The sequence below is a fragment of the Pinus tabuliformis genome, chromosome 2_2, assembly GCF_031772625.1.
Source record: "Pinus tabuliformis cultivar Carrire ecotype Pingquan chromosome 2_2, CPIR1, whole genome shotgun sequence".
Lineage (NCBI taxonomy): Eukaryota > Viridiplantae > Streptophyta > Pinopsida > Pinales > Pinaceae > Pinus > Pinus tabuliformis.
This window is the reverse complement of record NC_142300.1, coordinates 37,492,409-37,564,497: the sequence shown is the minus strand read 5'-3', so window position 1 is coordinate 37,564,497 and position 72,089 is coordinate 37,492,409.

Genomic DNA, 72,089 nt, shown 5'->3' with positions numbered 1-72,089 from the left:
TGTGTGTTTTGCACATTATTGAGATCGAAAAATTGCTCCATCTGTAATATCCATGTTGTAGGATCCTTGCCGTCAAACTTCCTCATATTGATTTTTGGAATATGGTGGGTCTTGGATCCAACATTAGAGTCTATGAAATCATGATTAACATTTCTTTTGTTCTCATCATGAGTTTCCTTTACTACGTTTCACCATTAGTAAGTATTTCTTGTAGAAAATTTGTCAAATATGCCATGCCTGTCTTCAAATATGTCTTCAAATATATCTTCAAATCGTCCATCTTAGCTTCCACGTCATTCATCTTATCTTGTACATATTTCTTTAAACCATCCATGTTAGATTCTGTTACTTTTTGTGTGAGTGACATTTGTTGCACTTGGTCTCATAATTTTGATATATCATGTTGCATTTCTTCCTCTCTCTTCATAAGTCATGCTAAAGTTTTTAGGTTGCTTACTGGGTGTTTGCATTTTTTTTTCCTTGAGGCATTAGTTATCGATAATATTTCTCTACTATGCCCTTTGAATTCCTTCAAAATAATTTTTCAAACCAAGCTTAAGAAAAAATTTAAAAAAAATCTACACACACTTCTTTTTTCTCTTTGAGCTCATATTTCCTTCTCTGTATCTCTGTAATTTTGGATCATCTAGTAGAATTACGACCTGCAGTAGCCTGTTGTGTCCTCTTTCCAATGCCACCAGTCTAATCGAATGTAGACTATCCAAGACAGAGTTGTTCACAATCTCCAAAGATGACCTGATTATAGACCTTTTCAGAAGAGCAAACTTGTAGGAAGTGCCACGTGTCACTCTGTTTTGAGCTTAGGATCTGAAAAATATACACAGGAAACTACAACCCATCCACTTTTTGTAACTTCTTACGAAATTTCAATCTGATGCTCAAAACAAAAGTTATGACTATTTTCCCCAGGTCACCTGTTTGGAATGTAATTTGGGAGTCTGCAAAAATGCCAACTTCCTCATATCATATCTCCACAAATATAGTGCGAAAAGCTCTGAAATTTAGACCTACGGTTCAGAAATATTTTGGCCCAAATGGGTTTTTTTTTAGTGTCTGAAACATCGCAGAAAAAAAAGTTATAGTGCAAATGCCACAATGACCTATTTGGAGCAGCGAAACCCTAGAACTCAAAGCTTTGACACCAAATGTTATGAAACCAGCTCACAAAAAGATAGAAAATATAGATCAACACCTTAGAATTCAGCCTCTTCAAGGAGGAAACCTCCTTTGCATTACACAAATGAATGATTCTTTGATGATTCAAATGACAAAACCTCCTTTCGATATATAGGAGTCTAAGGAGTCACAATATAACCGAACTGACCTAACAATAATAATATAAAGCACAAAAATAACAATAGAGGGATTCTATGGGGCACAGTAATAACAATATGGGGACAATATGGGCACAACGATATTAATAAGGGATACAACTACAATAGTAATGGGGTAATCACTAGTATTATAGGGACCTAACATTAAGTCATGCAAGATCTAAGGTACTGAAATGGAGTTTCTAAGTGATCTTCTTGGATAATGAGCTGAAGTCAACAAAAAGTGACCCGTCAAATGAAGGTCATAATGATTACCTCATGATTGACACGAAACAAGGAATAAAGTGGAATGAAATGAGTAAGATCCAAGACTATAACAATGGTTTAGACAATGTATAGGTAAATAACTATAGATAGGACTTGTATTGAACATATAGGTGACACGACTCCAGAGTGTGGTAGAATTTGATTCAACATAGGACCATGGGTCATAATGAAAAAGTGGAATAATCAAATGAGAGGAAAAATGGATTTCCCAAACCCCGAAGGACAAGTGACTAAGTGAGGATATCCCAAACCTCACACGAGAAACGAACGAGTGTCATGTTCAAGAGCGACATGTTGCCTTTACAAGAGATGTTTCACTTTCACTTCCCCACTATTTCTAGTTAGTACCTCTTTATTTTTACACAATATTGAAGAGGATACCATATTCTTGTCATATAATTTCACCTTTCATATGAATCCATCCTAGTAAGTTTTACAAGTCCTAGGAAGTAGAAACTTGCGCTCATCATGGTGACAAGTCTTTCATTGTTTATTTTTTTACGAGTTCGAAGGAAGAGTAACTCGGTGTCTTTTTCATATTTATAGAGTTTTGAAAAGAGACGAAAAAAAAAACTCCATCAAGTCCCTTTTTATAATTTGTCTCTTGAATTCGAAAAGTTAAAAAAACAATATTTGAGAGAACCTCTTGACCATGTTGACCAAGGTGTACCTTTTTGGTAAATAGTCAATCTCAGCCTGAAAAAGGGGTAAACATATACTGAGATGACATTATTTCATTTAATTTTACGAGTTCAAAATGACAAGTACTCGGCAATCTTTTCATTTTTCAAGAGTCAGAAAAGAGTTGAAAGATGACTCCTCTTGGAGGAATGAGTGGTATAAAAGGATAGCAAATCGTTCTGGTAATGATGGAACTACTAAAAACATGTAATGGTCAAGAGGATGGCTAATAAGACCACGCATCACAGTTGTTCCTCAGGCATAGGTAAAACAACCAAGTGAAAGCATATGATCGACCAAAGAGATGGTGACAATGGAATGAAAGAAGCAAGGCTCATCTGGGAAAACAGGCTGATAAAAATGACAATCACAAGATGCAAAGTGGGAATGGTTTCATTTTTATACAAGATTGAAACATGAGAAACTATGCTTGATTATACATGAGGATAGTTTCATTTTTTCACAAGCTTGAAACATGAGAAAAATCTATGCATGGATTTGGTTTCATTTTTACACAAGCTTGAAACAAAGATAAACTATGCTTGAGATAAGTTTGCATGCCCCTAGCATAATGATTCAATTTGAGGTACATGTCTCCCAAGCTTCATTTCATTCACCTAATTAGACTAATGGTTACTAATAGGTGGATGGAATGAAGGTTCACTTATGAGATCAAGTGAAAGAGTCGACTGGAATTTTACGAGATCTAATCAACGACTCGAATTGGAATGGATTTGTTTCATTTTTTAACAAGCTTGACATAGGAAAAGAATCTATTCTCATGACACCTATTTCATTTTTTAACAAGGTTGACATAGTAAAAGAACTATCCTCATAGAGACCTATTTCATTTTTTAACGAGGTTGACATAGTAAAATAGCTATCCTCATATCCTTTGTTTCATTTTTTAAGGAGCTTGAAACAAGACAAGGAACTCTGCTCCAAGATCTTTGTTTCATTTTTAACGAGATTGACGGAAGACAAGGAACTTTGCTCCATCCCTTGTTTCATTTTTTAAGGAGCTTGACACAAGGCAAGGAACTCTGCTCCATTCCTTTATTTCATTTTTAAGGAGCTTGACACAAGACAAGGAACTCTGCTCCATTCCCTTGTTTCATTTTTTAAGGAGCTTGACACAAGACAAGGAACTTTGCTCCATTCCCTTGTTTCATTTTTTAAGGAGCTTGATACAAGACAAGGAACTTTGCTCCATGCCCTTGTTTCATTTTTTAAGGAGCTTGACACAAGACAAGGAACTATACTCCAACTTTTGATCACACACCAAAAGAGGCCATGGATTCCATGAGGTTCTCGTCAAATGAGAGAACAACACTCTAGAAGGGATACACGTCTAGGGACCCAAATGAAAAATCGAGCTCTAATACCCCTAGTACATGATGTACTACAACACCTACAATATCATGAGTATATGTGGGCATGGAACAGGTGGCCACATAATTAACCTATGGCGAGGGCGATACTACTTGCATATAAGAACAATTTAGGGATGATGTTTGAGTGGAAGCTTATTCAGGACCAATAAAAGTAAGTTTATTAATGATCACGATGCTTTCGTCATGCGTGAAACACATCACTTGAAAGAGGGAAGAGACAAGAGCTCCCATGACATAAACATAGTCATGGGAAAGGAGTATATTAAAATCCAACGGGCCTTAGACAACCATTACGTCTATATAGATAGTCTTTCCTCCCAAATTATTAGGTAACTTAGGAAGGATCCATAATGGCTTACTAGTTCCTCTATTAAAGCTAACAGATTTTGGGTGACAGGGACAAGTTGAGGAGAACCCAAATCTTTCCAAGCAGTTGAGGACCGGATGCTAACATATGCGCCCTCATCTATGACTGTGCTAGGAACGGTCATATGGTAAGACTATACTGTAATATGGAAAGGCACATAAGACGGAAGATGATATCCTTCCAGTCGAATCCAATCAAAATAAGTGACCAAACTACTTGGAGGGGGTGTCGTAGGAATGTGAGAATTTCCCTCTTGCTCAATGGGAACATGAGAAATTCTCTCATGCACCTCATGAATGGGAGGATTTACCTCCAGTTCATTTGGAACTGAAGAAACCAGAAGAACCTGAGAAGTATGAGGTTCACTCTCTACCAGAAAGGTACAATTAATTGAATGTGGAGCCAAGTCTATTATTTTCTCAACCAATGGTTGATCGAGAATGGAGTCACGAGACTCACTTTCAAAGAGAGCAGGGTTGACCAAAGATGGTGTCTAGTCAATTTAACGTCTTAAATTTCTCTACATAAATTATCAATCTGGGTATCATAAACTGATGAAGTGTGGTGCACCATATGTGCTTAGTTAACCTTTTTCTTACTTCGTTGTTTTATAGATTTTATTTTGTTTTGGGGTTTTGTTTTTGTTGGTTTCCTAAAGTGTCTAATGCAAATGGAAATCCTATTCTAAGGTCTTAAGAATACTTTTAAAGAACAAGTATGGATAGAGATTTCAAGACAAGGCCTATGTCCCTAATGGTAACTTCCAAAACTTAGCACTTCAAAAGATCTTAAAACATGTTATTGATGGAATTAGTACTTAAACAAAAGTGTAAATATGCAGCTACTTCAATCAAAATAAAATGCAATAACCAATCAATGAGCTAGTGACTATGAAACCCAGTATCCTTGCTGCTGTATAAAAAGAAAGTAAAAACTGAACTTAAAGCAACTCAAAGACTGAAAGCAAAGCAACTAATTCATCACACTACTTCAAATCTTCTGATCCTTTCCCCTTCAGCTCAATCTACCTTATGGGAAGCAATCATGAATAAGTTAAGCAATATGATATCTAAATTGCAAGAAATTAAATTGCATAAAGGAAACTAATCACACTACTTCAACTCTTTTGATCCTTTACCCTTCAACTCAATCTACCTTATGGGAAGCAATCAGGTACAAGTTAAGCAATATGATATCTATATTGCAAGAAATTAAATTTCATAAAGGAAACTAATCACACTACCTCAACTCTTCTGATCCTTTACCCTTCAGCTCAATCTACCTTATGGGAAGCAATCATGAACAAGTTAAGCAATATGATATCTAAATTTCAAGAAATTAAAGTGCATAAAGGAAACTAATCACACTACTTCAACTCTTCTGATCCTTTACCCTTCAGCTCAATCTACCTTATGGGAAGCAATCATGAACAAGTTAAGCAATATGATATCTAAATTGCAGGAAAGTAAATGAGCAAAACAAAACTGATTGAAATAACAATGCTGGAATTAGAACTCAAAAAAAAAAAAATTAGTAGAAGGACAAGATGATTTCGTCATGTCATTAGTCATTAAAAAGCTATGTGCATTACTAACCTACAATCAACTGGTTGAACACACTTGCATGAATGAAAAATCTAATCTACCAACTTGAAAGCAATCAAATGACATAATGAAATCAAAGCAAAATTACAAAATGAAATCTACTCTACCTTACATTCTAATGTGCTCCATGACATCTACTTCAAATCTCCTTCCATGTTGAGAAAATCAAAGCTTTATTCAAATTCTTCAAAATTACAAAGTACAACAAAGCACTCCAAAGCTTTCAAAAGCCATCAAGGAAGAACTACAAACTCACAAGCTAAAAAGACTTAAGAACTCCAAACTCTAAGCTAAAGAGGACTAACTAATGAAGGAGAGAGATCTCCTATTTATACAAAAAGATGAGAGCCATCTCATTAATGAGAATCCATGAATCTCTCCCTCTACCTCTAGAGTCCTAATCAAAATAGGAACTGATAAGACATATGTCTTCTTAGAGTTACAATACAATTAGGAGATGTGACACATATCCTCATGATCCCATGATTCTTTCCACTCAAATTCGAATTTGGCCTTGGGGTGCCACATAAGGGTCTTCTAGAAGCCTCTTTTCAACCTACACATGTCAACAATCTCAACCCATTTGTTAGGTATAAGCATATGCACATTATTTTCTAATGTTTAACCACAAATTCACTTAAAAGGCTTAGAAATAATAAAGATTGGAAAAACATAAAGGTGGCCCAATGATAATGAAAGTGGGATGAATGTGGTGACATAGTAGTGAAATGGAGGTGAAATGGAAGTGATATAATGGACATAATAGTGAAAGTGTAATGGAAATGAATGACATTTTCAAGACTCAACAGATGGCTTTTGATCAATCATTGGATCAACTAGCGGAAGATCAAGGGAAAGCTTTCGATAGCTAGTCGGAAGATGAGGCTGGGAAGCAGTAAGGTTTTCCAACTCTTTGGAAGCTTCATCCATAAGAGGACAAATGTGAATGGGATGATTACCTTCACACAACTTACAAGGAAATTTGACTTTTCCCTTTTTCCCATGAGTTTTACTAGTTGAAGGTTTATTACGAGCATGATTACCAGAGGCTGATGACAAAGGTCAATGTGAGCATGTGGACCACACTTCTAAGAACTTGGGAATACCAGGACAATTCTGAAGAAGGTGGTCACCGTTACATAACATGCAAGGGAATTTACTTTCCTGGGCTCGTCGGAAGATTTTCTTCATTAGTTGCATCGGTAACAATAGTTTTTTGGTTGCCCCCTTTCTTATTTTGCTTCTTCTTCGTCGACCTCTTCTTATTCTTCTTAGATTCTTGACTACTAGAATCCAGACTTTCACCAGGCGAAGAGGAAGAACGGGGTGAAGAAATAGGCAAAGAAGGCAAGGGGTCAACTTTAGGATCAACATGCAGTTGATGTTTTTCAGGTGGAGGAGAACTTGGTTGAAAATAAGTTTGGACACTTGGAACCATCGAGGTCGAAAATAACTAAATTGACAAACCAATGGTCAATCTAGGAAGGGACAACGTCGCCATATAGGGAGCACCAACATTTCCAAAAGAAGGAAAAGGGCTAGGATTCCCATCAGAGGGGTTTCCTTGACTAGTAGACTCAGGAAATGTTTCCATTGGTATCAACCTAATATCTACTAAGGAGTATTTCCACAGGAAGGATGTTGTTCCGCGATCAATTAATTTTAGAATTTGAAACAAAAACTTTGCCTTTTCATGTTTTAAGAGTCGAGAAAAGGGCGAAAAGGTCACTCTAATCACTTTCGTTGGTTTAGTGAGCTTGAAAGAACAAGCGCTCGATGATGTTTTCAAGTTTAAGGAGTTAGAAAAGATCGAAATTACTACTCAAGATACTCTAGGAAAAAGGGATTACCAAGTAACCATGAATTTCAATATACACCTTACCAAATAAATTTACTGTTAGGTCCCTATAATACTAATGATTACCCCATTACTATTGTAGTTATATCCCTTATTAATATTGTTGTGCCCCTATTGTGCCCATATTGTTATTACTATGCCCCATAGAATCCCTCTATTGTTATTTTTGTGGCTTTATATTATTATTGTTAGGTCGGTTGGGTTATATTGTGACTCCTTAGACTCCTATATATAGAAAGGAGGTTTTTTCATTTGAATCATCCAAGAATTGTTCATTTATGTAATGTAAAGGAGGTTGCCCCCTCGAAGAGGCTGAATTCTAAGGCGTTGATATATCTTTTCTATCTTTTGTGAGCTGGTTTCATAACATTTGGTATCAGAGCTTTGGATTCTAGGGTTTCACTACTCCAAACAGGTCATCATCGAATTTTCGCTATAACCTTTTTTTTCTGTGACGTTTCATAAGCGGAAAAAAAAACCCATTTGAGAAGAAATCGCACTGAACCTCGGGTTCGAATTTCAGATCTTTTTGCACTATATTTGCGAAGATATGATCTGAGGAAATTGGCATTTTTGTAGACTCCTGAATTACATTCCAAACAGAGCCAAAGGTTGAAACAGTGACACGTGGCACTCCATACAAGTTCACTCTTCTGGAAAGGTATATAATCAGGCTATCTTGGGAGATTGTGCATAACTCTTTCTTGGAGAATCTAAATTCAATTAGACTGGTGGCATTATAAAGAAGACACAGAGGGCTACTGCAGGTCCCAATTTTAGAACTAGAAGAACCGAAATTACATAGTTATAATCATTTCAAGATCGAGCTCCTAAAATCAAGAAAATGCGATATGAGGAAGTTTGATGGCAAGGATCCCGTAAATTGGATACTTTAGATGGAGCAATATTTTGATCTACATGGTGTACCATTGTTACAAAAGGTATGTATTGCATCTTCATATTTAGAACCGGATCAATTTTTATGGTATAAAGGGATTTGTTCTCGTAAACAACTTGTTACGTGATCAATTCTCACGCAGGAAATGATAGCACAATTTGAGGATACAAAGAGCAACACCTTCTTTAGAGCAACACCACAACAATTGAAAAGAGTAAAAGGGTTTTGTGACATAGTGGAAAGTAAAATTATGGCAACAAGCAAGTCTACCCCTCACAACTATAAAGATGGAAGTGTTGCTTCTCCTAGCCTTCCACAACCTACAAGGGTTACACCACAACAATTGGAAGAAAAAAGAGAAAAAGGGCTTTGTTACAATTATGATAGAAAATGCACTAAAGGTCATAAGTGTGTTGAGAATAAATTATTTTACATAGAGTATGAAGAGGAGGAAGAAAAGGATCAAGAAACATCAAAAGAAGGGGATATACGCTAGGACCCAACCTCAGAGAAAGAAGAAATGAATCAGACCATATCTTGTAAAGCATTGGCAAGAATTACCACTCCTCAAACTCTCAAGATAGAAGGACATATTAAGAAGAAAAAGGTGCAAGAAGTGAAATATCACATCATATTTAAGAGAAAATTCTAAGGTTCAAGCAGTGGAACATCACATCGAACATCAACAACAAGTCCTCCAACTCTTAAAGGATAACCTCGTGTTGGCACAGAATCGAATGAAACAATAGGCAGATCAACATCGCAGCGAAATAAGTTTTGATGTAGCTGATTGGGTATTCCTACGGCTACAACCATATAAACAAATGTCCCTCAAGCAAGATAAGAAGGATATTAAATTATCACCAAAGTATTATGGTTCGTACAAGGTGTTGCAAAAGATTGGTACTATGGCATACAAATTGGAGCTTCCTGCAGCTTATCGAGTGCACCTAGTTTTCCATGTTTCATGTTTAAAGAAGGTTATAGGAGACAAGCTCCTAGTTCAAACAATATTACCAGAACTTGACGAGGAAGGAAAAATTATATTGGAACTGGAAGCAATCACAAAAATAAGAACTCGGCAGCTACGAAATCGATTAATTTTGGAGTATCTCATCAAGTGGAAGAACTTATCCGCTGAAGATTCCACATGGGAGGATGAGAATTTTATACAGAAGCATTTAGAACTACTCAAGCGTTGAGGACAACACTTTTTTGAAGGAGAGGGGCATGTTAGGTCCCTATAATACTAGTGATTACCCCATTACTATTGTAGTTGTATCCCTTATTAATATTGTTGTGCCCCTATTGTGCCCATATTGTTATTATTGTGCCCCATAGAATCCCTCTATTGTTATTTTTGTGGTTTTATATTATTATTGTTAGGTCGGCTGGGTTATATTGTGACTCCTTAGACTCTTATATATAGAAAGGAGGTTTTTTCATTTGAATCATCCAAGAATTGTTCATTTATGTAATGTAAAGGAGGTTTCCCCCTCGAAGAGGCTGAATTCTAAGGCGTTGATCTATCTTTTCTATATTTTTGTGAGTTGGTTTCATAACATTTACCAAGGACTTGACGTACATGGAGGTAATCTCCCCGAACGTTGTGTTCAACATATCATGTTTACAGGGTGGCAGACTCGTCTTCCTATGGATAAAGGTTTGCAACCTATGAGGGTCTCCCTTTATATACTCAACGGCACGAGAAGCACAAGTCTGTGCTAGCACTTTCTAATGCAAGAGAAAATGATAGTTGCTGAGTTTTATAGACGCTGGAACACGTCTCTAGCCTAGACCACTAAGTATGAGCGTTAATGTTTCAAAATGCTCCTTAGATTGATTGATAGATTTTAAAGTTGACCTTGAAATTATGTCTTGATTTCAAGGCTCAACAATGTCACCTAAACACCTATGATGCAACTATATGAGAAAAGGAAAACTTTTCATTTCTATGAAAGCTAGACTAATCAAGGGAAGAAATTTCAATCAGTAATGGATCAAACAAAATTCATCATGCAAAATGCCTTCCACTAACTTTCACAATGCAAAATCTGAAAACGAAATCTAATCTTTCATTTCACTAAATGCAATGCCAAGATGTGATCCTATAAGAAATTAAAATCACTTTCCTTCCAAATGAAATGCCAAAAGTAAAATGGATTTTCACTTTTCACTATCCTAAATGCAACTTTTTCGAAAGAAAAATGGTTTCAAATTTACAAAGATGCACTTATAGGAATTATGCTTTTCTTTCCATTTTGAATGATTTGATGCACCTAATACAATTTTTAGCTTTCAATCACTAAAAAAATGTGATCTATTTTCAATGATGAATCTCAAAAAATAACTTTTCAACGCAACTAATCTAATGTATTTCACGAAAAGTAAATTTCTAAATACAAGCTAAAACAAATGCAAAACGATGTTTTCAATGATTTCCACATAAAACAACATTCAATCAATCAACAAAAAGAGTATCTCAACGACACCAACAAGCAGCAAGTGATGGCCAATTGACTAGAAACCCAATAACTGAATTAGATTTCACTTCAAAGCCAATGAGACAAATCTTGCAAATTAATCAAGACAATCAATCAAAAACACCATAGGCACTCTGGAAAATCACTGATAGAGTGTTATAGACATTTTTGGGCACTGCAACCCCAAGCATAAATTTCCATAAACCAAGGGCTCCTAAGTCCCTAAAGGTGTTATTCCAACCCCTAAAAGAACAAGGTCAACTAATTACAACATCTCCCAGAAGTTCTCCATGAAAAACTACTCAGAACTAGTCAAAACTGGACCATTTCACCTGCTCCATAGGCAAAGTGCGTTGCATCCCACCTAAATACACACAGTAGGTGTGTTTCATTTCAAAAATCCCTTCTATGGGGTGCGATGGGTGAGAAGGGACAAATGGCAGGGTCAATCCGCAAGGTGGAGAAGCATGGAATCTTCCAGAAACTTCTCCTGTGACACTTGCCTCTCTGAATTTGACCAGGGATGAGTAAGAGATCATCAACCTCCAAGTGGAATCAAGAACTATCATAGGGAAGACACTAATCCAATCTCAAGCTGACTCCCCTCCCTTGCATACATCTATATATGGATCCCTCATCCCAGAGATCTAGAGGCTGGAATTTTGCATCTTGTAAGGAAGTGTTGTTGGTTTCTTGAGACAACATCATAGTGTTGGGTGATCTAAGATTTTCATGAGGTGAAGAAGGGCTTACTTGCTGAGAGGATGATGCTGGGTCAGAACAATCGGTTGTAATTCTCTTGGCTCTTTCTTGATTATCAATAAAACTATTCAAGTTTTCCTCCATACACTCGTGTGATTGATGTTTTATGCATTTATGTGGTTAATATACATCTGATCCTATATTGCTTATGATAATAGATCCATGTTCTCGTATAGTGTTATGCTGCTTTGATTCTACAAATATTCTGTGAAGCTGGGTACGAAAACAAGTAGCAAAGGACTATCAGAAGAGAGAGGAATCGAGCAAGGAACCAAGCGCAAGACAGAGGTTGGTCTCCTTTATTCTTCTCTCATCTATCTTTCATAAAGGAAAACGAAAGTAGTTTTAGTTTGTTTGTTTCTAAGGTAGCTACCAGCCTTAGTGGGATTAGCAGTTCTGCATAGACACTATTCCTGGTAGCAAAATGGCGACTCCACTGGGGAGCGAGTAGATTGTTTGTTCATCTACATTTTTTTACTTTATAAACTTACAGACGGAGCCTGAAGTCAAGCCAGCTAGCCTTCGAACTGCATTTGCTATGCAAGTGCAAAGTAGATCAACGCTGCTTCAGTCAATCTCCGGTTTCGTTTATGAATTAAACAATTGATTTACAAGCTTTCTAATTGCCCTCATGGTGGCTCTAGTAACCTCCTTAGATCTACCCCTGTGATTGATTTACTGATTACCACTTGCTTGGCCTAAATCCCTGAACTGAACTACAAACTGTGACCCAGAATCCAATCAAAGTATCGTCCCTGGTCCAACGCACTGTCTGTTCTGTGAACTTCAAATGCAACGCACTTCCCGAGTGTAGTAGGTGCGTTGCATTTCAATTTCACTGTGTTACAGGTGCGCTGATCAGACAAGGCCTTGTTCCTAAAATTTTGGTTTCTGTGTTCACTATTTTCAGCTCTATTCAGGAGTTTTGCTGCCTGTAGTCAGTACATCTCTGTTTGAAACCCCTTTCCTTGTTGTTATTCCACCTCCGTTGTGCAAAAAACTGTAAATGTTTTTATGTATTTTTTGAGTCATTTTCAGTTCTCCTTTACAAAGAGTAGCATAATTGTACTGTCGTTTCTTGATTTGAAAGTGTCGCAAGTGTCGTTTTCAGTCATAGAAGAGAATCTGATTGCTCTTGATAGTCAATTACCCTGTTACTATTGTATTTGATCTGAATTAGTAGTTTTTCTAGTGTCGAAAGCAAGTTTTCAATTCCAAATCGCAAAGTGTTGTCATTGTCCTCATTTTGTTTTGAAAAAAAGCTTGTTAGTAATTGTCGCTTTGAAAAATAATTCAGATTTGCACATTAGCTTTATTTTTATCATTTACACATTAAGAAGGCTAGAAACAAATACATGCACGTGCATTTGCATTTAGACTGTTTGTTGGTTTGATTTAGGACAGTGCATATAGTGTGTTCTCTTTGCTCTTTGTTGAAAGAAATCCATCTCTCTTTCCTTAGTAGCTAGGATTTTCATTTGTAAAAAGAAGACTAAACGACTGTTTATCATCTTAGATTGCATTTTAGGAATTGCACATCTACATCACATGGTGAACCTGAAAGGCAAATTTCTTAAGCAAGATCAACTATAAAATAAATTTAATGAATCTAAAAACGCTTTGGAACCTAACGCACAAAATCTAGAAGTCTAGGCTAGAGACGTATTTCGGCATCGTTAAGCCTGGTAACTGTTGTTTTCACTGTTGGTTGGGTGATTCCTCCACTTTGAGACGATAAGTGCCAGTACGGACTTGTGCTCCCACGTACCGTCAAGTATATTTTGGGAGACCACAATAGGCTTTATCCTTTATCCATAGGAAGCCATGTCTGCTGCCCTATCGATCGCAATGCATTGAAGACAACATTCAGGAAGATTGACTGCCATACCGTAAAAAGTATTCTGCAGTTTTGTGATTGGTTTGGTAATCCCTCTGTCTAGATTTCCATAGCAGTCCCTTTCATTCCTTTTCAGACTCCCTAACGGAAAAGGTCCATCTGAGCACTTGTCACTTCAGGCTCATTTAAAATCGAAGGCGACTAGAGTCATCTTTTGTTTTTTCTCGACTCTTAAAAATTGAAAAAACAAGTTGTGTCAAAGCATCTAAAAATTTATTTTAAACGGAATAATTATCACCTTTCCTACGTTGGTCTTAGGTTGAGAAAAATGGAGTCCACCAACCAAGGAGTTCCCCTTGGAGGAAATCCTAGTCACTTCTCCTCTTGGGGAGATGTTGGTGCACCCCATATGGCCACATTGTCACTTCTAGAATTGACAATTGGCTTGCCCGTATGGCTCTTCTCAACCTCCGTCGTTCAGAACACCGCGATTCCTAAACAAACGAGTCAGCAACTAAACAATTCCAGAGTTACCCCCCAACCCTCTACTTCGTCCAATTCTTCCTCTCCTCCTTCCTCTTTGCTTGATGAAGCTGGTAAAGCCAAAAATCAAGTACCTAAGAAGAAGAAGGAAAATAAGAAGAAAGAGAAGAAGAAGAAGGAGCCAAAGGCGAAAAGGGGCAACCAAGCATTGTCTAGCCAAAATCCACACACTGCATCGACCAGGCCCAAATCGCCATGTGTCATTTGCAAAGGAGACCACTTCCATCGAGATTGTCCTTGCATCCCTCGGATCTTAAGGGACTGGTCTCCTCGTTTGCACAACCCGGTGTTGTCAACCTCTGATGATCATGTTGAAAATACACCGTCAACTAGTGAAAGTGAAGCCCCTGGACAAAAAGGAAAATGTAAAATTCCTTGTAAACTATGTGAAGGTGATCATGCCATCCACCGTTGTCCCTTCTTAGATGAGGCTAAAAGAGTTTTGGATGACCTTCCGATTTCACCGTTACAGCTCCCTCATGGATATAAGAAACTCTTGCCGAGTCCGTCACTAGTTGAAAATCCCGCTGACACGCCCTTGTGGTCGGCCGAAGCATCTATCGTTGAAGATAAACCACCTGAATCCATACCAGACGAAATTCAAAAGGTCGAGGCGACAGTTGACCCGGTCATGCCTTCAGAAGATCAATCTTCAGATGATACAATCACCGAAGAGAACAAGAATGACACCGTTCAAATTCTCTTCGTAAACACAGACTCCGATGAACATGGGGGAAGACTACCCATTCCTTTACCACAGGAAGGAAGTTCTTCAGAGTCATATCCGGCCATCTATTCGGTCCCACCTCCAAGCAACCTGGTTGTTTCCTTTGACTGGAATCTACTAGGCAGACGCCGTTTACCAGCTAGTGTACCATTCCGAATCATCGCCCAAGTATATAGAATGGTTATGGCCGGTACCATCATAGATGAAGGGGCTTCTGTGAGTATCCTTTCCTCAATTGCTTGGAAAGCGCTTGGTTCGCCATCGCTTTTGCCTGAAAGGAGAAATCTAACAGGCTTTGACAAAGGAACCAGTCGACCGTTAGGGATCCTTCCCGATGTGCCCATAACATTGAGAGGGAAAATCGTTCACATGAATGTAATGGTAGTCCAAGGACCCCCGGATTATAATCTACTCCTTGGACGAGACTATATTTATTGCATGGGAGCCATTGTCTCCTCACTCTTTAGAGTAATGTGTTTTCCGCACGAAGGAAGAGTGGTCAAGCTCGTAGACCAACTTTCATTCCCTGGTTCATGCATAGTAAATAGTCATATACCATCCCTGAATGGTCTTTTTACGCAAGGAATGTCTCATCAATGACCAGTCCGTCCTCCTAATGAGCGCGAGTGATTCGGAGGGCATGACTGAAACCCAGGGGCCATGTACCCTAGCCTGTTTCGATAGGAAAACTTCAGGTATAGGGTAGGTTTCCGCGAAGGATATCTAACTAGTCTGACACTCCCGTCCGTTTAGGAAAGGGGATTAGACTAGAATAAGATTCCCTCGTCAAAGTTATGTGAGTGGAGGCGTCTGCACCACTCACCTTTGTTTATTTCGGTAGACATCGCCGAAGAAATGTTTTGTTTGTGACACAAATAGAACAATCTTTGGTAACCTGAAAAAGGTAGGCCTTTCCCGATAAAACAAATGTTTTGTCTGCAAATTGAGGGGTAACCTGAAAAGGTAGGCCTTTCCCGATAAAACAAATGTTTTTTCTGCAAATTGAGGGGTAACCTGAAAAGGTAGGCCTTTCCCGATAAAACAAATGTTTTGTCTGCAAATTGAGGGGTAACCTTGAAACTCTATTTCACTATACCTGGGGACATGGAAACCTTTTGGCGTGCAAGTGAAGAGTGACCATTTATTTTTTAAATTTGTAGGTCCTCTAACCCTCTAAACTCGTAGGATTGGTCGTTTCCTAACTTGCATAAAGAAAGGATGTGGGGCAAAGCTTTGAAATAATGTCGTTTTTATATATGAGACATCCTTATTATGCGACTGGATTAATCGAGCAGTTTTATCGCGGAATTCAAGCTCGTTAAAAAATAAACATAAGCAATGAGAAAGTGTTTCCCCCATCGTTTAATCTCATTAAAAAATGAACCAATTTCCGGTAAATAACCATCATCAATGTAGTACTTCAGCCTTTGAAGCCTTGATCGTGTTCTCATCATCACCTCCACTCTGTATTGGCCGATCATTCACCTCCACTTGATTGTTTACCCCTTTTGAGGAACAGCTGCGAAGAGTGATCTTGTTAGCCATCCTTGTGACACTGCCGTGATTGGAAAATTCCAAACCTTACCTGGAATCAGCTGCTACCCGAACCTATCACTCATTCCTCAAAAAACGAGTCTCCTTTAAGCTCTTTTCAACTGACAGGTAAAATATGAAAAGATTGCTGAGCCATTAGCCTCTCCAACTCGTTAAAGCGACCAGAAGTGCTATCCCTCCTTTAGATTTTAATCTTTTTGGACCTGAGGGATTATTACACAAAAAGATCGAGCGCTTGTCTTGTTCGGCTCGTTAAAATTACCAAAAATTCATCCCTTTCGTATTATGTTATACTTTTTCGGACTTAAGGGATTAGATGACGAAAAAGGATTTTGGAGTTTCCTTTACGTTCCTTTTCGGACTCTCTAAAATTGAAAAGGACCGAGTTATCTTTGTCGTTAAACTCGTTAAAACCTAATACCGACAAACTTGTCCATAACAGACAAGAACGAGTTTCAATATCGCTAGGCTCGTTAAAACATAGTGATGGGTTTGCCCGAAGGGAAAATTATAGAACAAGCATATGTTATCCTCCTCAAGCTTGACAAAAATAAAGAGGTACTGGTCAGCAATGACTGGGGAAAATTTGGGAAGAAAACTTGAAGAAACTTTGCTGGTAGCAAGTCGCTCTTGAACATGACACTTTCACTCTGCATCCAAGTTGGGTTGGGTTGTTCCATTCACTGGTCACATCACCATGGTTCCATCACACCATCCACATTTGGGGTTAATGCTACCAATCCATCATGTCAGTGTCGCCGATATGTTCAAGAGAAGTCGCTCAGAGAATTCACCTGTGTCTCACCCACTATAATACATTTTCGCTCCATTCTTTCATGAACCCACCCTGAACCATATATCACCAGATCGTTTTCACCTCCATTAAAATAATTTGCTTCGTTCCTTGTCATTGATGTGGGATTCATTAAGGCCCTCCTATGATGGATCGCTTCTTGTCGACATCAGCTCATTATCCAAGAAGTCGATCTAGGAACAACTCTTTCAGTACTTTGAAGCTTGCATGCCTCAATGGCAAATTTCTCACTTCCGGTGACAGGTTTACATCAATGGCCTTCGACTAAAAGATTTTACGTGGTGTTCGACACCAAGTCCCTTATTCACACCACGTGAATTGTACTGCAGTACCTTGAGGATCATTATCATTATCGGTGATTCCTCTCGCGCATGTTAACAACTTACATCATTGGTTGGTAATCAGGCGATGTCTTTCCATGTTCGACTCCAGAACATCTCTCACATGGATCAACTTGTACTTTGACTGAAGATCGAACGAGATTGAAGACCCCGGATCTAGTTTCATCCATCTGGGCTGCGATATATATTTATGAAAATAAAGACATCAAATGTACATCATTGCTGCACAGATAATCATCCAATCTAAGGGATGATGGCTCTACCAGAATCATCAGTCTACACTCAGACGATTGTCTGTCCTATGTACATGAAAATGAATTTATAAAGCTGAGCATGGGAATGCCCACCTCAGCTAGATCATGAAAATATTATGAAGATAATGTATTGTATTGTATCTTATTACAGGTCTCCTTCCAGCTTGAAAGAACTTCGGATCCTCATGATAAAGCATTTCACCCGACATCAAAAGATTAACGACCTCATGCTTTAGGGGGAAACTGTTATAGAAATTTTTGGGCACTACAACCCCAAGCATAAATGTCCATAAAACAAGGGCTCCTAAGTCCCTAAAGGTGTTTTTCCAACCCCTAAAAGAACAAGGTCAACTGATTACAACATCTCCTAGAAGTTCTCCATGAAAAACTACTCAGAACTGGTCAAAACTGGACCATTTCACCTGCTCCATAGGCAAAGTGCATTGAATCCCACCTAAATACACACAGTAGGTGTGTTTCATTTCAAAAAGCCCTTCTATGGGGTGCGATGGGTGAGAAGGGACAAATGGCAGGGTCAATTAGCAAGGTGGAGAATCATGGAATCTTCCAGAAACTTCTCCTGTGACACTTGCCTCTCTGAATTCGACCAGGGATGAGTAATAGATCATCAATCTCCAAGTGGAATCAAGAACTATCAGAGGGAAGACACTAATCCAATCTCAAGCTAACTCACCTCCCTTGCAGACATCTATATATGGATCCCTCATCCCAGAGATCCAGAGGTTGGAATTTTGCATCTTGTAAGGAAGTGTTGTTGGTTTCTTGAGACAACATCATAGTGTTGGGTGATCTAAACTTTTCATGAGGTGAAGAAGGGCTTACTTGCTGAGAGGATGATGTTGGGTCAGAACAATCGGTTGTAATTCTCTTGGCTCTTTCTTGATTAACAATAAAACTATTCAAGTTTTCCTCCATAGACTTGTGTGATTGATGTTTTATGTGTTTGTGTGGTTAATATACATCTGATCCTATATTGCTTATGATAATAGATCCATTTTCTCGTATAGTGTTATGCTGCTTTGATTCTACAGGTATTCTGTGAAGCTGGGTACGAAAACTAGTAGCAAAGGACTATCAGAAGAGAGGAATCGAGCAAGGAACCAAGCACAAGACAGAGGTTGGTCTCCTTTATTCTTCTCTCATCTATCTTTCATAAAGGAAAATGAAAGTAGATTTAGTTTGTTTGTTTCTAAGGTAGCTACCAGCCTTAGTGAGATTAGCAGTTCTGCATAGACACTATTCCCGGTAACATAAAGGACACAAAGACTGAAAACAAGAAGAAAAACCCTATTTTCTCTTATATTCTGGGATCATCGCGCCTGTCATAGGAAAAACAACAATCATCATGACTGTAATTAAAACATCTGCGATGTCATCACGACTGTGAGAGGTAAACTCACGATGGGCGAGAAAAATGAAGAAAAATAGGAAATATTCAAGAACAGAAAAAATCATTGCTCTCAAGCAATAACCAGCAAGTGAGAATAGTTACAGAAAAGCAAAAAAGCTAGAAAATTGATGGTTGGTCAAACTTATCACAAATTCAAGGTGAAGGATTGAATGGGAAGGATTATAGCTTCCGCAACGGCGTCGCCATTTTGTTATTAAGGTAAATCCTCTCTACGGACAAAGACGATCCCTCTAGCCCAGTGAGTGGGTCCAACAATCGAAGTGACAATCTACTTGACACTTTACTAAGTTGCAATTGAAAAGAGAGACGAAGAAGATGGCCTACCTTGTTCTGATGCTATCTCGATCTCCTTTGTTGAAGACCTTGAATCACTTGCGTCACAGGCTCATTCCTGATACTCTTAGCATTTATGCACCTGCACAAGAGATCAAGACACAACAAGGCATGCAAATACAAATAGCATATTCAAAAGCAACCTACTTAATTGATCAAGGAATGTTAAGCTAAATGATACATGAGCATACACATTTAGGGAAAATGAACCAACAGTTGTATATTAATAGAAAATAAAGGGAAGCATACAACTAAGCTTTGATGTTGATAGGCTCTCCTTGAATGAATATCCAATTCCAAGCTAAGATCTCCAAACACTCCTCCAAGACAAATGAGTAGCATATAGGCACAATATTAGCATAAGGGTGCAAATAGACATAGACCAACCACTTTTGAATGGGAAAATATGAATATATAGGCAAGGAAAGGGAGTTAGGATCTCTCCAAAGATAGGAGTAGGTCCTCATCTCAAGGAGGTAGGTCATAGGGATAAGACCAAGAGGCCAAGTTGGGAGAATTCGACCTCATCTATGCCAAACAACCTCGAGCTCGCCACTATGGAAGCTTCTAGATCACAAAGCTTCTCATCCTCTTTGGGAAAATTTCCTTTTTGGGGATCATCACAAGTATACAAGGGAACAGAGCGATTCCATTTCAGTTCAAGTGTCAAGCAACAGTTGACCATCGTGGTTTTTAACCTCATAAGAGAGATGAGTCTCAAAATTAGGGTTTTAGAGCTATTTCTTCAGGGGAAGCTCAAGGCATTTTCCAATCAATGTTCTAAGGAGGATATGAGTTTCATATATGAATAAGTACAATGCATGATGGTCATGTTTTGGGCACTTCAGGGTATGTCACAGGGAAGTGTAGGAGGTGTGAAAAAATACTGTGTAATGCCTGGTGCATGAAGAAAGGCCCCTCTATTGACATGGTCCATGAGAACCTATCACTTTCAAATTTCCATCCCATGGAAACATGTCAGGAAACTCAAAATTTGCTACATATACTATCATGTTCTAAAGTTGTATTTTAAAAAATTATGTTTAGATCTTTGATGTCCATTAGTACTTTCCTGGTCCTGGTGCATGCAGAAAGGATCCTCTATTGACATGACCCATCGGGACAAAAATTGCTTTGGGAAATTTGAAAGTGGAAACTTCTTGTTTGGTGGAGCTTTCTCCTTTTTCTTTTTCCATATTGTGCAACAAATAGAGAATAAAGAACATGGACTAAATTTCAAAATTTTCAGAAATTCTTCCTTACAAAAAACTAAACTATCTAATAAGAATCATAGCCTACTTTCGTCTTAGTGAGTATTATGTAGAGTTATTTGAAAAATGATGATCACATAAATTGATTAGAATGAAGTAGCTATAGCATTATCAGATTCAAGTCTATTTTCACCATCAATAATAGTGAAAATGACAACCCTATAACATGGTATGGAGTGCACAACTGATTCACAGATTAGATTTAACCTCTTAATCAATTGATCTGAACATGAAATAACATGAATTGTTATTTGGGTGAATAGAAAATTAGTCCTTTCTTTGACACATGGATGAAAGGAATAGGTGGTCCTATGAAATTGTTGGGACTTAGAGATTTTCCAATGGATTTGAGCTTCTAGACCTAGTATTACCAGATATTTACTACTAAACTTGGTTGTGCTATCCATTTGCTTTCTTCCACTTTCTCATCTAGTTTTTCCAAGTAATAATCCCAACGAAGTGTAGCTAGGAATGATTGATATCTACTTAGTATATGTGTTCGTACTCAACTTATATTCTCCTAACATGGATTCTTATCTATTTTCATTTTAATCACATATAGGTATGAAGGGAGAGTATTTACAACTATATTCAAACACAGGAGCAAATAAAGTCAAATAGATTTCAGGGATAAACCCTCCTAAACAAGTTGTTCTCATCTGGTACAAGGTAATCATTGTCTTTCATTTATCTGCAGACATTAAATTATTCTTTCATTTTTCCTCTTTACCTTAAATAAGGCAGTTCAAATGCCTTCAGTCGCACACACAAGGTTTTTATATCAATTAAAGTTTAAACTTGGGCTAAGGCTATGTTAGCATAGATGGAACCATCTAGTTATGGTGGTAGCTAGAGGTTTGTTGATTGTTTTATTGATGGGATCATGCAAACTGAGTTTAATGCACCAGAAGGAACCAATTCAATGGCTTTGGACTTAAACACCATGAGAAAAGGTCAAGCATGGGTAAATGGAAATCATATTGGCCGCTATTTTGTATCATTGAAGGCTCCCACTAATGGTTGCTCTGATATATGCAATTACAGAGGGAATTATTACTCATCTAAATGTGCCACTAACTATGGAAAACCCACTAAAAAATGGTAATTATTAATTAGAAAAATCCATAGAAATATTCAATACTAGGCTAAGCCTCTTTATATATTTCATAGGGATATAACTCCTAGAATATGAGGTAAAACTGCTTCAGGTGTGCTGATCATAGCACAAAAGGTTAACTGTTACCTGAGAAAGCTCTTGCCATGCAGTGAATTCAACTTCCATTGTAGAGAAGGTATATGTTTAAAGTTCTTTACTTCTAAGGTAATATTCTAATACGTGGTTTTAAAAAAGTAAGATAAGGTATGCCCACATAATTATTTTTTTATGCAAGCATGCCTTGGGAAGGAGATTTGTTCCATCTCTGTTTCTGAGGACTCGTTTGGAAGCGTGTGTGCTGATAATCTCAACTATTTGGTCGTTGGGGCAATCTACAAATATTGAACTGGAATTGTTGCTAGGAAAATTGTCCAAAAAATATGTAAGAATATAACACTATTCTCTCCATGAAATAATTTTATGTGTACGCCTGCCCAAATGATCTTTCATGAATGATAAATCACAAGGTTGAAGACATATGTGTGTTTGCACAAATCTTAACATTAACATAGAAGCAAAAGCCCAAACCCAACGGGGCAAAAACATAATGTGGATGGAAAAATTTCCAAAGTTTCACATTCTACTCTCCTTCAAATATTCTTTGTTCAGAACAATTATGAACACCACTGAGGGTGGTTATGTGCATCATGAACTTTGTATTTAATCAGCTTAGCTTTCATAATCAACTTTATATTTCTAAGATCCAATAATAATTTATGCTCTTTCAAGGCATATGTGTAGCCTAATCCTAGGCTACTCTGTCTTGATAAAATCTCAATTTTTTTTAATAAGAATATAAATTTACTTAGGAAATATTAATATGCAACTGTATTATATTAATTTTTTCATTAGTAAATTTAATATGCACATGTATTATATTAAAAATTTCATGTAAATCTATACTATATTGATATGTAAATCTATTTTATTAATTTTTTCATGTAAATTTATGTATACATGTTACACAGTATTTTGTCACACCTCCTGCACTTCCCTGTGACATAACCTGAAGTGCCTGAAACATGACCATCATGCAGTGTAATCATTCAAATATACATCTCATATCCCCCCTAAAACATTGATTGGAAAATGCCTTGAGCTTTCCCCTGAAGAAATAGCTCTAAAGCCCTAATGTTGAGACTCACAGCTCTTATGAGGTTAAAAACCGCGATGATCGCTTGTTGTATCACGCTTGATCCGTGATGGCATCACTATGTTCCCTTGTATACTTGTGATAATTCACAAAAAGGAAATTTTCCAAAAGAGGATGAGAACCTTCATGATCTAGAATCTTCCAGAGCGGTGAGTTGGAGGTTGTTTGGCATAGATGAGGTCGAATTCTCCCAATTTGGCCTCTTGGTCCTATCCCTATGACCTACCTCCTTGAGATGAGGACCTACTCCTATCTTTGGAGAGATCCTAACTTCCTTTCGTAGCCTATATATTCATCTTCTCCCATTCCCAAATGGTTAGAGGCTGGGTTGGTCTATGTATATTTGCACCCTTATGCTAAGATTGTGCCTAGAAGTTATTCATTTGACATGGCGAAGGAGTGCTTGGAGAGTTCTTAGCTTGGACTTGGATTACCACTCAAGGAGAGCCTATCAACATCAAGTTTTTGGTTGTAAGCTTCCATTTTTTTTTCTAATAATACACAACTGCTAGTTCATATTCCCAAAATGTATATGTTCATGTATCATTTAGCTTGACATTCCTTGATAAATTAAGTAGGTTGTTATTGGATTTGCTATTTTTTTTGGCATGCCTTGTTGTGTCTTGATCACTTGTGTAGGTGCATAAACAATAAGAGAAACAGGGACAAGCCTATGATACAAGTGGTTCAGGGTCCTCAACAAAGGAAATCAGAATAGCATCAGAATGAGGTAGGCCATCTCCTTCGTTCTTCTTTTCAATAGTAACCTAGGAAGATGTCTAGTTGATTGTTACTTCAGTTGCTAGATCCACTCATTGGGCTAGAGGGATCATCTCTGTCCACAAAGAGGATTAACCTTGACAGCAAAATGGTGACTCCACTGGGGAAGCTATGATCCTTTCCATTCAATCCTTCACCTTGAATTTGTGATGCGTTTGACAAACCATTATATTTCTAGCTTGTTTCTTTTCTGTAACTATTTTCACTTGCTGGTGATTTCTTGAGAACATTGATTTTTGTCTAGTCTTGAAGATTTCTTTTTTTTGTTCATTTGTCTTTCCCATCACGGGTTTATCTCTCACAGTTGTGATGGAATCGTATATGTTTTAATTAAAGTCGTGATGATTGTTGTTTTGCCCAAGACACGTGCGATGATCTGAGAGTATAAGAAAAAATAGGGTTTCTCTTCTTGTTTTTCAGTCTTTGTGTCCTCTATCAATGATTTTCCAGAGTGTCTATGGTGTTTTTGATTTATTATCTTGATTAATTTGAAAAAATTGCCTCATTTGTTTCGAAGTGAAATCTGATTGAGTTATAGGGTTTCTATTCGATTGGTCATCACTTGCTGCTTGTTGGTGTCGTTGAGATACTTGTTTTTCTAATTGATTGAATGTTGTTTTCTATGAAAATCATTGAAAACATTGTTTTGCATTTGTTTTAGCTTGTATTTTGAAATTTTCTTTTTGTGAAAATACATTATATTAGTTGCATTGAAAATTTGTTTTTTGAGATTCATCATTGAAAATAGATCACATTTTTTAGTGATTGAAAGCTAAAAATTGTATTTGGTGCATCAAATCATTCAAAATGGAAAGAAAAGCATAATTCATCTAAGTGCATCTTTGTAAAGTAAAACCATTTTACTTTCGAAAAAGCTACATTTAGGATAGTTAGAAGTCAAGATCATTTTTACTTTTGGCATTGCATTTAGTGAAATGAAAGATTAGATCTAATTTTCACATTTTGCATTTGGAAGATGGAAGTGAAATTTAGTGGAAGGAATTTTGCATGATGCATTATTGATTGAAATTTATTCCCTTGATTAGTCTAGCTTTCATTGAAATGAAAGTTTTCCTTTTCTCATATAGTTGCATCATAGGTGTTCAGGTGACATCGTCTTGAGCCTCCAAAATGAAACATAATTGAAGATTAACTTAAAATTTATCTCAATTAATATAAAGATCATTTGAAACATTAACGTTCAAACTTAGTGGTCTAGGCTAGAGACGTGTTCTGACATCTATAAAACTCAGCATTTGTCGTTTGCAATACTCTTGCATTAGACAACATTAGCACAAACTTGTGCTCCCTGTACCGTCGAGTATATAAAGGGAGACCTTCATAGGTTGCAATCCTTTATCCATAGGAAGTCAAGTCTGCCACCCTGTAAATGTGATATGTCGAACACAACATTTGGGGAGATTGCCTGCACATACGTCAAGTCCTTGGTAAATTTATTTTCTCGGGTGTATATTGCAGTTCACGGTTACTTGGTACTCCTTTTTTGCCTAGAGTCACCTGAGTAGTCATTTTGATCTTTTCTGACTCCTTAAATTTGAAAATATCATTAAGCACTTGTCCTTTCCGGCTCGTTAAACCAATGAAAGTGACTAAATTCACCTTTTCATCCTTTTCTCGACTCTTAAAACATGAAAAGGCAAATTTTTTGTTTCAAATTGTAAAATTAATTGGCAGTGGAACAACATCCTTCCTGTGGAAATACTCCGTAGTATATCTTAGGTTGATACCAATGGCAACATTTACTAAGTCTACCAGTCAAGGAAACCCCTCTTATGGGGATCCTAGTCATTTTCCTTCTTTTGGAAATACTGGTGCTCCCTATATGGCGACGTTGCCCCTTCCTAGATTGACCATTGGTTTGCCAGTTTGGTTGTTTTCGACCTCAGTGGTTCTGAGTGTCCAAACTTATTTTCAACCGAGTTCTTCTCCGCCTGAAAAACATCAACCTAAAGTTGACCCCTTGGCTTCTTCACCTATTTCTTCACCTCATTCTTCCTCTTCACTTGGTGAAAGTCTAGATTCTAGTAACCAAGAAGCTAAGAAGAAGAAGCAAAATAAGCAAGGGGGAAACCAAACAACTATTATTACCGATGTAACTAATGAAGAAAAATCTTCCAACCAACCCCAGAAAGTAAAATTCCCTTGCATGCTATGTAAGGGTGACCACCTTCTTCGAAATTATCCTAGTATTCCTAAGGTCTTAGAAGTGTGGTCCATAGGTTCACATTGACCTTTGTCATCAACCTCTGGCGATCATACTGATAAAAAAACCTCAACTAGTAACAGTAATGCTCATGGGAAAAAGGGAGTAGTCAAATTTCCTTGTAAGTTGTGTGAAGGTAATCATCTCATTCACCTTTGTCCTTTTATGGATGAAGCTTCCAAAGAGTTGGAAAACCTTACTTCTTCTCAACCTCATCTTCTGACTGGGTATCGAAAGCTTTCCACTGATCCATCACTAGTTGATCAAGTGATTTATCAAAAGTCATATTTGGTCAACCCCGCTCTCTCTAAAAGTGAGTCTCATGAGTCTGTTCTAGACCAACTATTGGTTGAGAAAATGGTAGACTTGGTTGCACCTTCAGTTAACCGTACATTTCCAGTAGAGAGTGAACCTCATACTGCTCAGGTTCTTCTAGTTTCTTTAGTTTCGAATGAACCGAAGGGAAATCCTCCTATTCCTGAGGTGCATGAGAGCATTTCTCGTGATCCCATAGAGAAAGGGGGTAGCTCTCCCATTCCTACGACGCCCCCTCCAAGTAGTTTGGTCACTTCTTTTGATTGGAGTCGACTAGAAGGATAACGTCTTCCATCTTATGTGCCTTTCCATATTACAGTACAAGCTTACCATATGGTCATACCTAGCACATTCATAGACGAGGGTGCATCTGTTAGCACCCTGTCCTCAACTGCTTGGCAAGCTTTGGGTTCTCTTCAGCTTGTCCCTGTCACCCAGAATTCATTAGCTTTTAACAGAGGAACCAGTCAACCATTAGGGATCCTTCCTAATTTACCTATTACTTTGGGAGGAAAGACAGTCTATATAAACGTGATGGTTGACCAAGGCCCTATAGATTTTAATCTACTCCTTGGTCATGACTATGTTTATGTCATCGGAGCTCTTGTCTCTTCCCTCTTTCGAGTGATGTGTTTCCCACTTGAAGGAAACATTGTAATCATTCATCAACTTACATTCATTGGTCTTGAGTCAACTCCCCATCAACCATCATCCCTAAATGGTTCTTATGTGCAAGCGATATCACCTCCACCATAGGTTAATTACGTGGCCTCCTGTTTTATGCTCACATCTACTGATGATCCAGTAGGTGATGTACTACACCATGTATTGGGGGGCATTGGAGCTCGATTTTTCATTTGGATCCCTAGACTTGTATCCCTTCCTGATTTTTTCTCTCCCATATGATGAGAACCTCTTGGAAGCCATGGCTTCTTTTTTGTCTGTGATCAGGTCTTTGGAACAAATTTCCTTGTCTTGTGTCAAGCTCGTTAAAAAATGAAACAAGGAATTTGGAGAAAAGTTCCTTGTCTTGTGTCAAGCTCCTTAAAAAATGAAATGAGGGTTAGAGTAGACTTCCTTGTCTTGTGTCAAGCTCCTTAAAAAATGAAACAAGGGTGGAGTAGAGTTCCTTTTCTTGTGTCAAGCTCCTTAAAAAATGAAACAAAGGATATGAGGATAGTTCTTTCACTATGTCAACCTCGTTAAAAAATAAAATAGGTCCCATGAGGATAGTTCTTTTACTATGTCAACCTCATTAAAAAATGAAATAGTTCCCATGAGGATAGTTATTTTACTATGTCAACCTCGTTAAAAAATGAAATAGGGTGTCATGAGCATGGTTCTTTTCCTGTGTCAATCTCATTAAAAAATGAAACAAATCCCCTTCCAATTCGAGTCTTTGATTAGATCTTGTAAAATCCCAGTCGAGTCTTTCACTTGATCTCGTAAGTGAACCTTCATTCCATCTACCTGTCAGTAACCAGTAGTCTACTTAGGTGGATGAAATGAAGCTTGGGGGGCATGTACCTCAAATTGAGTCATTATGCTGGGGGCATGCAAAACTTATCTCAAGCATAGTTTATCTTTGTTTCAAGCTTGTGCAAAAATGAAACCAAATCCAAGCATAGGTTTTCCTCATGTTTCAAGCTTGTAAAAAATGAAACCATCTTCAAGTATACTCAAGCATAGTTTCCCATGTATCAAGCTTGTGTAAAAATGAAATCATTCCCACTTTATATGTTGTGATTGCCATTTTTATCAGCCTTTTTTCCAGATGAGACTTGGTTCTTTCATTCCATCGTCACCATCTCTTTGTCTGATCATATGCTTTCACTTGGTTGTTTTACTCGTGCCTAAGAAACATCTGTGATGAGTGGTCTTATTAGCCAGCCTCTTGACCATTACATGTTTTGAGCAGTTCCATCATGACCGAAACCAGTTGCTATCCTTTCATACCACTCATTCCTCGAGATGGAGTCCTCTTTCAGCTCTTTTCAGACTCCAAAAATATGCTAAGATTGTTGAGTACTTGTCATTTCAATCTCGTTAAAATAAATGAATTGACCTCTACTTAGTATAATTTTAACCCTTTTCCGGGCTGAGATAGACTATTGTACGAAAAAGGAACACCTTAGTCGAACATGGTTAGGAGGTTCTCTCGAATATTGTTTTCTACCTTTTTGGGTTTGAGAGACAAATTACGAAAAGGGACCTGATGGAGTTTTCTTTTTCGTCTCTTTTTCAAACTCTCTAAATATGAAAAAGACACTTGGTTACTCTTCTGTCGGACTCGTAAAAATTAATCGATGAAAGACTTGTCAACATGACGAGACTGAGCTTCTCCTTCCTAGGGCTTGTAAAACTTACTAGGATGGATTCATCTGAAGAGTGAACTTATATGACAAGCATATGGTATCCTCTTCAAGCTTATGTAAAAATAAAGAGGTACTCACTAGAAATAGTAGGGGAAAAATGCACATGAAACATCCTTTGTATAGGCAACATGTCGCTCTTGAACATGACACTCATCTGTTTCTCATGTCAGGTGTGGGATATCCTCACTTAGTCACTTGTACTTCCGAGTCTTTCATTTTTCCTCTCATTTGACTATTCCACCTCGTCATTATGACCCTTGATCCTACGTTGAGTCTAATGTTGCCACACTCTGGATTCGTGTCGCCAATATGTTCAAGAGAAGTGTTATCTGCAATTTACTACCTATACACCATTTGAGTCATTGTTACAGTCTCGAAACTTGTTCTACTTTATTCCTTGTTTTGTGTCAGTGTTGGGGGACTCATCATTTCCCTCCTTTGACAGGTCGCTTCTTGTCGAATTCAGCTCATTATCCTGGAAGATGACTTAGAAACTCCCTTTTATTATCTTAGATCTTGCATGCCTAATGGCAAGTTATTCACAGCTGACAACAGGTTTTCACTATTGACCTTCGATCGGGTGATTCCATGAGTGTTCGACTTCAGCTTCATTACCACATTCACAGATTGTATTGTCGTACCTTGAGAACCATTTTCATTATGGGGGGTTCCTCCCGTGATTTTTAATGCTCCACATCAATGGATGGTAATCACGTGGTTTTCTGGAATGTCACATGTTAGAATTCGTACTTTAATCGGGTCGTGATGGAGCGTAAGAACCTGAGTCTTGTCTAATATGACTCATGTTGCATGGATTTATATGTTGTTCATGATTGTACACATGTTTCTACTATACATATGGTTATGACCATACCGTGGGACTTTATATTTATGATGATCCTGATTATTTGGATGGTTGCGCCCATACCATGGATCTTCTCATATAGTCTTCATCATCCGGATGGTTGCGCCCATGTTGTAGATTCATGTCTTGATCTCAGATATGTATATGTATATGTGTCCTTTATATGCAGGTCTCCTCACAGTCTGTGTCCTCATCCTTGCAAAAGCTTGTAAAGCATCTCAACCATCACTCCTTGTTGGGCCTTCATGCTTTAGGGGGTATCTGTTACATTATTTTGTCACACTTCCTGCACTTCCTTGTGACATACCCCGAAATTCCTGAAACATGACCATCATGCAGTGTACTCATTCAGATATGCAACTCATATCCCCCCTAAAACATTGATTGGAAAATGCCTTGAGCTTTCCCCCAAAGAAATAGCTCTAAAACCCTAATTTTGAGACTCATAGCTCTTATGAGGTTAAAAACCATGATGGTCGCTTGTTGCATCATGCTTGACCCGCAATGGCATCGCTCTGTCCCCTTGTATACCTGCAATGATTTCCAAAAAGGCAATTTTCCCAAAGAGGATGAGAAGCTTTTTGATCTAGAAGCTTCCAGAGCGATGAGTTGGAGGTTGTTTGGCATAGATGAGGCCAAATTCTCCCAATTTGGCCTCTTGGTCTTATCCCTATGACCTACCTCCTTGAAATGAGGACCTACTCCTATCTTTGGAGAGATCCTAACTCCCTTTCCTAGCCTATATATTCATCTTCTCCCATTCCCAAATGGTTAGAGGCTGGGTTGGTCTATGTCTATTTGCACCCTTATGCTAAGATTGTGCCTAGAGGCTATCCATTTGACTTGGAGAAGGAGTGCTTGGAGAGTTCTTGGCTTGGACTTGGATTACCACTCAAGGAGAGCCTATCAACATCAAGGCTTTGGTTGTAAGCTTCCATTTATTTTCTAATAATACACAACTGTTTGTTCAACTTCCCAAAATGTATATGTTCATGTATCATGTAGCTTGACATTCCTTGATCAGTTAAGTAGGTTGCTATTGGATTTTCTATTTGGTTTGGCATGCCTTGTTGTGTCTTGATCACTTGTGCAGGTGGATAAACACTAAGAGAAGCAGGAACAATCCCATGATACAAGCGGTTCAGGGTCCTCAACAAAGGAAATTGTAATAACATCAGAACGAGGTAGGCCATCTCCTTTGTTCTTCTTTTCAATTGTAACCTAGGAAGATGTCTAGTTTCTTGTTACTTCAGTTTCTAGACCCACTCATTGGGCTAGAGGGACCGCCTCTGTCTGCAGAGAGGATTAACCTTAACAACAATACAAATATGTTTTAATTATTCAACAAGGAGTTACTTTGAAGTTGATTTACTGTTATCAACCAACAAGAATACCACCAATTTACCATCTTATAGATTCATCAATCTTTTAGGACTTCCCATGAATGCTAAATATTTTATGATAGACCTTGATACCACTAGCTACAGGCTTAATTTCTTGTTGTCTTGATTAACATACATTAAATATGCACTTATTTAAAATTAATGCAAAGAATATTAAGCCTACAAAATACAAAATTAATCACCCTTGATATGACTGGCTACACGCTTGATTTCTTGTTGGCTTGATTAGCATAGATTAAATCTAAGATAAACTATATGGAGTCCTACTCAAAACTATATGTTGAGATAAACTTGAAAAGAGAGCAACCAGAGTCTTGTATTTCAATTGCACGGTTCATGACTCTGAAAGCGCAATGATCAATGTTGTTTCGATATGACAATAGTGATCAATTAAATTTTGTGACATTGTACATGATCTTGATGTGTGAATACTGGGCAGGATCTCACTATCCTTTAATTCTTATAAACATTACAGTAGTGGGGTAAATAACATTCTTAATATTTAACACATTGTATGGTTTTGCCTAATTAGATGGTGAATAAATCTGTGTAATCTAATTACAATATTTGAGCTCACAACACTTAGTATTGAGCTTATGTGGAATGACATATCTCATGTTTCATCAATCTTTTAAGTTCCATGTGGTTATACTCATTAAAAATGGTCAAATAAATCCATATCTTTCATCTCCAAGGGTGAAATGGAAGTTATGATGTTTTCCATTATGCATCACACTAGTCCACATGTACAATTAGGTTAATAGTTACATAATTGCAACACCATGTACTGATGTGTACACTGATAATAGCCAACATTCTTTTATGGATTAGGAAAAACTCAATCCCTTGCCTCTTAATCACCCCTAGGAACAAGCCTCAGGAAGGTTGGTTAGGATATTCAACTAAGATGGCTTGCTTGATCTTTCCTTGAGATTAATTGGATTTACCCTTGGGGTTAGTCAATTCTATCTAGCCCCACTCCCTCCGATTTGGAACCATTGAACTTGAGTTTCCAGAATAGGTTCTCCATCTTCCATGTTATTGTTTCTAATTTCTTAGTAAGGCAACCAACAAAACAAAGAAATTCAACCTCCATATTCTGCTCCCTACTCCCTGTATAAATGAAGAAAATAAATTGACTATTTTAAAATCAAATGCATTATCTTTAATATACCATCTTCATATAATATATTTGCTATATTTTGCATGCCACACTATTTAAGATCAAGATCTAGTATGTTCAACATGAAATGCGAACTCAATTTTATTTCCTACATTAAAGATCAATCCATCATATTGAATGCCCATTCAAAATAAGTACTTGCTGACCTGAAACCCCCTTTTTCTCAGAGCGAAAAAAGCTTAATTCTATTATATAAGATATATAATGGACAAAATGTACATCATTAGTGCTTGAGGAAGCTGACCAATCTGTACATTATTTTCAACATATGATGGAAGGACATAGTATTCCAGAAAAGGACACTTGGCTTGTCAATATAGTCCGCCAGTAACTTGCATAATGAAAGGTAAAACTTCAAAAAAAGGAATATAGTATTCTATGTCAAAACAACTTTATCTAGGAGAGTCTTTTAGGCAACCAGCAGATATCAGTGGCGGAAAACATAAACACAAAATTTTCAGAAGAACTGGAAAGATAAAAATAGCAAAGACATACCTGGGGTTCAGCAAAGGAAAATTGGAGTTAAGAGCCAAGGAGAGAGAATTCCTGGATGGAGGAAATTTCTGCATCTGATTTTACCTCCATATTCCAGATACCTGATTCAGATAGGAGACCTTTCTTGGATAAAATGTCAGCTTGCTGGTTTTGAGATCTGTATATATGCTGAATGGAATATCCCTCCATTCTCCTCCAAAAATACATGATTCTGTGCATCCATCCGACAAGATGTGGTTTGTTGATATGGTTCTTTCTTAATACATAATCAACTATGATTTTTGAGTCTCCAGAAATTAGAAGGGATTGAATATTTAGGAAAAAGCAGATGGAAGAAGTCCAGCCAGAGCCATCGCCTCAGCCTTGCAATTGGTGCCCTTTCCCCCATTCCAGGAAATAAGATATTGAAGGTTGTCGTCCATAATGATATGAACCCCACAGCCGCAAATACCATTTTGAGCTGCACTGTCGAAATACGCTCTTGGAAACACATTATGATCTTTTGTTTGTCCTAATTGTTTGGGCATTTTGCTCTTGGAAGATTTTGCAAGTAAAGAGTTATAGAGGGATACAAAACAATCAAAAACAATGTTGAAAGGCTCCTTTCTGTCCTTGAAAATAATATGATTTCTCCATCTCCATATAGACCAGAGGACAATAATAATGATAGGCCGCCATGATTCTTTCTGATTGCTCCACCAATAAAATCCTCTTTTATGGAGGCATGAACAACATGAGGAAAACCAAAATCATCAGCCAGGGCACGCCAAAGTTGCTGAGATTTATAACATTGGAAGAACATATGATAGTTGTTTTCCTCAGTTGATTTACATGCTAAACAATACCTAGGCGCAGACGAACACCTCTTCTGTAAATTATCCCATGACAGGTTTTTGTTGTGGAAGACTAACCATGAAAAAAATATGGTTTTGGAAGGACATCCAGATTTCCAAAAAGATGCTGGAAATATTGGGTTAGAAAGTGCAGCCTTCAAACTTATCAAGTTTAAGTAAATGTCCTTTACGCAAACAAGCACCATTCCTTTTGTGGTTTTCCAAATGAAGACGTCATCTTCCAAAGAACGGTAGAAACCACAGTTCCTCAAACAACATCTGATCTTCTCCCACTGCCGAGCCAAATCAGCATTCATTCCCAAATTTTTTGCATCCTTCCAAAGAGGGAAAGGGCCTTGCCATGCTGCAATAAGCTTGTTCCAAGTAAAGAAACCCTTCCTGTGAAAGAAATTTAGTAGCCTGTCTGGCACAATGATTTCATCCCCCCATTCAAGAATGGATCAATTCTGATAAGGATCTTTTTATCAGACTGGAGACTCCATACCAAATTTTTTAGGAAATAAGCTTCTACCTTTTCGAAAATTCATCCATATTGTTGATCCGTAAGCAGATCCAATCTTTCGCAACCTATACCAATAAGTTATATCTTTGTTGGCCATATATTGTTTTTATGGTATTGCTCCACGAGCCCTCCCCAAATATACCTCTCCAAAGTGACTTGCAAATTAGTGCTTTTCCAAAAGACCTCAAATCCAAAATGCCCCAACCTCCTAACTTCTTTGACATGGTGACATATGATAGTCTAGACAGGTGATATATACTGATATTATATCATTTTCTTAATTTCTAATCAGATTCAATTTGAATTTGAAGTAAAATCTTAAGAAAATCCAAAAATCATCTCACTCATTTATTTTACAAGTCTAGATATTCAACTTCTACATGGTACCAAATTTAATCGAAAAAGCTATACATTCAAACCCCCCGCAATGCGTATTAGATTTTGAAAAAAAAAATTGGAATTTAAATAAACATGAAATTCTATATTGAAAAACTAAATTTTATATCATACTACTTATTTTCCACGCTTTTTGAGAGGGACCATGCCGTAAAATTTATTTCATTTCTTCAATTTCAAATTTCAATATCCGACCTTCCGTAAAATTTATTGTGTAAGATAATCTCTTTGAATTTGACAAGTTCTATTGTATTTCTCAAAAGTTTTCCAGGCGGTCATTCACAGAAATAAGCTACCGGACATTAGATTGTACAAGGGCATTTGTTGACGGCACCTTGGAGCCAAACTAACGGACGACCGGGACTGGATTCACCGACTTCCATCAAATCGAAAATCCTACCGCCAACACAAATCAATACATCTATGACTGATATTTTGCTAAGATAATCAGCTTAATGCTTCATTTTTAATAGTAAGTATTTATTGAATTTTTTTAACTTAACTATAAAAAAGTATTGTGACATCTTTACACTTTAATATTTCTTATTAAACAAATTCTTTAGAGTCAAATTTATATTAATGGTATATATGTTTTATACATGTTTTTTTTTCCAAAAATATATATTTATAAAGTGAATTTATATAAAGGTATATTTTTATAGTTTAATTATTTTAAGTTTTGGTTCTTTTAGGCATAGATTAATATAATTTTTATGGTTTAAAATGTGTTTTTAAATGAATATATGGATTTTGTTTTTGTGGAGAACCCAAATTGTTTAAGTTCACGACTAAAGTTTGTGATTTGACGACAAAAGTTTGTGATTTGACAAATCCTTAAGGAATTTTAAATAAAATTGACAAAAAATCTAAACAAAACATATAAAAATTAGAGTAAAAGTATTTTTTATTTACAATGAAATTGTATATTCCTTAGTTTTTAATTGGCTTACTTGTCAATTAGCGATTTGGAGTGAACCTTATTTACAAGTTTTACTTATAAAATGAATTTCTAATTGCTTCTATATAGCCTTCTATGAGGGCCATGTGTGATTTTGTCTCCCCTCGACTTCAAGTTGACACATGTCCTTATTAAAATACAAATAAAATATTCTCTAATAATAATAATAAATATACATGTTTGGTTAGTTTTAAGTAACTCATTATGCTAATTTGGTCAGTTGATACTACAACTAGAATGAAAGAGAGGTAATAATATTTCACTCTCATTCTTAGATATAAATCAAATATTTCAATATTCATGTGAAGTAACATCATTTTATAACAAATTGAGAGAGAGAGAAAAAAAACAATTAAAAATAAAAATAAAAATCTTATATTTTCTCTTTTGAATGTTAAAAATGTATAATTCTTATATTCTTTTAAAAATATTTTAATAAAGAACTTAAATAAATTATTTAAATATTGATGATGCTTATAGTAACCCTAGTCGAAAGAGTTTTGCAACCACATGCCTTTTTGTAGCGTTGAGCCTCTCCCATTTTTCTTCCTTCCCTCCCTGCATATGTTGTTCCCTCCTCTCCTCCCCTTGTTTCCACCACTGGGATCCCTATGGATGACGAGCTAGTCTATTTTAGACATAGCCCTCATCTCGAGTCTACCTTTTGAAGTTATATGGAATATGGCCAAGTGAGAAGATCCAACTAGTCTGTGGAGAGAAATGGTGAGTATTCGTCAGGGTTTTTTACTTCCTTTAGGTGTGGTGACCTCCCAAGTGTTTTCATTTTAGATTCTACCCATTTGGAATAAATTTGGAGCATAATGGTAGTGGTCTCAACATTATTCCTCCTCATTCGCCCTCGCCAACCCCTTCCACTCATCCTTATACAAAATATAAACACTGAAAGGGGATTAAACCCAAGGTTTATTAGGTAATTGGAAAAGACATGGTCGTGGGGGATATTTAACAACTCATGGCCACAACCCTTGTTTGCCATTTATGTGGTAAAAATGTAAAAGAGGCATCTCTTTGGTAGCAGGTTGCAGAAGTTTGGTAACCACTTTTGGGTTATTCTCCATTGTCCTTTGTATTGTGTTAACGATAGGTGGTGTTCCAATTTTGGGAGAAAGCTAACTCGATGCGTATTGCATGTTGAAATTGTAACTAGGTTCAGTCTTCATAATTGTCATCGTACTTATATCAATATAAATTTTATGTAAAAAGAAAAAAAGCAAATATTATTATTTTCTAGCATGTTCTTCATGCTTTGCTTTTGTCAAAAGAAATTATAAAAGGGCATATTCTTTGTGACCCTTTTAAAAGAAGAAAGTTTGAATTTTTGACAGCGTCATTTGTCCCTCCAAGTTGACCAAGTAAACCCTCCAAATGAAAAGTTAGCTTACCCAAGAGACGCATCTCTTCGCATGAATGAAAAACTATAAATAGAGACAATTCGTCTCCATCGAGCATACAATTCATATGACTAATCTGAGACGGATATATGAATATCTAGGGAAAATATATGAATATTTGAGGCACATATACGAAGATCTTGAGGTATAAATATGAAGGGTCTAGGCATACATAAATGAAGGGTTTGAGGCTCCTAATGTTTGAAATTACAAAGTATCGAAAGGTTGCTTGTCTCTGTGATGATGCAAATTTCGTAAGTATAATTCGTTGTGATGTTGTGAGTTTTTCAAAGTAATTTCTCTTATGATGATGCGATTTTAAGAAGTACATTATCCTATGATGATGTGATGTTTAGAGAGGAACATTCTCCTATGTTAATGTGATTTAGAGAAGGAACATTCACCTATGTTAATGCGAGTTAGAGAATGAATCTAAGGGAAGGCAAAGGGCAGATTGGTTCACTATCTCATGGAAAAAACATGGCATAATTTGGAGGGTTGACTTGGCACTTAGATCATTGGTTAGTTTGACTTGGATTTCTCTTGTTGGCGAAGAATCTATAAGGAAAGGATTGATGGGTTTTCACCTTATGGGTTTTGCCATGGCCTCTAGCCTAATCTATGACATCTCCTGTTTCTTGTGCACTTTATTTATATCTTTGAATGTATAATTGCTTGATGACATAAATAAATGAGGTAAATACCAAAAAAAGCAAGATAATAGTCACAAGTAATTATCATGTTGATAAATTCTCTCTTACATTAGAATTTCAAAATGGAATTAGAGCTAGTCACATTCAAAGAGAAATGTAGTTCAAGTTGGATAGAAGAAAATTTTTGTATCTCTAATAAAAGATTTGATCTAGAATGAGTTGGATTTATTGATCAAATTTATAAATAGTTTTATGGAAAATACTTATTTGAGTTTCATGTTGAAGTTATGGACGTAGCACTTTCATCAAAACTAGCTTAAGGGATTAATTAGAAGTTATGCAAAGAGAATATTGTGACAAAATTGTAGTTGCTACAAGAACCATTATAGAATAATATCAGGTCATTAGATTTATTTTGTGCTCAAGATTTGGAAGTCTAAAAATGAAGACACAATCATCAATTTGAATATGAATTTCTCTGTGGCACTTATCCTCTATGAAAAACTACATACTTGTGGCATTCACATCTTATGGAAATTATGGACCTAAGACTCCTTTATTTTGTGGAAATATGTCGATGTAGAAAGGCTTGTGAGGTATTGATTCAAGTGGATATTGGTGGAAAACTTGCCTATTCTACTTGGACCCCCACCATTGTTTCTTTAAGTTTCCTTAAGTTTACTATTTTTTGCAGTTTTTCAGGTCCTAAAGTTCTTGAGCCGTTTTGAGACCCTAAACAACATTTTTTTTCGAAAACAAGAAAATTTATAGCTTATGATAGGGATTTGTAGTCAAAATTTGTAGTCCTCAGATAAATATTTCTTACGAGGTATCGTACATGTCAAACGAAGATGGTATTCCAAAGTTATGACACCGGGAAGTTGATGTACCAATTTACCCCAATGGGGCTCACAGACTTTTGGCGCTTCATCTCCTAGGGTTAGTTTTTGGATGTTTAAGTTTTTCCAATATTTATCAATAATAAATGGGACTTTGAGCCTCATTATAACACAATTTAGAAGGCATATTGCTGCTACATATCTTCTCATAGATAATGTACCATTGCCTGAGCTAGTTTATTTCCATTTTACATGTAAACAAATTTCAGTAGTTTGTTATTAATGAATTGAAGTTCTATTTTTGTTGTTTCTCTATGTTTCTATTTATATCTGTATTTCATTTTGTTCCTTCATAAATATGGGTCAGTGGTACCAGAGCGGTCTGCTCTTTCTCTATTTTTCTATGCATGTCCCCAACGATGTGAGGGTATAAGGAGTTGGGACTTGAACTGGTTGAGCCTTTGCAAGTTTTTCCCTATCGACATTGACGACCTCCCATGGTGGAAGAAAAGAAAGACGAGGGAGCAGTAGATCCTATAAAACTAGTTCTTGAAGAAGCCCTTGAGTGGCAAAGGAATGAGATGATGGAAAACTTTTCCTAGATCCTTTGGTGGATGTCGACTGATGATGCATCTTCATCTAGTAGTCACTTCAGAGGCACCACCCACTTCAAGGTACAAGTTAGCTTTTATATCTTTATATTCGAAGGTCAAATAGATGTAGAGGTTGTAGATAAATGGTTGAATCTATTGGAAGGTTAATTTTCAATCCATAGTTTCTTAGATAAGTAGAAGATTACTTTTTCACTGCTTAAGGCTGCCCCCCATGTTAAGTATTGGTGGGAAACTTACTGTGAGAAAAGGGCTAGAGAACCCTTTATATTTGTAGCTAACCCCTCTTAGAACTCTTTTCAAGATGCTTCCAAGGAATAGTATTATCCTATGGGAAGATATGAGGAAAAGTACATATAGTGGACCACACTATGACAGTAAAGGGACCAAGATGTGCATGAGTTCATAAATATTTTTCATACTCTACGCACAAAGTTGGGTATCAAAGACTTTGAGTGATATATGGTGCTCAAGTATCGCGTCTGTCTACAAAAATACATTGAGGAAAAATGGATTTCCTAGACATATCCTCACTTGGTGCAACATACCAATATGCTACAAATATTGAACAAAAATTTAAACAAAAGCAACGCAACTTTGGATTTGTGAATCAGAAGCAGGGAAAGAGATCCCCCAAACCATAGAAAAAAGGATAAAGACAAGGTGGAGAAACCTAAGATAACCCATTGAAGTCGCAAGAAAATAATGACACCATGAAGACAAAGAAGGACATAAGAAAGTGGTGTGATTTCCACAAGAGCCCCACTCACAACAAAAATGAGTGTCATGCCAAGAAATCATTGGTGTATGAGCTAAAAGCTTCAGATTCTAATGCATGTTTTGATTCTGAGCTAGAACCTAACAAGGGAAATTATGTTATTGACATCGAACCCAGTGCCATTTTTTCAATCACCAAGGTCCATAAGATTGAGCCTAAAGATCCAAAGGAGGGGGAGCGTCCCTTCCACTCATAGATGTGGGTGAAGGGTTCTCCACTATAGTTCATTATTGATAACGGGAGCCAAAAGAACCTCATTTTAGTGGATGTCATGAAGCAGTTGGGCCTACCGACCACACCACATCCACAGTCGTACACCATTGAGTGGCTTTACCAAGGACGAGATCTCCACATCAGCTAGCAATGCCACCTTCCCTACAACATCAAGCCTTCACATATGAGGTATTATGTGATGTTTCTCCTATTGAATTTTGTGATGTGTTATTATGCCAACCATACTTGTGGATGTGTCATGTTGTTTATGAGTTCAGGCCTCACACTGTTATTATTACTTTGGGAAATAAGTTATACAGGATATCAGAGGTATCCCCAACTACCTCCATTTATTTGATCTCTACTAAGTAATGCAATAAGATAATCTCCTAGATTGAGAAATTTGTTTTCTTTTTTATTCACTCCCAAAGCAAGGGGAAGATAGTGGCCACATCCATGGCCCCCAGGAAGTGTTCCCCCATGCGCAAAAAGTAGGTTGGTAAGTTCATGAATGAATACAGGGACATATTCTCCTCACCCATAGGGGTACCTTTGCATTGTCAGGTCAAGCATTCGATCAATAAGACCCCCAAATCTTCTCTACCCAATGGGATGATATACCACCACTCCATTTTGGAAAATGAAGAAATCAAGCAGAAGATCTAGGAATTTCTATAGAAAGGGCACAATCGACCAAGTTCCTCACCTTGTGGGAGCCCAATTGTACTTGAACAAAATAAAGATGGGACCTAGAGACTCTACATTGATTATTGGGAACTAAACAAAATCACTGTCAGGAACATGTATCCAATCCCATGGATTTATGACCTTCTTGACCAACTCAAGTGGGCCAAGTATTTCAGCAAGATCAATTTGAAGTCTAGCTATCACCAGGTGCCAATAGAACCCATATATGTATGGAAGACCACATTCAAATCCAAGGAGGGCCTTTTTGAGTGGTTGTACATGCCTTTCAGGTTGACAAATTCCCCTACAAATTTTATGAGGCTGATGGATGACATCTTGTATCCCTTAACCAACTCATTTGTGGTTGTATATCTGGAAGACATCCTCATCTTCAAAAAAAGTTGGCAAGAGCACCTAAAACAGATTCAATAGATCCTTCAAACCCTGCGGTAGCACAAACTATGTGCCAACTTGGAGAAATGCACATTTGGCATGAGCCAAGTCCAATAACACATATTTCATTAAAATTGGAAACTTTTTATTACAAGGACATCACTAAAATTGAGTCCTTTAGTTATTTTGAAATTCTAGATCCACTATTTAATTCCAAATTTAATGAAATATGTGTTCAATATTCCAACTACATCATTGATAAGAAAGGTGTGCATGTGGATCTGGCTAAGATCCAAGTCATTAGCATTGGCTAGCCTTGACCACTCTAACATAGCTTTGTAGCTTTTTAGGTCTTGCCATTCTCTCATATCACTGACTACTATCCTCAAATCTTATAGCCATGAGACCTGTGAATGGCCACAATTGTACAAAAATGATCCAGAGTTCACCACCATGTACCAGATGCTAGTGGATGGCAAGCAAGTTCTAAATTTCTAGCTCTAGGATGCATTATTATGCTACTTGGGACACCTTTGTGTTCCTTCAAGCAAGCGTGCAAAGATGATTTGGGACGCACACTACAATTGGGTCATAGGACACTTCAGTGTGGATAAAACTATGGTCATACTACAAAAGTATTTTTATTCAGCAAAACTCCGACAGGAAGTTGGAAAATATTTCAGGTCTTGAACTTCTTATGACATCACCAAGCCAACCATCAAGATGAAAGGCATGTACAATCCTCTACCTACTTCCATCCAACCCTGAGAATCCATCTCGATGGAGTACATGTTGGGCCTTCCTTCTACCAAGCATGGTAATGACTATGTATTTGTGGTAGTGGATATATTTTCTAAGATGGATATATTGACAACTTGCAAGAAGAGTATCACAATAGAGGACACTGCCAAACTCTTATTTGAACAAGTATGGGTACATTTTGGAATCCTGCAAACCACTATATCAAATCAGGACAGAATGTTCCTGAGCACATTCTAGTTGAGCATCTAGAAGTTATTGGACAATAAGATCACCAAGTCAACTGCATTCCATCCCCAGATTGATGGCAAGATAGAGGTCATCAATAGGATGATAGTGTATATACTACGTGTGTACAACTCCAAGCATCCGTGAACCTAGGATGAGGTTCCTCCTTATGTGCAACATAGTTATAACAAATCTCTCCATAACTCGACTGGCCATAGTCCTTTTCAAGTGGGTCTGGGTTTTCAACCATTGTGTCTGATTGATGTTTCCATGCCTCATACGACTACAGAGATAGAATCCCCACATGTAAAGTTGGAGGCTAATAAAGTAACCCAGTTTATTGAAAGCGTCCATCACATCTACCAACAAGTTCATGACAAATTGGATAAGTCAAATTCCAAGTACAAGAAATGGCATGATCCACACCATGTGCCACACAATTTTCAAGTGGGCGACAAATTTTGGTTGCATTTGTAGGAAAAGCACCTTATTGGAGCCCATCGGAAGCTCAAACCACTCTGATATGGGCCTTACACCATTACTAAGGATGTGGGAGACAATTCATTTGAGCTCAACATTCCCCCATTCCTTGGCTTGCACCCAGTGTTCAATGTGGACCACCTTCGGCCATACTTTCCACCATTACTTAACACATCAGACATACAAAAGAGCTAACACCAATAGATCTAAATGAAGATTGGATGGAACAAGCCACAACTAATCGAATCATGGAAACGTAGATCAAGAACACTTGCCAATAGAAGATTTAACTCTATCATTTTATTAAAGTTGGCCAACTCCTGCATCAAGGAAAGTGGCTCACTAGGGACCAAGTTCAACAAAAGTTTCCCCATCTCATGGAGGCACTCAACGCAATGGGGACCATTTATTCCTAAGGGGGGAGTATTGATTGAGGTGGATATTGGTCGCCACCCACCTATTCCACATGGACCCCATCAATGTTTCTTTCAGTTTCCCTAATTGTAGCACAATTTACTATTTTTGGCAGTTTTTTGGGTCCTCAACTTCCAAAGTTGTTTTGAGGCCTTAAACGATAGTTTTTTGGAAAACAAGAAAATAATTAGCCAATGGCAAGTATTTTTAGTCAAAATTTTTAGTTCCCGGATAAAGATTTATAATGAGGTATCATACACATCAAACAAATATCAGATGCCAATGTTACGACCCTCAGAAGTTGATGTACCAATTTACCCCAACGGGGCCCACAAAATTTTGGCACTTCAATTCCTAGGGTTAGGTTTTTGGATGTTTATGGTTTTCCATTATTTCTCAATAATAAATGGGCCTTTGAGCCTCATTGTAACACAATTGAGAAGGCATGTAGCCACCACATCTCTTCTCAAAGATAAGTTACCATCTCCTGAGCTAGTTTATTTCCATTTTGCATGTACAACAATTTTTAGTATTTTGTTATTAATGAATTGAAGTTCTCCTTTCATTGTTTATCTATGTTTTTGTTTATATCTGTATTTCAATTTGTTCCTTCATAAATCCAGATCAGGTATCTAATTCTCTACAAAAGCTATAAAAACCTAAGGCTCTCTACTAATCTTGTCTACATGGAAACCTGGAGGCATATATGGCTATCGTACTATGTGAATTATCACTGTAATTAAAGAAAAATATGTATGACATCCAAGTTTCTCCTATGATTTGTGATTTGTAGAGTATAAAAAATTATCTCTATGGCACCATATGTGAACCTTGTGGCACCTCTTATGCAAGTCTTATGGCACCATTTATATACAAATTCAGTGATCTGATTTTTGTGTTGATGTATAATGATATGAGTTTTCAAGTATGATGACATCCCTGTTATACATCTAAGATGTGATATAAGTTTTTTGTGGTCAAGTTAAGTCGATTACATCTACAATGTTCAATTTGAAAGAAGCTCTGAATTACACCATCTATCAGTGACATGACTGTGCCTCCACTTGAATCAAAGCTAAATTTTCATGATTATGACCCTTGTGTGTAAAGCCAAGTACATGTGTTAAATTGAAGGCTTATAGATGATATTTGAAGTAGCATTGTTGCATCTTAGTATTGTTCGAGCACAAATCTCCACCTTCCTAAATAAATCTAAAGTTTGAAATTTGTATCTCTGAAGAGAAGTATGGTTGAAGGACTGAAGCTACTCTTTATGGATAACTTGAAGGCTCATGTTCGAGCCTCTTGGAGACCATACGAAGACTTAAATTCAAAACTGTTATAGATAAAATTGAATGAGAAGTCTGAATTTGTTGTAAGCATATCTCATTGAAGTAGCCCGAGGAAGTTATAATATGGTACCATACTCAAAGGTATAAATGGATAAAAAGTAAGGTTGATCATGTAAGGTTGAAGATGTATGTATAATCTCTTGAACTAGGCATAGATTGAGACTTTAAGTCCATTTCAAGTTCTCTTGCATCTAGAGCATGATCTCAACAATTTATAATCGTATGAATCTATCATATTTCATTGATAAAGTACTACAATTCATGTGTCTATTATCTGAAGGAAAAATAAATAATCAATATGATTAATGCTCTATTCTTTCCTTGCATATGTAGGTCAAAGATTTATGCCACCATTATAATAAGTCAATTAAAATATCGATGAGCTCCATATCTAATGTAGAATGCTTATAAATGGAATTTCTAAGGGTTTGTAACTAACACATTAGTATACATGTAGAAATTTAAATTTGAAAGTTGACAGATATTGAATACTCTGGATATTGAAGCATCTATGGTTTGTAAACCCTTGCAGAAGTCCAAATTAAGAAAAACCTGGGAACAAAACAATAGGATTAATCATTTTGCTAAAATAAGAAGCCCTAATTATTGAGAATGATAGAAATGACATAATGCAGATGTGAGAACAAAGATGGTTACAAGAGGTACAAGATTAAGAGGGAATTGATTCTTTTCTCAAAAGATAAGCACTCTAAATCTCCTTCCTTGATTACTATTGTTGTTATTGTCTTTGTACTTTGCTTAATTCTGTTTGTTCTTTCATAGACGCCTAATAAAGTTTGTAAGACAATAATAAGAACTGCCTAAGAATTAATAGTAGATGAAATAATTTGAAGAACATAAAAAAGCACAAATACTTTCTTGAATTATGTAACAATGTGATTGCAATTTGAAGTATGTGTTTGAGAACTCAAAAGTATATAATGCATTTAATGACAACTTGTAAGCAAGACTATTCTCTTGGTTAAAAGGAAAGGATTATATTAGGATTATTGTCTCAGTCAAAAGAGTTATCCATGATTTTGAAGAAGCTTCATGATTAAATAAGACCTCATACTTTGGGAAAGAAGGAACCATGAGTCAAGGTAAAAATATTGACTTCAAAGGGAGATGGAAGTAGAATTTAACATGAAGAATCTTACACTACAACTTGGAATTTGAGGATACATCGATTGCAATGGCAGCATTGATGATAAAAAACTAGTATGGTTTCTTGGAAGAGCATGAAGCAAGATATTGTTGCACTGCAGAGGAAAAAGAAGATATGATGGTTTGTACAATTAACTCTGAAGCAGCTTGGCTCCCTAAAATGTTTGATGGACTATTTGATGACATGTTGGAATTGATTGTGATAATCTATGAAGTTTGTCAAAGAACCATGAAAGACAAAACACATTATGATTCATGAAATGTTGGAGCCGTCACTACAAGAAAAAAGGTCATTGGTGAGGGTCATGCTTGTGATGGACCTTTAAGGTCTGTCACCAATGTCGCATATGGTGACGTTCTTTAAAAAGCGTTGTTGTAAGTGTGTATAGTGATGGTCCTTTATGGTTTCTCACCAAAGCCATTTTCAATGACACTTTTGGTGAGGGCCGTTAAAGGCCCGTCACTAATTCTCTCTTTGGTGGCACTTTTAGTGAGGGTCGTTAAAGGCCCATCACTAATTCTCTATTTGGTGACACTTCTAGTGACAATATTTTATTGACCGTCACCAATGATCTTTTTGGTTACTTTTGGTGACGGTCAATAAATGTTCGTCATCATTTATCATTCCAATGAGTTTTTGATGACGCTTCATGCCTGTGATGGACATTTAAGGTCCATCACCAATGTCGCATATGGTGATGATCTTTAAAAAATCGTTGTTGTATGTGTATATAGTGATGTTCCTTTAAGGTTTGTCACCAAAGCCATTTTCAATGACACTTTTGGTGACAATCATTAATTTCCCATCGTTAATTCTCTCTTTGGTGACACTTTTGGTGAGTGTTGTTAAAGGTCTATCACTAATTCTCTCTTTGGTGACACTTCGAGTGAAAATCTTTTATTGACCCTCACCAATGCTCTTTTTGGTTACTTTTGGTGATGTTCAAAAAAATTTCGTCATCATTGATCATTCCAATGAGTTTTTGATGACGCTATGTACCTGTTACTATATTTTTTGTCAAAATATAATGATTTAAGACCATTGTTGTGGAGTCTTTTTCATTATGTGTCCAAGGTCATAGTGGTTATAATAGCCAGTCAATTTGTTAAGAAGTAATTAGTGTGTATCATTTCCCTCAATTCATAAGAATATAGTCTTCCTATGAGTCAACACATGATTCATCTCTATTAGGTTTATTATCTAGCAAATTTCCTTTAAATAAAGTTCCACTAGTGTGTGTAGGAACTATATTATTTAATACATAATCAAGCTCTGTCAATTCTATTAATGAGAGAGACCTAGCACTCCTCAACACTCATGGCACACCTTAACATGCTTTGGAACAATACACTAACATTCCTTGGCACCTCACATGTCTTGGAACATCTTTGTACCTGGAACATCTTTGTACCTAGAACATCTTGCCATGAGTAGGATGCCAAAGCACATGTTGGCATGCCATAACATAGCATAACACTCCCCTATCATATGTTGGCATTCCCTGTAGTCCCTATCATGCCCTGGAACTCCTTGGTATAGTATTGCATTGACAAAAATTAGCACTTGGCACACATTGGCACTTGGCATGTATTGGAACATATTATTAGTGTGCCTAGCATGCCCCTTTTGAAAAAGATAAAGTCCCGACTTATTAACCCTCTTATGTGTTCATTTCCTTTAATTTTAGCTTGGTTATTCCTTTTGTTGCCTTGAAACTCCTTAACGCATATTGGCATACTCTGGCATCCTGCACATCCTAGCATGTCTTAGCACCTGGAATGCCTTGGCACTATTTGGTACATGTTAGCACACCCCGGAACTACCTAGCATGCTCTAGCACTTCTTGACATTCCCTGATATTCCTTGGCATGCCTTACCCATTCTTAGCATACCTTGTCACTCCCTCCTTGGCATGACAACTAACACTGGTTGACACTCCCCAACACACCCTGATATTCATTCACTTCCATGCATTTTGACCTAGTGCTCCCTCGTGTTGTCCTACTACTCCCTAACACTCCTCAGCATGCATTGGCACTCTCTAGCACCCCTTAGCACTCATAAGTGAAGAATGAAACTTGTAGCCAATGTTAACAAACTTAGAATAGATAATAAATCGGTGAGGCAAAAGAGCTAAGAGTTTTAATTAGATTGTGGAAAAATCGGAAAAAAAAAATTAAAAAAAATAAAAAATAAAAATAAAATAAAATAAAATAAATAAATAAAAATAAATAAAAATGAATAAAAATAAAGAATAAAAAATAAAGAATAAAATAAAAATAAAAATCGGGAAAAAATAAGTGAATTCAATAGCTAAAAATATACACATATATTGAATTAAAAAAAAAAGCATTTTCCATTGATATTCAGTAAAGTTATGTTCAAACAATTCATAATATCAATAGATGTCCAAAATATCATGAAGGAATAAGCATCTCATATATGTTATGAGTCCAAACATGAACCAAAGTACTAAGTCATGACTCCTAACTAGTGATTACATAAAACTAGAAGCAACTGCTTCTAAACGTTTACAAACAACTGCATACTAATTAAAAAAAAATCAGTAACTAAGAGTCTAAAACTCTTAAGAGAGAGAACTAGAAGTGATTCCTCCCACTCCTCCGCTTGCTTGACTCTCAAAGTTCTTCAAGTCATGTAGGCTTAAAAGAGGAGCCTCCTCTAATTGGACCCAATCTGCTGCATTTGTAGTTTGCAAATCTATCTCTTCAAGGTCTATTGGTGAATGATCCAAACCTATGATTATAATGAGACATTGAAATGTGAATTTAAGTTTGACTTTGAACTTTAAAGTTTAAACTTTAAATTCCAAATCAAATTATGAAACCTTCAAATTCAAGCTCTCACCTAGTATTTTCTTGTTGTGAAGTTGTAGATTGTAATGGAAAAATACAAGGTCATTTAAGCACTATTGTGTCAATTGATTGCGCTTCTTAGAATTTATTTTCTCAAACATACTCCAGTTGCACTCACAACCTGAAGCACTGCATGCTTGGTTTAAGATTCGAATGGAAAATCTCTTCAAATTTGGCGTATCACTACAAAAGTTTTGCCACCAAAGACCTAGCAAGTGGCAAGGGTTCGTGAGTAGACGTACTAAATACTAAATAGTAAAAACTTAAAAAGACAACAAAATTTAATAAAACATTTAACATACAAAATAAAGTTTAAACAAATTTAATGAACTAATAAAGCCTTCAAGCCTCAAAGGGTACCTGGCAACACCTTAGACCTTTCTCGTATAACACTGGTATAGGAAAATAATTTAGGTGGTGCTCTATAATCCTATAGTTGGGAAAAGACATGACTTTGAAATTCTGGATCAAGGAAGCACCTTTCCATGCATGTCATAAGTCCTCTGTGAACCTCCACATCCTCATTAAATTTTCTCTTATCATAAAAATACTATGGGTTTAAGAAATACCTAACAGCATGTAAGGGGGAATGCAATTTCCTATCCCAATGTGCATCAATAATGTCCCAAAGATGCATATAATTTGCCTCCTCATCCCCATATCTTCTTTTGATGGCCTCTTTGCAAGATCCATCGCCTCATAAATTTAACCCATAGCGCGTTTGTTACCATCAACCATCTTGAAAGTTCAAGCTTTCAAATTTAAATTAATATGAAACATGGAAAATAAAAAGAAGCTTGAAATGAAATTTAAAACATGAAAAAGTTAAAAGACTTGAAGTACCTGATAACTCTAACATGGGACTCCATCAGAGCAATAATCTCTTCGACATATTTCCAAAAACCATCATTAAACACAAGTGCAACAACTTCAATGCCTTCAAGGATCTTGGAATGTTTAGATGCCATCCACTCAGGTCCCAAGGACATCCTCTTTAGATTTATCTTTTGCTCAACCACAAATTACAAAGATATGAAATTTGTTGCAAATATAGTCACTACAGGTCGAACAATTTCTTTACCTTCAATGTATTTTATTATGGTGTTTAGGACAATAATTTGGTTGTATAGGTATTTGGTTATGGATTTTTCCTTCTCCACAACCTCATGTATCCAATGAAGCTTACCAGTGTCGTCAAGCATTAAATCTATACAGTGGGAAACATAATAGGTCCAAAAAATAGTGGGGTGCCAAATCTCAAAAATTCTACCAGTAGCCATATAATTAGCTGCATTGTTGGTGACAATTTGTACATGTTATTCTCCCACTTCTTGAACAAATTCCTCCATCATTTCACAAATAAGTTGTGCAGTCTTAACCTTGTCTGAGGCTTCCACTGATTTGAGAAACATTATACCTACTGGACAAGATACAAGGAGATTTATTAAAGTTCTATTCCTTTGATCTATCCATCCATCACTCATGATCGTGCACCCTGTTTCTACCCATGATGAACGAAACTCATATAGCACAAGCATGGAATCTTCAACACTTTCTAATAGAAAATTTGTCCTAATTCTCTCTAATGAAGGAGATTTGAACCCTGGACCTGCAACAACAACTGCATCAATCATAGCTTGCCAATAAGGACTTATGGCACAGTGGAAAGGTATTTCAGAATAGTACCAAAAGTTAGCAATGGCCTTCCTTGCCTGACTATGGATATTTTTTTTCCAACCAGTGGTATCCAAGGTAGGTTTGGAACCGGGTTTTGTTCGGGGAGAAAAAAATGTGTTTATGTTTCCACCTCCAATGTTGAATGCAGGAGGATTCATTTGGCCTTGAGTTTGACTTGGACTTGGAGGCATGTGTGGGAAACTTGGGAACTGCATTGAGGATTCAATAGAGGGAGATGAAAATGGGGTAGTGGAAGAAAAATTTTCAGCTCCAGGAGTTCCTATTTCTTTTTTTTGCTTTTCTTTCTTTGCATTATGCTGACTCAACATATCAATGGCCAAGTTTGCTTGGTGTTTGACGTTTTCGTCAACGTTTTTGAAGAGACCTATATCATGGTTGGGTATTCATGCAAGGTGGTACTTGAATCTATAAATGCCTCCAGTACATTTTGCTTTGAAAAATTTACAAAGGAGCTTAGGGTCTCCAAGAATCTTGCCACAATAAGCCCAAGCAAAGTCCTTCTCCCTCAAAATTGTTGTTGTTTTGGACTTATGTTTAAATTGCAGCTTCTGTTTAGATTTGGAGTTGTGCCTTTTATTTAATTTGGCTCCTGTAAAATACAATAAAAAAAATAAAATCAAAAATGCCATACATAACTTCACAAAAAAGAGGGTTGGTTTTAAAGGATATGAGGTTTTGTTAAGAATCAAAGAGGAGTTTGTCCAGCAACAAAAGCACATTCCGACCTAATATATCATTATGACCTTGAAACACAATTAGGTATATATGAGGAAATGCTACCTAAAGGAAATATTATCAACATATATTGCATTGTAATATTTAATTTGCAAGTTCGTTTAGCATAAGACAAGTGAACCAAATACATCAATAACAGATTTTGGAAGAACAAAAATACCCAAAGTTTTGAATGCATGGTTAAAGCCTTTGAAGTTGGAAAGACATTGACCAAGGAAGGAATGCTTGATGACTTGGTCGATGGTTGGTATGAAACCATTTATTAGTGCATTTTTTAAATCTATTTAAGCCCCATTTATAGGGTTGAAAAGTCATAACCAAAGGAATACGCCGAACATTCGATTGCTGAACAGTGAAACTTCAAACTTTCCATTGAAAATGACATTGAAACTTGAATATAGTAATATACCTATTATTTAAGCCAAGTGCCAATGTACATCTATTGTTGAATAGTGAATGGCTAAGCCTAAAGGTAACACACGCTGAAGGTGACGCGAGATTTTTGGAGGGTCGATATGGAGTATGGATAGAGCACACATTGGCGACTGCCCGATATGGAGTCTGGACTTAGGTTCACCTTGGTGGTTCCCCGATATTGAGTCTGGATTGTGTAATAGTGAGTAGTGATTGATTACTGAAGGTCTCGACGTATGAGTTTTGGGCCTGAGAAATGAGAAATAAATTTTGGAACGATTGACGTTTAGTTTTTAGCAATGCGGCATACCTAAACTTGAAAAACTTGTGCTCATCGAGTCAAGGCTGAAAATCGAATAAATTGGAATCAATCACAGGAATCTGCTTTAATCGAAAAGTCTCAAGTCAAACTTTCATTGACCATGAGTTAAACTTGGTCAGCGTGAGTTTGACTCGCAAAATATTTAGATCGAATTGTTTGGAGATCGAGCAAATTTTGACTCGTGATTAATCACGATTGATCGGCGAGTCCTGTTTCACTGCTTGTAACTAAATTTGAACTGGAAATAGGAGACCTTACAATTGAAAATAATTGTGAATTTTCTAAACTGAAATTGGCCCATTGGCATCATTTCTATTTGCGGATGGGTGCGTCAATAGAAGAGATTCATTTTAAATCAGGTTCATGAAGAAAATATTTTATGGAAGATGTTTCTTTTATGTCAAGGAAGACATAGTAATATTCTTTATTAAATTTGAATAACAATGGTATCTACTTTGTATCTCTCGTATCTCATTATTTTTTATCTCCTATAACTCATACAGAAAGTGGGGTAATAGTGGACATGTAGCATCAAGCTCCACTCCTTTTAGCCAAATTTTTGCATGCAAACCTTTGTGTCACCTGCGCCGCAAAGCCTTCGCTGTAGAGTGTGGAGTTAACATCTACCTCTACATGAAAAAAGCTACACATACCTTTTGACTTGGTTTTTACACCTTTTGTCCATTCTTTGTTTGGAGTCTGGGACAACAAGCTCCCCATACTTTTTTTCCATACCTCTATGTGAGTGTAACTTTGCACATTCTTTGCTTCAACCAATATCAAAAGAATTTGTGAGCTTCTTTCAAGGCATGAATACATGCTTCAATCATGGAAATTAGCAAAGTTTCTAAAGCAAAAAATAACCATGGAGTTATCCTTTTCCATTTCAAATATGTTAGGATTCTATTGAGATTTTTTTAGAGATAATTATTAACTAACCCTCTACTTTTCCCTTTTCCTTAATATAAATTGCATCTCTTATTACATTTCTAATCAAGAGTTTTACATCAAATACTAGATCAAAGTGCCAAGGAATTTTCATAAACGCTTCCTTGTCCAGTAGAAGAATAAATGGTCAACATGTCAACTTGGCTCCAATTTCTTGGGAATTAATAATTGTTTTGAAAAATGACTACTCTTGTTTGAATCTAGAACTATGTTTAAGCTTTGAAAATGGATTTTCCTCCAAATTGATCTTGGAAAGGTCCTTATTAAAGGCTTCTCTATATCTCCTCCACTAGAATGAATGGCTTGTATATTGAAAAGTATAGCAGAGCTCCCTTCTAAAAAGCTGATCATCCCATTGTCACCAAGAGCTCCTCCTTTTCCCCAAATTGGACCAAAAACAACATTGAGTACTTAATTATGATCCAACTTGAGAAATTTTGATTGAAATTGCAACTCAAGAGCTACTAAATTTAAAGTGCGCTAATATGATTCGTCATTCTTTCATTGAATAAGTATATTGTTTTTGAATTTGTCATTTGTGCTTGTAGTATGTGGTACTGACCTTGTTTCACCTGAAAGGGTTTTTATTCTTGGACTATGACAATGCTAGTAAGATTTAGGCCTTTTGTAGTATTTGTACCCCATGATTATTTTTGCAAGATGTATGTCCTATGTGGAAAGAAATAAGCATTTAGTTATTACCTCCTAAACTAAAGCACTATTTCTTTTATTAGGTGCCATGTAACATCCTCTACAAATTGAGGATGAATGGGACGTAATATCCTATCCATCCCCGTAGACTATAGTCCTCCATAAAGGGGAAAATACCCCAAAATACCCATTGTTGGGAAAATTTTCGGAAATTGGGCTTAAAAAACCCAAATTTGGGGTTTGGAGTAAGGTTTACTCAATCACTTAAGAATATGAAATTCCTCTAGAAAATCTATAAATAAAGAAGGTTTGAATTGGATTAATTCATTTGTTCTTGAGCATTAGGTCTGATAGTTTTTGACCCCTTCTATCTCTTTTCAATTTCAATGGTGAAATATTCCACCCTAGTTGACATTCCCTTATTATATTGTTGTTTGAGCACAAGGGTCTCTGGTTGGTTAGCGAATTCTATTGGATATTGGTCTCTTGTATTTTTCTGGGCATAAGATTTCTGTTAAAGGTGAATGAATTTGGAGGATAGTGCATGATAGCTTAGTTCTGTTTGGCATACACCTCTCTTGAAGGAAGAAACAAAGTTTCTGAGTCCTTAATATCTTGTTCTGGGCAAAGCACTTACCTTAGGCAGTGGATTCGTTTCTGGCACCTGGAGTAGTGAAACTCTTTGCTTTATTTAGTTTTTGCATGCACAATTAAAAGGAGCACTTCCCTAGTTATTAATTCTCAGCCTTAGCTAAGGAAGCATGTTTTCATATCTCATATCATATTCACTAGCAGCAGACTTTAATTGTCTTGTCTATCCATGCAAGGATGGTGCATTAGGATTAGGAATTAAGAAAGTTGAGACATTGTTGTACATGTTTCTAGATTCATTGTACCTTCCAGACTAAAGGAAAAGTGAATAGTAGTGTTTGAAATTTTTAGTTATTTCTTGTTTCAAAGAGTAATAAATAGTGATGTGATTTGAGTTTCAAATCTGTGTACTTGTTGTTACTTTCTTTAGTGGCATGTGCTTCCCTGTTCAGAACAAGGGGTTTTTCTGCAGTATCTAGCCTCCAAAGCTTCTTCAATGCAAACTAAATATCAAATCATGCCCTCATACTCCAAATCATCTAAGGCATCACCCTAGAGAAGTTCCAAAGTAGATCAATGAGCTTTGACAAGCCAACTCCAACACCATGTCACTATATAGGTGTTGACATCACTGCTACAAAAATTACTGTGAAGTGTTGCATCCTACACCAATTCCTAAGATGGATGCCCAAAGGGGTTCTAGAATGAGGCTCAACCTTCATTACCACATTTAAGACTTTTCAAAGGGATCGGTCCCTTTAAACCATACCAATTTTTACACTTTCACAATTTGGCCATGTTCCTATCAATTTATATTTTGTATTGAAAAGTCAGTGCTATTTTACATGTTTATTAAATTTAGGAACAATTATAGGTCAGCTCCAGCAAAATGTCAACAAATTTGTGGGTTAGGTTGGCATTTCTCCAAATACTATCACACATGTATATATAATCACACATTTTCCTTTTTAGATCTTGATTGGTTAAACAAAAAGGTTCGTTTCCTATATAATTTTGTCCCATACCTCCACATCAACAATCACAGATAACAATATTCTTAATTATTCATCTGTGTGAACAGTAAGGTCCCTTTTGGTTGCTATTTTTGATGGAGCAACCTCTGACAGTACACCTTTTACCACAAAGATGTTGTTGTTGGATAGAAATCTCTAGACACCAGACATATAAATGGCTATTGTATATCACAATAATAAGCATTAACATATGAAGATGTGCAGACCCTAAACTATGTGCATTTAATCCATTACTTTTTATTTCATGGAAAATTTTGTTCTACATAGTAGATGTGTTGTGGCACTTGAGTGTGTTTGCATAAAAAATTCTAAGGCCAAACCTGGATTCTCATGTGTCATGGAAATTCAACATATGCCTTGTTCACCAAAGAAATACTTGTAACTCATCTTAGGGTACTCATGTACAATATCACTCATCCCACTTAACAAGTTACCAAGACAAGGCTCATCACATCCAACCTTGGTCTAAAACAATTAAGCAACACAATTTACATCTTGACATGCCATAACACCTGACATGTCTTAGAATGCCTTGGCACTATGTGGCATGCGTTAACATCCCCTACATTCCTTGGCATGCTTTGACACTCCCTAGCACACTGTGGCACTTCCTGACATGCCTTGGTAGTTTAGCATACCTTGGCATTACCTAGCATATAACCTTGTCACTCCCTCCTTAACACACCTAGAACTCATTGAAACTCCCTCTCACACACTCTTATTTGTTAATTTCCATGCATTTTGAACTAGTTCTTCCTTATGTTTCCTTGACACCCCCTAACACTCCCTAGCTCACCCTAGCACCTGACACATCTTGGCCTACCACCTTAACACTCTAGCATTCCTTGGCACTACATAGTATACCTTGTCACTCTCTCCTTAGCACACCTAGACATCACTGACACTCTTGGTCACAAAATCTTATTCATTTATTTCCATGCATTTTTACCTAGTTCTTCCTTGTGTTTACCTAGCACTCCTTATCACTCCTTCACACATGTTGTTACACCCTAGCACCTATGACATCTTGGCATGTCGCCCTAGCCTCTAGCATGCCTTAACACTGCCTAGCATACCTTGTCAATTTTTCCTTAGCACACCTAGAACTCACTGAAACTTATAATCACAAACTCTTATTTGTTCATTTCCATTCATTTTGACATAGTTCTCCCTTGTGTTTCCCTGGCACTCCCAGCTAACACTTCCTTACACGCATTGGCGCATCTTGGCCGCATGTTGCCCTAGAACTCTAACACAATTGGAACTCACTAAAAATCCATGCCACACACTCTTATTCCTTCATTTCCATGCATTATGACCTAGTGCTCCTTTATGTTGCCCTAACACGCCCTAACACTCCTTGGCACAAATTGGAACACCATGTCACTTGTCACATCTTAGTAGGATTTTATAGCACTCTATCGTCTATTGGCACTCCTTATCATACATTGTCATTACCTCCTTAGCACACCTATAACTTATTAACACTCCCTATCACACACACACATTCATTCATTTACATGTAATTGAAACAAGTCCTCCCTTGTGTTTCCTTGGCAATCCCTAGCATGTGTTGGCGCCACATCCTAGAACCTACCACACATTGGCATGCCTTAGCACTTGGCATGTATTGACATGCCTAACATTCCTTGGAACTTTATAACATGTGTTACCACTTCTTGAAATTCCTTGCACACCTTGGCACTCCCTAGTTTTCATGCCCTCATAGATAGCCTTACTTTTTTGTGACTTGGGAACCCAACCAAGTCATTGAAAAAATAGTGTTGTGACTAGACCAAAGTATCCCTTTGTCTCAAATTTCTTTTTCCATCCTCTTATCACAATCATAGGCTTTCCTCCTACAATTCATAATATGAAATTCTCGTAACACACTTCGTCCATGGGACACCTAGAATTCACTGACACTCCCTGGCATAATCTCTTATTCATTCATTTCCATGCACTTTGACCTAGTTCTCCCTTATGATTCCCTGACACTCCCAAGCACTCCTTGACATGCATTGACACTATCTGGCATATGCCAGCATGCCTTTTCATTCCTTGGCATGCCATGGCACTCCTTAATTATCATTCCCTCATAACTACCCTTATTTTCTTTTAGACTTAGGAACCCAACCAAGTCCTGCCTTGACTACAACAACTTTACCAAGTTACATTAACAACTAGACTATTTCTTGTTCCCCTAATGGACTATAAATCATCTCAAGCTTCTCATGTCCAATATTAACTCATCCCACTTAACAAGTTATCAAGTCAAGGCTCACATCCAACAGTGCCCATAAAACAACTAAGCAACATAGTTTACATCTTCACATGCCATAACATCTAGCATGTATAACAATCCATTAGCACTACATGGCACACATTATCATCCCCTACATTCCTTGGCATGATTTTCCACTCCCTAACAAACCCTACCACTGCCTAACATGCCCTGACACTCTATCATGCCTTGGCACTGCCTAGCATATACCGTTATCACTCCCTCCTTAACACAATTGGAACTTGCTGACACTCCCTATCACACACTCTTATCCATTCATTTCCATGAGATTTGAACTAGTTCTCCCTTTTGTTCTCATGGCACTCCCTGACACACATTGGCACACCCTAGGACTTGAAACATATTGGCATGTTGCCCTGGCACTCTAGCATTCCTTGGAACTACCTAGCATACCTTGTCATTCCCTCCTTAGCACACCTAGAATTTGCTGAGAATCCTTGTCACGCATTCTTATTCATTCATTTCCATGTATTTGAAACTAGTGCTCCCTTATTTTTCCCTGACACACCATAACTCTCCCTGGCATGCTTTGGCACACCTTAGCACCTAGCACATCTTGTCATGTTTCCCTCACCTCTAGAATGCCTTAGCACTGCCTAGCATACTGTGTCACTCCATCCTTAGCACACCCTAAAATCACTGACACTTCCTGTCACAAACTCTTAATCATTCATTTGCATGCATTATTTTCACCTAGTGCTCCCTTGTGTTTCCCTAATGCTCCCTAACACTTCCTAGCACTATTTGGCACACCTTGGCACCTAGCACATATTGGTTGCATGTCACTCTGGCACACTAGAATGACTTAGTGCTACTTAGCATACCATGTCACTCCCCTATTAGCACACCTGGAACTCATTGACACTCCCTGCCACACACTCTTATTCATTCATTTCCATGCATTTTGACCTAGTTCTCCTGTGTGTTTCCCTAGCACTCACTAACACTCACCACACATTGGCACCTAACTGCAATGAGTTTCACTAATAGTTAATCCATAAACCCTTCCTGTGTCTAGCTAGTTACTTGTTCTTCACTAATATATTAGGGTTAAGTTTATTGTATAGTGTTCAGTGTGAAAATATTACTAGGTATTTTTTTCGCATAGAGTAATTATGATCTTCCCCATGTACACAAGGATAACTGAGAAGTGTTTCCCAGAATTATGCAAGTGGAACTTCAACATGTACATCAGGGTAACCACAAAATATTTATCATATTTACACAATGCAAGGTGATAGGAAAATATTTACATTATATACGTGAATGTACTAAGATCAGGACCATTAGCATCATATCTACATATTTACCACAAGACGAGGGTCATTACAACCCCTAAAAAATAGACATAAGGCCTTCCTCTTTTGCAGCTCCTTGACCACAAGGGTTTAATTGAAAAACACATAGTTCCTTTAAATATTTGTAGGTTGAGGTATCCACTTCAAGCCCTTGAACTTAAAGATAATCAAATATTTTCAATTTGTTACAATAATAAGTCCATTATCCACACTCCTCATCTTAGAGTTGGGTAGAGAGGGAGAATACTTGATTGATGCCAACCTTGTAAATGAAAAACTTTGCCTACTCATTGGTTGGAAACTCCACCACTAGTTGACACCAGTAACACACACCAAAAGTCCAAGATACCCATAATATGTGCCCTACACCCAAGGGCTTAGACTACACCTCCATAAAATGTACCTTCAACTTTAAATGTCTCAAAACACTAATATCCTAACCCTAGCCTATTTTTAAGATTTTTGTAACTTTCTCCTTAACTAACATTTGTTTTTAACTATTTAATCCACTTACCATATACTCTCGCTTGTTTGCACCCACCTAGTATACAAGAACACTTATGTTTTTAATACAACCAAGTTAAGAGGGCATGTTTCTTTCTTACACTTAAACGTTTTCAATACAACCAAGTTAAGAGGGCATGTTTCTTTCTTACACTTAAATGTTTTCAATACAACCATATTTCCTTTTAAAATTCCAAAAGTATAACATGTCTATCTCTAAAAACTAACAACAAAATCATTGCATAAAAAAGGAAAGCTTGAAATTAAATTAAAATTAGATTATTATTATTATGATAAATACACCAAATATGGAAAATTTGTTTTCAAACACAACCATAAAAAAAGTGTTAGTTTCTTAGAGGGATCCAATCTCTCGATGTGCAAACCTATTTTTTGGCACTTGATAGATCCAGGTTAAGATGGATCTAGGCTAGTTATATAATACTATATACTATCTATATTTATATCTATGTGTCTCTTTCTTTTCCCTCTCTCTCTCTCACCCCCAAAACATACACACTCTCTTTCCATATCTATCTCTCTCTCCCTCCCTCTTCCTCTTCACCTCTCTCTCTTCCCTGTATCTCTCCTCTCTCTATCACTCCCTTGTCACTCCCTCTATCTCTCTCTACCTTTCTCCCTCTGTGTCTTTCTTCTTCCTTCCCTCTCTCTCCCCCTCTAACTTCATCTCTATCTTCTCTCTCTTAGTCCTCTCTCTCCCCCCTCCATCTTTGTGCCTCCCTCTCTCTCTTTCCATTCTCTACCTATCTTTATCCCCACCTATTCTTTCTCTCCCCTCCTCTCTTATCTCACTCTCTTTCTATCCATTTATCCCTTGTCACTCCCTGTCTCTCTCCACCTCTATCTCCCTATGCCTTATTTCTTTCCTCCCTCTCTCTCCACCTCTATCTCCCTATGCCTTAGTTCTTTCCTCCCTCTCTCTCCCCCTCCAACTCCATATCTCTCTCCCCTCTCTCTTTTCCTACCTCCTTTTCTCTTTGTCTCCCCCCATCACTCTCTCTCTCTCTCTCTCTCTCTCTCCATCTTTGTCATTATCTCCCTCCCCCTCTCTTCCCTTCACTTTGCTTGCTATCATCACTTGGATCCTTAGTTAAGATAGATCTATGCTGGTTCTTACTAATATTTGTATTATATAAATTTCACATCTTTAAATACAAAAGTATTCTCATTTTTAATTTTATTAATACCTTAATTTAATATATATGGGAATAATTTTAGTAGTTGTGAGGATAGAGGGTTTATATATATCTCAAAACTAATTACAACCCTTTTCCTATTAGCTTAAAATAAAAAAAGTTATAAAATTAAATTAAATTAAAATATTTTATTATGAAAAAAGTTATGGTTTTTGGGCATGTGGTATTGATAAGGCATGATATTGGCCCATGGTATTGTAACAAAGTCTATTTACAAGTTAATAATATGCATGCTAAAGTGGGGGTGAATATCAATGGTTAAGAATCTTGACATATTGTTATAAAATATTTAGATTGTGAAATAAAATATGATTTTTTGGCATGTGGTATTGATAAGCCATGGTATTAGCCCATGCTATTGTAACAAAGCCTATTTACAAGTTCATAATATCAATGACAAAGCAGGGGTGAATATCCATGATTAAGAATCCTGTCATATTTTTATAAAATATTTTGATTTTGAAATAAGTTATGTTTTTTGGGCATGTGATATTGATAAGCCATGGTATTGGCCCATGGTATTGTAACAAAGTCTATTTCCAAGTTAATAATATCCATGGTAAAGTGAGAATGAATATCCATGGTTAAGAATATTTTCATATTGTTATAAAATATTTTGATTGTGAAATAAGTTATGTTTTTAGAGCATGTGGTATTGATAAGCCATAGTATTGGCCCATGGTATTATAACAAAAACAATTTTTTACAAGTTAATAATATCCAATATAAAGTGGGGCGTGAATATCCATGGTTAAGAATCTTGTCATATTGTTATAAAATATTTTGCTTGTGAAATAAGTTATGGTTTTTGGGCTTGAGGTATTGATAAGCCATGGTATTGGCTCATGGTATTGTAACAAAACCGATTCACAAGTTAATAAAAAAATCAAAATATAACAAATTGAATTTTATTATTTTTATTATTAATCGAGCCAACATTTAGATTTTTCACTCATCCCCATACTTTTGACTTTTATTATTATTATTATTACTATTATTCTTTAACTAAGCCTATATTTAGAATTGTTTACATACTTACATTACAACTACACACCTACTCTATACTCTTTAAATATTGTATTCATTGTTTTTTAGGGAGTGAAATTTTAAATCTTCATTTACTTTCTAAAACAAGTAGTATATTTTCACTTTTCATAGGGCGAAGGGAAAAATAGTAGATATTTTCACTTTTCATAAGGCGATGGGAGGGAAAACTAGTAGCATATTTTCAATTTTCATAGGGCGGAAGGGAAAACGAGATTAAAGAGATCTTCAATCCATTAATGGCGCCCATGTATGTTTAATTTCTAACCTCACTGCATTTACACCACACTTTTAATCTTCTTCCACACAAGGAGGAGTACACACACCTCAGATCTCTGGTTCAAAATTCACTATTTTTTTCATCCTTGCTTTTAAGTTTACAGTAGCATATTTTCACTTTTCATAGGGCGGGAGGGAAAATGAGATTGAATAGAGTTGTGAATTAAGGTTTACCAGTAGCAGACTAATATCGAACCCCACAATTGGATCTTCAATCCATTAATGGCACCTAGGTAGCAGACTAATATCGAACCCCACAATTGGATCTTCAATTCATTAATGGCACCCAGGTATGTTTCATTAACCTCACTGCATTTCCACCGCACTTTTAGCCTTCTTCCACACAAGGAGGACTGGTTCAAAATTCACTATTTTTTTTTATCTTTTTTTTTTTTTTTTAAGTTTAAGAGTAGCATATTTTCACTTTTCACAGGCTAGGAGGGAAAATGAGATTGAAGAGTGTTGTGAATTAAGGTTTTACCAGTAGCAGATTGATATCGAGCCCCACCATTGGATCTTCAATCCATTAATGGCGCCTAGGTATGTTTCATTTCTAACCTCGTTGCATTTCCACCCCACTTTTAGTCTTCTTCCACAAAGGGAGGTGTACACACCGAGGTGTACACACACCTCAAATCCCCCACCATTGGATCTTCAATCCATTAATGGCGCCCAGGTATGTTTCATTTCTAACCTCGCTGCATTTACACCCCACTTTTAGTCTTCTTCCGCATGGGGAGGAGTACACACACCTGAGATCTTTAGTTCAAAATTCACTATTTTTTTAATCCTTGCTTTTAAGTTTACGAGTAGCATATTTTCACTTTTCACAGGGCCGGAGGGAAAACAAGATTGAAGAGAGTTGTGAGTTAAGGTTTTACCTCTTCAATCCATTAATGGTGCCTAGGTATGTTTCATTTCTAACCTCGCTGCATTTTCACCCCACTTTTAGTCTTCTTCCACACAAGGAGGACTCATTCAAAATTCACTATTTTTTTCATTCTTTATTTTAAGTTTAAGAGTATCATATTTTCACTTTTCATAGGACAGGAGGGAAAACGAGGGAACATAGGTAAAAGAATATGTATTTTTACTTCTTTTATGGTTTGTCTCTATAGAGTTGATTTTATTGGGTGTACACTGTATGCATCTCAAAATTTCTCTTTAGGAAATCCTATTTTTATTCTTTCTAAGAAAAACTCTCTGGGGAATCCTAATGGATGTTTCCCCACATTCATGGATGGCATCCCTGGTAAACCCATTGGCATTGACTAGTGCACCTCACCCAAGGGATTTCAAACAGGGCACCTACCAGCACAGAACTAGCCAAGTACCCAGTAACATTAGTGACATTTGGTTGGGCTAACCCCTAGGGACCAATAAATCATAATCAACTACACTATTTTCCATATTAACATATTGATCCTATTTAACATTTTGTTAGAGTAACCATAACAATCCAAGCGTGTTCCTATTTTTATTTTGGTTTTTAATTCCTTCTTTGGTGTGGTGAAAACTTTATATCACTATATAGATGTTTATTTTTGTCAGAGTATATGTTGAAAAGTAGATGCTCTCTTACATTCTACCTTGTTTGTTATATAATGATGGATGTAGTTTAGTTTCATTAGTTGTGACCAAAGAACTGTGTCAGGCATGTATACAAGGATTCTTGTATCACTATTTATAAAATGAACATTGTCCTTAAACAAGAAAATTAGATCCTTAATGCTACATGTTTGTATCTTAGGGAACTTCCAATCCTAATAAATGAGGTGAAATTTAAGTGTTTCCAGAATCCAAATCTCAGGTTTTGTTAATTCACTCATATATGGTCCTAAAAAAAGAAAAATGAAATTTAATTATTTCCAAATCTTAAGTTCTGTGAATTCACACATATTTGGTGCTGGAATCTTTTGAGAAAATGGGAATAATTTATTTTAGTTGCATTCAAATTTTCCAAATATAATACTAAATTTATCCCTGACTAAAATTCTCCCTGAAATGGCTTTGGGATTGAAAATGTTGTAAATATTTTTAGGGAAACAACCCAAAATACTTTTTCCATATTAGAATTTTATAACACTAGGTACTAAAACAGTCTTCTATTTTCTGCTACAAATGTCTGATAGAGTCTTCCTAGAAACTTATCACGAAATTAGGTAGATGCGCTGGACAGACTAAATAATTTTTAATGAATAGTCACTTAACATAAATGATATATTAGGTTGCATAAATATATAACCTAGAAGCATGAAATGAAGAAGAGATCTCAATGAGATTGACATATTCTTAATTGAGTTGAATGAGGCTAGGAATAACTTTGACTAGAGGGTGTTGGAAATGGCATAATTTTGTTATGGTTGGAAAGATTTAGAACTAAAAATCAACAGTTTTCTTGCTTGCATAACTTGGGAATATTTTTGTATCTCAAGTCTCAACCTTATTGAATAGTATGATTTATGCCTTGCAATGTTGAGATATGATGTGATACCACTTTCTATTAACCTAAACAATTTGGATCAAAATTTAGTTGTGAATTTTACTTGCAAAAGATATAAGTGAAAATATAGATTAATTGTCCCTTGTGTAGAATTTCCTTGAAATTTTGCTACTGCTTGAATGATTAAATCTGAAACTAATTGTTGCATGAAGACAAAAAATATCTCTACTAATTTGTAATGGAATAGAACAGAAATAAAACACAGTCACACTATAGCAAAAAAAATAAAATTTTCTAGGGAACCCAACTGGGAAAGCTCTCTGCTAGCTATAGAAATTTAAAATACTATCCATATTAGACTTTGAGACACCTTCTTCAAGACCAGGCTCATCGATGCTTATTGCTTTCCATATTCATTTTCATAAGCATTAGGGTTGTTTTTTGTCAAATCAGAGAAGATAGAAAGTGTCTCTTTGATTTCAAAAAGCAGATCAGGATCAACTTCATCCAAGAATCCCCTAGAAGCCTCATTAGTAGCAAGAAGAAAGGTCTTTTTTTATTTTATTTCATCATATGCATCCATCATAATCATTGGTTTGTCTTCATTTCTTTCACAATCATTTTCAATGTTAGATGCAAAAGGTAATTTAGTATGATATAATCCTTAGGTAACCAACCTCAGACATATTGTTGGTTAATTTATGTTGTTTGAAGTTTATTGAGTTTGGTTTTATCATGAAACTACTAGAAGCATACTAGAATGGGTGAGTTGATTATTTTGATAACAATCTTATGGTTTGATCGAGTCCTTGAAAGGAACTTATAGTTGATGGTCAAAATTTCACATTCCTTTTATTTTTTTATCTTCACATATAACAAATATCTTTATGTTATAGCCTCTAGCTCGATATATACAATAGCTGCCACTCAGAAGTTAGATGCCATCATTTTGTAGCTTGCGCTTACTCAAATTACCTTTGTTTGAGTTGAAAATGTCATTAGATCTCATTATATCGTCTATGTAGAGCATGAATCCAATTTACCTTCGTTTTAGTTAAAAATGTAATTAGATCTTGCTATTTCATCTTTTGTAGAGAGTGAATCCAATTTCTCATAGTCCATTTGCTTGAGGTATAAAAAAGCTACTTTAATTCATTAAACTTACTTTTCATATTCTATTTGTTGATTGTGATTCTATAGGCCACATCTGCATTGGAAAAGGGGCATATTTAATGAAGTGTGGAAGGAGAGGGAAGCTTCAGTTATGTCCTTTAAAACTTGCAAGGTATGTAATAAAATTTAAAAAAAATTCTCGATAGAATGTTGTGATTTAACTTTTTCTTTTGATAATGGATTATTTATGTGATCTCCTCTCTCTTACGCACAACCAGAGTCCAGACATACATGGTTTTTTGGGATATGTGGACAATGGACAGATTTACGCTAACCATTTATCTAGAAATTTACACTGTAGAAGATCAAGCATTTACAGTTGAATATTTCCTTGCCACTAAATTAGAGTTGAAGAGTCGGACTCCTATTTTTCAGGCATATACCTCACTTTTAAATCAATTTATTGTTGACTCTGTATAGACCTTCCATGGGAGGGAAAAGAGTGATCACTACCATTGCTTAATCTTTCTGCAAACCAAGTAAAGATTCCAAATGTGTATAAATTAGTGGCTCCTTGGAGAATCCCAAGAGAGGCTGTTACAGGGAAAAGTTTCTATTTAGAACTGCTCTATCCCACTAAGGTGTGACAGTTTCCTTACAAACAAATAGAGAAAAACTACTTTTGTTTTTCCTTTATGAATTATAGATAGAGAGGAACAGAAAGACCAACCTCTGTCTTGCGCTAATCCTTCGATTCGATCCCTCTCTTCTTTGATAGTCCCCAGCTACCTACTCCCTTGCATGCCCAGCTTCACAAAGTACCTGTAAGATCACAGAAGCATAGAACTATACAAAGACATGGATCTATAATCATAAACAATCTAGGATCAGATGTAAATTGACCATACAAATGTAACAAGCATCAATGATACAAAAGCATGGAGGAAAACTCAAATAGTTTTTATTGATAAACAAGAAAATATCCAGGAGGAGTTGCAACCAGTTGTTCCGACCCAGCATCAACCTCCCAGCAAAGAAGCCCCTCTTCACCTCAAACAAAGCTTAGATCACCCAACAGTCTGATGTTTGTCTCTAGAAACCAACAACAATTCCTTACAATATGAAAAATTCCAGCCTCTGGATCTCTGGGATGAGGGATCCATATATAGATATCTGTAAGGGGGATGAGTCAGCTTGTGATTTGATTAGTGTATTCTCTCTGACAGTTCTTGCTTCCACTTGGAGGCTGAGGGCCTCTTACTCATCCTTGGTCGAATTCAGTGAGGCAAGTGTCACAGGAGAAGATTCTGGAAGCTTTCATTGCCTCTCCACCTCGCGGAATGACACTGCCATTTGTCATTTCTCGCCCATCGCACCCCACAAAAGGGACTTTTGAAATGCAACGCACCCTCACAGTGTATTTAGGTGAGATGCAACGCACTTAGCCGGTGGAGCAACTGCAATGATCCTGTTTTGACCAATTCTGAGTAGTTTCTCATGGAGAACTTCTGGGAGAAGCTGTAATCTGTTGACCTTGTTCCTTTAGGGGTTAGAACAACACTTTTAGGGACTTAGGAGCCCTTGGTTTATGGACATTTCATGCTTGGGGTTGTAGGGCACAAAAATGTCTATAACAGTTGCCCCATAAAGTATGAGGCCGTTAACCTTTTGGTGTCAGGTGAAATTATTTATTATGAGGATCCGAAGTTTTTTCAATGCTGGGAGGAGACCTGTAATAAGATACAATACAATACATTATCTTCATAATATTTTCATGATCTAGCTGAGGCTGGCATTCCCATGCTCAGCTTTATAAATTCATTTTCATGTACATAGGACAGACAATCGTCTGAGTGTAGACTGATGATTCTGGTAGAGCCATCATCCTTTTGATAATATGATTATCTGTGCTGCAATGATGTACATTTAATGTCTTTATTTCCCTGAACATATATCGTAGCCCGGATGGATGAAACTAGATCCGGGGTCTTCAATCTCATCCGATCTTCACTCGAAGTACAAGTCGATCCATGTGAGAAATGTTCTGAAGTCGAACATGGAAAGACATTGCTTGATTACCAGTCAAAAATGTAAACTGTTAACAAGCGCGAGAGGAATCAACGATAATGATAATGACCCTCAAGGTACTGCAGTACAATTCACGTGGTATGAATAAAGGACTTGGCGTCGAACACCACGCAAAATCTTTCGGTCGAATGCCATTGATGTAAATCTGTAGCCGGAAATGAGAAACTTGCCATTGAGGCATGCAAGCTTCAAAGTACTGAATGGGGTGTTCCTAGATCAACTTCTTGGATAATGAGTTGATGTCAACAAGAAGTGATCCGTCACAGGAGGGCCTTAATGAATCCCACATCAATGTCACGGAACGAAGCAAATGATTTTAATGGAGGTGAAAATGATCTGGTGATATAAGGTTCAGGGCAGCGGTCATGAGAGAATGGAGTATAATGTATGGTAGTGGGTGAGACACAGGTGAATTCACTGAATGACTTCTCTTGAACATATCAGCGACACTGATGTGATGGATTGGTAGCATTAACCCCAAATGTGGATGATATGGCGTGACCATGGTGATGTGACCGGTCAATGAAACAACCCAACCCGACTCGGACACGGAGTGGAAGTGTCATGTTCAAGAGCGACTTGCTACCAACAAAGTTTCTTTGAGTTTTCTTCCCAATTTGTCCCCAGTCATTGCTGACCAGTACCTCTTTATTTTTGTCAAGCTTGAGGAGGATAACATATGCTTGTTCTATAATTTTCCCTTCGGGCAAACCCATCGCTATGTTTTAACGAGCCTAGCGATAGTGAAACTCATTCTCATCTATAGACAAGTTTGTCACTATTAATCTTTTTAACGAGTTTAACGACAAAGATAACTTGGTCCTTTTCAATTTTATAGAGTCTGAAAAGGAACGTAAAGGTAACTCCAAAATTCCTTTTTCTTCATCTAATCCCTTAAGTCCGAAAAAGTATAAAACAATACAGAAGGGATGAATTTTCGAGACTTTTAACGAGCCGAACAAAACAAGCGCTCGATATTTTTGTGTAATAATCCCTCAGGTCCAAAAAGATTAAAATCTAGAGGAGGGATAGCACTTCCTGTCCCTTTAACGAGCTGGAGAGGCCAATGGCTCGGCAATCTTTTCATATTTTACGAGTCAGCTAAAAAGAGCTTAAAGGAGACTCGTCTTTTGAGGAACGAGTGATAAAACGTGTAGCAGTTGATTCCAGGTAAGGTTTGGAATTTTCCAATCACGGCAGTGTCACAAGGATAGCTAGTGAAATCACTCTTAGAAGTTGTTCCTCAAAATGGGTAAACAAACAAATGGAGGTGAATGATCGGCCAATGAAAAAGTGGAGGTGACGGTGCAAACACGTCCAAGGCTTTAACGGCTGAAGTAATACATTCACGATGGTTATTTACCAGGGAATAGTTCATTTTTTAACGATCTTAAATGCGGGGGGGAACATTTTCTCATGTCTTATGTTTATTATTTAACGAGCTTGAACTATGTGCTAAAACTGCTCGATGCGGGTTTATTATTTAACGAGCTTGAACTATGTGCTAAAACTGCTCGATGCGGGTTTATTTTTTAACGAGCTTGAACCTTGCAGTAACACTGCTCGATTGAATGGTCCCTTTTTGATTTTACCATAAATAGCTCTGTTCTTTCAAAGATTGTACTGTATCTTTAACTGCTTCATCAAACTAGTCAGAAATGAACAATATATGCTTGAAAACGAGTTAGAACACTAATATTTTACTTTGAACTATGTAAAAAGTAATGAAAAAGTGTTTTTACCTCTCATTTTACCATTTCATTTGAACTTTGGTTTGTTGGAGCTTTGGAGGTGCTTTTCCCCCTTGATTTTCATCAGCTGATTTCGGGAGATTCTGTGGACGATTCTCGACGCCGTCTGGACCAGGTAGGATCTAAACCTGAGCTCTTTCATTTCATGGTTTCCATTTTGCATTTTGAGCTTGATTCCTAGCTTTTCTAAGCCCCTGGGGTTTGAAGAACTTGTTCTGCCTTCAGCGCACCCTCTGTGTATCGAAAGGTGCGTTGAATGTTTACCTGTCTAAAGGCTATCTGACATTCAACACACCTAGAACACTGCTGCAGGTGCGTTGGGCGCAAAAAAGGAATTTAATGCCCAATTTTTTATGGAAATTTTTCCTGTTTCTTACCAAAATCAGGATCTAACTCCTCTCTTGTTTGTTTTTCAGAGATCTTTGGAGTAAGATGACCATTACATGGCGAGAACGTGAGCATGAAGAAGAGGACATGCTTGCCCTACATGATCCGGTTACAGTTAATGCACTGCGGATTTGTGGCTTGCTGAAGTTCTTCCGCATTTCTAGCATGAGATAGTAGATCAAATTACTGCAGTATTTGCTCGATGCTTGGGATCCTACCAACCAAGTTTTCCAAATCAGGGGAAAATCTATCCCCTTGAGTGTAGTAGACATCTATTTCTTGACTGGCTTGTTGAGGCGGGGTGCCCCCATCTCCTTATCAGGTTCGGCCCGAGAGGGCGACTCTGTGAGGGATTATGTTCGCCGGTACTGCAGAGAAGGATCTCAGTCGAGTAAAGACGGCAAGATCATCATCCGTGATGTTACTGACAGGTCCCTCGGGACTATTTTGTTTACTTTTGGTAGGATGGCCGATGGTGCGGCTCTTCATGTAGCCAACCGATCTTACATGCAGTATGCCTTGGAATGCCTCCAACTGAAGGTGTTCAACTGGTGCGACGCAATACTTTTTGTGATGAAAGAACAGTTGACCAAGATAAAGAGCGGGAGGTTGAAGAAATTTGGGTATGGTTCTCTTTTGACCGCCTTTGCCTTGGAGAAGATACCACTGATGCAGCTGCAGTATATTGCACTCGATTTACCTTCTCCTACTGAACCACGTATGCAGAGATGGGTTGACCATATGTCTAGGAATGCAGGTCAATCTCATATTTCATTTTCTGATAGCTTCTTCAGGTGGTTTGATCGTCAGGAGATGGTTTATTCCGAGTATCCATATGCGGGTATGGACTTCCGGGGTGATCTTGATTTAGTACTGCCGGATGGCGAACAATGGGGCGCCATTGGTAAAATATTTGACCATATTCCTGTTTATCGTTTTTCGTTTATAATTTCCTTGTGCTTTATTCTATCAAGACTTTAATAGAACTCATGTGTACATGCAGATGTTGGTCCTGTTCGTCCAGTAGTTCGCCTAAGAGCACTAGTTGCTGCCCCAGCAGGAGAGGCCGTCGGAAGGGCTATCCTTCGTGACCTCGACATGGCCGAGACTCTCACAGCATTACAGGAGCAGGTTGAGGGCCTCACTCTTGGTATTCCAGATGTGAGGACTGACGAGCTACCTTTGAGGTTACAGCGGCATACTACTGGTGTGCCCAGACGATGGACTCATCTCTTACGCATGATCGCACAGGCTGTGACTTGCTATCACGAGCATCACTAGACTAGGGTGCCCCCTAGCATTTTGAGTTTTTGGTCATTTGACCGATTTTGTCTTGGTTACAGAACATTATGTGTAAACCATAAACAGTTATATATATTTTTTATTTTCGGAGTTTTGTTTTGGTTAAGTTACATGATCCAAATGCAAACATTGATGATATGTTTCTTTTTATAAATGTTGCAAATGTCTATCTAACACATAATTTGCTAATGAGTCAGTTAATGTGTTTAAGTTTCTGGAAATGTGTTGATATTGAATAAAATCAAATTGTCTTTCCAAAATCTTAACCCTTAGGAACATGCGATAAATAGCTGGGTTTCGGATGGAATATATACCCGTGAGTTGTAGTATTACGAGTTGTGAGTCTAGCCTGACAATTAGTCGGCGTATACCATGTGTGATGGCATCAGAGAGAAGTTCTATCAACACGCTATATTCAGCGATGTTATTTGTTGATCGACCAATACATACCCCTCTGAAACTTACTAACACGCCGCTTGGATCAAAAATAGCCCAAGCTACGGAAGATAGGTTCCGCGAACTACGACTTGCTCCGTCAGCATATCCAACACATGACTCCAATAGGTTTGACATCTGTAATAAATATAAAAAGTGGATTACTTGACCAAAATAAACACTTTAGCGAAAACAAAAACATAACAAAAGCATACAGGTTACCATTACACATAGTAACGCTTGAGGTACAACCCATTACGAGGTTGCGCCAGTGGAATTCCATCATAATCCATTAACTCGTAGGCTCCTTTTGCTAACACTCGTTTAACAATATAGGGGCCCATCCATAAAGACTTAAATTTAGCTGCTCCCAATTTATCGGATTCTTGGTCATAAAGCGAGACCAAGTCACCTTCTGAGAAGACACGGGTTTGACATTTTTGTCGAACTGCGCCTTGACTCGTTTCTTATGAGCTTCGTTAGCCAAAGCAGCATCACGACGGGTTTCATCCAATTGGATTAATTCCAAGAAACGAGCTTCTTCTTCTGAAGTTCCATGGAGGAGATCAATTGCGAGTTTGAGAGACGAGATTTCACACTAGATTGGTAAGTTTGCTTCCAGACCATATACCAGTTGGAAAGGTGTAAACCCGGTTGCATTCCTTACCAATGTTCGGTAAGCCCACAAAGCTGATTACAGGATTAGGTGCCATCTTCTTTTGTGAACTCCAATCATCCTTTGCAGCATGCGCTTTAGGACTTTGTTGATTGCTTCAACTTGTCTGTTGGCTTGCGGATAATATGGAGTAGAGCTGTCGTGAGACAACCCTAGTTTGGCAGCTAATTCGACCATCATGTGATTGCGAAAATGCGATCCATAATCTGTGAATATAGCCTGTGGTACGCCGAATCTGGCGACTACATGTTTAAAAAAGAAGAGGGCAGTTGTTTCACGAGTATTATCTAATGTAGGCATCGCCTCGGCCCATTTGGTAAAATAGTCAACTCCGACTATGATATACCCATGCCCCCCGATCGAGGTGGGGTTACATGTCATGAAATCGATGCCCCATTTGGTGAATGGCCCAACAGCCACTATTGGCTGCAGAGGTGTGGGTGGTCTTCTGGTTTTGCTATCGAAAATTTGACAAGCATGGCAACTTCTGACTGCGGTTATGTAATCTTTGAACATTGTTGGCCAGAAGTATCCTGCTCGTAAGATTTTTTGTGTTG